At 37.6% G+C, this 72,089-nt stretch overlaps 1 protein-coding gene across 2 annotated transcripts; it reads left to right on the top strand.

The window, feature by feature from the left end:
- Positions 1–29,892: 29,892 nt before the first annotated feature.
- On the top strand, positions 29,893–71,581 carry FRRS1 (ferric chelate reductase 1). Of its 2 annotated transcripts, XM_042953013.1 has the most exons (16): positions 29,893–30,088; positions 31,167–31,303; positions 32,387–32,481; positions 33,803–33,950; positions 36,893–37,075; positions 44,681–44,779; positions 46,113–46,260; positions 54,521–54,634; positions 56,188–56,300; positions 57,901–57,987; positions 60,469–60,566; positions 61,051–61,109; positions 61,915–62,058; positions 63,394–63,455; positions 69,888–69,953; positions 71,538–71,581. In XM_042953013.1, the coding sequence occupies exons 1-15, from the start codon at positions 29,893–29,895 to the stop codon at positions 69,912–69,914; spliced, it is 1,710 nt and encodes a 569-aa protein (XP_042808947.1). In that variant the 3' UTR covers positions 69,915–69,953; positions 71,538–71,581. The 2 variants fall into 2 exon arrangements, with proteins under 2 accessions (XP_042808947.1, XP_042808946.1); XM_042953012.1 differs by lacking the exons at positions 69,888–69,953; positions 71,538–71,581 and adding an exon at positions 63,537–64,329.
- The last annotated feature ends 508 nt before the right edge of the window (positions 71,582–72,089 follow it).

The following is a 72,089-nucleotide window of genomic DNA, read 5'->3' as shown; positions in this document are numbered from 1 at the left end:
TAAAATGTCTCTTGTGCCCAGACTTTAGCATCTCCATCAGATATGCTTCAAGCATCCACCTTGGAGAAAACTTAGATACTCCATCTATGTCTTTATGTTGTAAATTTTCTACGGTGTATTAGCTAGGACCTGAGAGTGCTCACTTCTGCAGCATGTGTGTAGAACGTGAGAGCCATTCTTTGAAATGCAAATTTTAGGGGGAAGTGTTTTCATTAGGGGAGAAAAAAAGTGAGTATTTGGAAATTGGATCTTTACTCTCCTCTCCACAAACATTAGTAAAACCAGTATGATTTTGTTTGCATCTTGTTTGCATTATATAGTATAAGATTTTGTTTGCACTTTATTTGTGTATTTGCATGGATATCCAAATATGTTGTATATGTGAAATATTGTCTCTACATCTGGCATTACTAACATTAATTTGTAAAAGAGCTCTATTTAATTGGTTTGAAGGTAAGTACTTGTAACAATTGGATATTCTAAAAGAAAGAAACTAACCCAAATGTTTTTTGAGATTGTTGGCTTAATTAAAATAGACATGTCTTTAGAGTTATCAGCATTAAATATAAAACTTTTATTCTGCTTTTATTTACTAAAAGTCAAATAAGTTCATGTTATTTTTGTTGTAAAATTTGTCAGAAAAAAAAGAATAATGATTAATTTTGTCTAATGCCTCATGAGGTTTTACAGGTAGTGTAAGCATAATTGTTGAGAACAAGTAAATTAAATAGATATAAATTAGATAAAAGGGTTTGTAGGCAAACTTTTAAATAGTTTCCAAAATCTTTGGTAACCTGACACTTTAAAGTTTTGTTAACTTAAATAATGAGTAAAGTTATATTCATTAAGTATCTAGATCATTTTCAAATAAGAAAAAATAATGAAACATGAAGTACTGAACATAGGTTTATCTACTTTTATTACAAAGAAACTAAAGATAAATTTGTGTCTGTTAGTAAACATGTCTTACGCTTTATGAAAACATCATACTATGAAAAAACACATTTCTAGAAATTATGGAATATATTCATAAACTTTCCATTCTAAAGAATTCTGGTGTTGCAGTTCACAGTTATGTAGAAACCACCCCAAGGGTAAGTCACCCCAAGATGGGTCACTTCAGCATGAACATTATTTTGAGTTAAAAGCAAGCAAAACCCAGAAGATTCAGGAAAAGCTCTTTACCTCCTCTTCAACTGTCTGCTTGTACCAGGAAGAGAGCTATTAACAGAGATCCCTCTTTACCTAAGAAACTTATCTGCATAGTAGGGCAAACTTTGTTTTCCAAACATCTCCTCTCACCTTCCAAGCAATTGTCCTTCTCCCTTCTGTATCTTTAGACCCCTACCCTTCTCTTTAGCTCATACAAGCTTCATATTGCTTCCCTGTCTTTGGACTTCCATGTTTGTGTGGATTCCCTGTATATGCAAAATTAAATTTGATTTTCTGCTGTTAATCTGTGCCATCTCAATTTGATGCTTAGTCCAGCTAGAAGGACCTTGAAGGGGATAGGAAATTCTTCTGCTCTTCCTTTCCTCATAAAACCCCCTTGCTTTCACCCTACAAGTGGGCTACAACTTGGGTCAGTCCGAATTTATCTGTGCTCCCTAAGTTGCAATTCTTTGACTGGAAATAATCACTTGTTTGCCTTATTGTGGCTCTTTATTTTCAGGTTAAGTAGTCCATGCAGGAAACTGAGTATACCATATCAGAACCATTGGAGGAAAACTAGGAGAAGGTAGAGTCACAGAAGCTAAGAAAAAATATCAAGAAACTTGAAGTGACCAATGGTATCCAGTGCCACAAGACAATCAAGTAAAATGAGAGAAAATTTCCTTGTAGGTGGAGAAGGCTTACATTTGAATTGATGCATGGTTTGTTACTGTATTTAAACTTGTTTGTGCATCTGATGTGCAGTAAGCCAGTGTCTGAGACACTGGTTTTTGAAACAAAGAAAGCTTTATTATTGGAAAGGCAGCCTAGCAAAAAGGCAGGGGATTATTCCCAAAGCTGCCTTGCCATGTTGAATGTAGGGACAGCTTATATATGTTTGGGGAAGGAGGTGAATACATGAGAGAAGGGTGAAGTGTTTCTTGAAATCTTTGTGGGAGAGGACCTTGAAAAAGTCTGGAGGTATGCATTCTTCCAGACAATGAGGTACCATTTGGGACCTGGTATGATCAGGTATTTCAGATAATTTCAAGACAAATGTTACTGTTTGGTCCCCATTAGATTTCTGTAATCAGTGGGCAAGCAGGGAGTTAGAGTGGAAAAGTCAAAGTTAATGATTAATGAGATGTGCATAAAACATAATTTAAGTAGGGAACAAAACAGAATGTGGAGCTAAGTTAATGCAACTAAAGCGGCTATAGTTCTACTTATGCTTTGAAAACAGGTCTGGGAACCAAGTGTCTGGCCTCACCTTATGCTTACATTCTGTAATCTGGTCTCCTGGCTCTACTTGAAATTTCTGCATGTTTACATTGTGCCTTCTGACACTCAAAGTTCACCGGCAGTTACATGTTTAGATCTATTGATTAACTTTGTGGTATTTGGTAGCCAGCAGGATGGGTGAGCTGATTCTCCAACAGGTCACCCACTCTAAAGCAAAGCTGGTCAGAAAGCTCAGTCCTCTCACTCAGAGGTGTGAGATAATAGAAAATATGTACAGATTTTCCTCGACTTACTGCTACTGATCTATCATAACCGATACTTCAGGAAACAAATAGGGAAGCTGTGGCCCGTTGTTGTGGCCAGCTGCTCACTCCTGGGGATTCTCCAAGGGGCTGGATAAATCTAAAGCATAGCTCCTGACTGGGTTTGCCAACACTGTTGCTGAAAAAACTTGGATAAACTAACTGGTTGCAGGAGAAGCCAATCGCTCAGGAGACTAGGGTTTGGAAAAGAGAAAGGGAGACATTTATTTTGGGTGCTGGCAGCTAGTGAAGTGGCAAGCTCAAACCTTAACAATCGACTTTTTTACCTGCGAGATGAATACCTAGAGTTTTATAGGGAGAGGTTCAGTGGGTTACATGCAAGAAAGCAGGCAGGGAGCCTGTGACCATGGGTTGGAGTTGATATATGTTCTGCATGTGATCATGGGCAGGAAAGGGTGTGGTCTTTTAGGCATTCTGTTGTTATCAAGGCTTTTCTGGCCTGGCGATTGGAATGTTCCCATCATTGCCAAACATCTTCATCAATGCCTCAAGAAAGTGCCATAAAAATAAGAACAATGGGTTTCAGTTAGAGCATGAGTTAAGTGGTCTTGTCTATTTATGGTTTTAACTATTGGGGTCTACAGTTGAGCAAGAGGGCTCGCTGAGCTTATGATGGGGTTATGTTCTGATAAACCCATTGTAAATTGAAAATATTGTAAGTTGAAAGTACATTTAATACCCTGAACCTACTGAACATCACAGCTTAGCCTACCCTACTTTAAATGTGCTCAGAACACTTACATTAATCTATAGCTGGGCAAAATCATCTCACACAAAGCCTATTATACAATAAAGTGGTGAATATCTCATGTAATTTATTGAATACTGTACTGAAAGTGAAAAACAGAATGGCTGTATGGATACAGGATGGTCTGAGTAAACTGGTTGTTCACCCTCATGACTGGATGGCTGACCAGGAGCTGTGGCTGCGTGCTGCTGTTCAGCATCACAAGAGTATCATACCGCATATTGCTAGTCCAGGAAAAGATAAAAACTTAAAATTTCTTTTTTAATTTTTAAAAAATGTTTATTTATTTTTGAGAAGGGGAGAGAGCATGCACAAGTGGGGAAGGGACAGAGAGAGAGGGAGATTGCTAGCCCAGGAAAAGATCAAAATTTAGAATTTGTTTTTTATTACTTTTTTTAAATGTTCATTTTTGAGAGAGAGAGAGCACATGCAGGTAGGGAAGGGACAGAGAGAGAAGGTCACAGAGGATCCAAAGTGGGCTCTGCGCTGACAGCAGAGAGCCTGATGCAGGACTCAAACTCATGAACAGTGAGATCATTACCTGAGCTGAGACCAAGAGTCAGATGCTTAACAAACTGAAGCATGCAGGCACCCCCAAAATTTAGAATTTGAAATACAGTTCCTACTGAATGTGTACTGCTTTTCACCAATGTAAAATTGAAAAGTCATGAAAAGGCAAATAATTGTTAACTCAGGGACTGCCCGTATATTTATCGGTCTCTGGCCCTAGTTCCTGGCACAGAGCTCCTAAAACCCTTGTAATTTCCTAAGTGATAAGAGCACTGGAAACACCTTTGTTCTACTGAGCTCCTAAATCCCTTGGGATTTCCTGGGTGTCTTTTGATAGGAATATCTTTTGTTCTTCGTGGGCTTTTGGCCCATGATTAGAAGCTTGGAACTTTTAACCCCACAACCCATTCCAGAAAGGGGCTGGAAATTGAGTTAATGATTGAGCATCCCTATGTGACGAAGCCTCCATAAATATCCCCCAAGTATGGGGTTCAGGAAGCATCTGGGTTGAGGAACATGGGGTGTTTCAGGGAGAGTAGTGCGCTGAGAGAGAGCATGTAAGCTCTATGCTCTTTCCCACATACCTTGTCCTGCACATCTCTTTCATCTGGCTGTTCCTGAGTTCTATCCTCTTACAATAAACCAGTAATCTAGTTAGTACACTGTTTTCCTAAGTTCTTTGAGCCACTCTAGCAAATTGCGTGAGCCCAATTACATTCCCATCAGAAGTGGGAACCTCTGATATATAGCAAGTTGGGTCAGAAGAACAGATTACAAACTGGATTAGTGATTGGCAACTGAAGTGGGGGCAGTTCTGTAGGACAAAACCCTCAACCTGTAGGATCTGACGCTATCTCCAGGTGGATAGTGTCAGAATTAAGTTGTAGGACACCCAGCTGGTGTCACAGAGAATGGCTTGGTGGGGGACAAACCCCCACATATCTGGTGTCAGAGTGTTTTGAGTGTGGTAGTAGTGCAAGAATAAAGGAAATCCACAGGAGGAAGAGTAAGGTTTTCCTTACAGAGGCTTTGTCAAACTTTTAACTGCTGCGCTCTTAAGCTGAAACAGCTACCTCGCCTGACATTTGCAGTAAGCCTGCAGTATAAACAAGAAGAACAAAAAAAAAACCCTGAAAAACTGACTCGTGAGGAAGTAGGTAATTCAGAGAACAGAAGCTATGTAAACACAAAATTCAGAAAAGTTAAAGAACCTACTGAATCCAAAAACAGAAATAGTACAAACTTTAGGATATGGCAAAGAGCACACAGTGCATTTTTTATGAGACTGCCGTGCTGCCTATTTTACTAAGAACACACTCTATTGCAATTTTTTTAGAGAAAGGAAAGGTAATTTAAAGTACTCAGAAAAAAATTGCACAAGAAACCCATGCTCTAAATGAATTCAACCTAAAATAGGAAATACATTGATGTAAAGTAAAATGGAATGGATTCTAAGCAGTAGGTGGGATGAGTAAGAAGCTGGATGATATTAAGGATATTGCATGGAATGCATGTAATTCTTCGTCTCATAAGAAAATAAAGATTATAAAAAACCCCAAGGCAAAACAAACAAACATTCAACAGTATAGAAAAGGCATATTCTAAGCATGAAGCAACCCAAAATATGGCCTGATTTCTAATAATTGCTGGGAATGTAAGAGAACCCATTTTGTACGTTGTCCTATCGAGTGGTACTTGGGTTGAGACTTTGGAGACATAAATTAGGAATTTATCTTGACTCTTTAGTATTAAATTAAACAATACTAAAATAACCAGTAATTATAAGGGCATCTGGGTGGCTCAGCCAGTTAAGGGTCTGACTCGATTTCTGCTCGGGTCATGACCTAGTGGTTCATGAATTCAACCCCTGTGTTGGGCGCTGCATTGACAGTGCAGAGCCGGCTTGGGATTTTCTCTCTCTCCCTCTCTTTGCCCTCCTCCACTTGTGTGCATGCATGCTCTCTCTCAAAATAAAGAAACTAAAAAAAAAATAATCAATGATTGTAATAGAAATGCTCTTTTAGTTTTCAACTCTGAAATCAATTTACAAGCAGGGAAGACCTATTTACGGTTACAGAATAGATTATAAATGTTATCCACCTTTACCATGTAGAAGTTAATGACAGAAGATAGTAAGGGATAGGAAGAGAATATAAATAGAATGGTAGAAGTCCTATTATTCCCATACAGGAGAAATTCAAAGCATAATATCTATATTTGAAATAGAACTCTTGAGTATTCTATCACAAAAGTAGCTAGTAGAGGAACTACACATAGTGATATGATGATGTAGAAGGTGAAGGTGAGCAGGGAAGAGTAGCAGGAAACTAATAAAAAATATATCAAGGGAGTGCCTGGGTGGCTCAGTCAGGTAAACATCTGACTCTTGATTTTAGCTCAGGTCATGATCTCACAGTTTGTGAATTCAAGCCCCGTGTCGTGCTTGTGTTGCTGACAGTGCTGAGCCTGCTTGGAATTCTTTTTCTCTCTCCCTCTCTCTCTGCTCCTCCCTCCACTCAAAATAAATAAATAAACTTAAAAAAAAAATCAAGGTATTCAAGGTATTATATCAAGAAATATAGGAAGAGTGTATTAAGAAAAATGGAAGTAACCACCAGAAGAACCAAAGCAGATATATGTGAAAGAATTTGCCTCTGGGTTAGGGAATCGGTGGACAATCAAACACAGAATGATTGCTTTTCACTATATGGTTTCTGTACTATTTGCTTTTTAAAAACTTATGTGCATGTTTTGTTTTGATAAAATTTTTAAAAACTAAATGTTTAAAATTAAAAAAAAATGTTTATTTAGGGGCGCTTGGGTGGCTCAGTTGGTTAAGCATCCGACTTCAGCTCAGTCGTGATCTCACAGTCCGTGACTTCAAGCCCCGTGTCAGGCTCTGTGCTGACAGCTCAGAGCCTGGAGCCTGCTTCAGATTCTGTGTCTCCCTCCCTCTCTACCCCTCCCCTGCTCATGCTCTGTCTCTCTCTCTCTCTCTCTCTCAAAAATAAATAAAAACATTAAAAATTTTTTTTACATGTTTATTTTTGAGAGAGAGAGAGAGAGAGAGAGAGCAAGAGAGAGGGAGGGACAGAGAGAGAGGGAGACACAGAATCTGAAGCAGGCTCCAGGCTCTGAGCTGTCAGCACAGAGCCCGATGTGGCACTTGAACTCAGGAACCAAGAGATCATGAGCTGAGCCAACGTTGGACACTCTGAGCCACCCAGGTACCCCCAAAACTAAATATGTGTTTTAACAAACGACCTGTTGCCATTAGAAAAGCCTGTCTCAGAATCAGCTACTTATGAAGAGCTTTTCATGACGTGTTTGATGCAGACAGATAAGCTCTGAGTTATAACGATGCTCCTTGCTTCCGTCATTTCTACAATACTGAATTAATAAGTATTGCCAAATGATGTCACAAAGTCCACTTTTCTGAACTATTTATGTGCTCGTATATTGCTGGTTGGAATGAAAAAATGGTACAATCATTTTGGAAAACAATTTGGTAGTTCCTTATAAGGTTAAACATATACTTACCATGTGATATAGCAATCCTGCTCCTAGATATTCACTCAAGAGAAATGAAAACATTTGTGTACACAAAACCAGTATGTGAATTTCTTTAGTGACTCTGTTTATAATTGCTCCAAACTAGAAGCAGTCCAAATGTCCTTCAGTGGGTGAATGGATGTACAAACTATAGTACATATATACAATAGAGTATTACTCATCAATAAAAAGGAACAAACTTCTGGTACACTTGAGGTTCATGGATGAACCTCAAACGTGTTATGCTAAGTGAAAGAAGCCATATACCAAAAAATCACAAAAGCTAAGCTGTGATTCCATCCATATGATGTTCTGGACAAGGCAAATCTCTAAGGAGAAAAAACAAATCAGTGGTGTTAGAATTGTGTTGCCTCAAAACTCATATGTGGAAGTCCTAACTCCCAGCATCTCAGAATGTGGATAGTCTTTCTAGAAGTAATCAAGTTAAACTAAAGCCTTCAGGGTGGGCCCTAGCTCAATATGACCAGTGTCTTCTTTATAAAAAGGGAAAATCTAGGCACAAAGACATACACAGAGGGAAGAGGATATAAATGAGACACAGGGAGAAGACAGCCATCTATGAGCCAAGAAGAGAGACATGGAACGATCCTTCCCTCACAGTCCTCTGGAGGAACCAATGCTGCCAATACCTTGATTGGGAACTCTAGCCTCCAGACAATGAGTTTCTGTCATTTAAGCCACCCAGTTTGAGGTACTTTGTTTGGCAGTCCCAAGGAACTAATACAAGTGGTTCTAGGGAAGGGAGTGAGGCAAGGGTTGACTGCAATGTGTCACAAATGAACCTTCTGAGGTGATGGAAATGCTCTATGTCTTGACTGTGGTGTTTACATGACTGACAGCATGTGTTTATCAGAAGTCACAGATTTCTATGCTAAAAAGGGAAAATATTACTCTTTGTGAAATTATACCTCCAGAAACCTGACTTGAAAATACTAACAGAAAAACTAGATTAAAAAAATCACTTTTAGGGGTGCCTGGGTGGCTCAGTCAGTTAAGTGTCTGACTCTGGCTCAGGTCATGATCTCACAGTTTGTGGTTTCAAGCCCCACATCGGACTTTGTGCTGACAGGGCAGAGCCTGCTTTGGATCCACTATCTCCCTCTCTACAGAGAGGGACCGTACAGAGGACTCTACAGAGTCCCTCCCCTGCTCGTGTACTCTCTCTTTCTCTCTTTCTCAAAAAAAAAAAAAAAATAAATAAATAAAATAAATCACTTTTTAAATTTTATTTATCTATATTAAAATTTTTAAATGTTTTATTTATTTTAGAGAGAGTGTGCGAGTGGGGAGGGACAGAGAGAAAGGAGGACAGAAGAGCTGAAGCAGACTGTACGCTGAGAGCTGCAAGCTCAGTGCAGGGCTTGAACTCACACAACCTGTAAGATGACCTGAGCCGAAGTCAGACACTCAACCGACTGAGCTACCCAGGTGCCCCAAAATATCACTTTTAAAAATTAAAAATTAGAAAAGAGACCCAAGATGTATGTACATACAGAGATCTTTATACTAACACTGATCATAATAACAAAACAGAAGTAAATACAATGTCCAAAAATAGATTCTTTGAACCTAATAATTAAAAAAAACACTTCAGATGACAAAATTCTTTCCCTGATGGACTTCACATTTTAGCAGATGAGATAGCTATTACATAAATGAAGGGAGATATATATATATATATATATATATATATATATATATATATAATGTCAGGTAGTGATAAGTTCTGTGAAGAAAAGGTAGAGTTAAAAGGAACTCTAATTAATTAATTTGAGGGGGGCACAAGTGAGTGAGGGGCAGAGAGAGAGAGAGAATCCCATGTGGGGCAGGGAGAGAGAGAGAGAAGCAGGGCTTTCCCAGGACTCCTGTTTTGCCTGAAGCAAGGCTCGAGCTCACCCAATGTGGGACTTGGACTCATGAACTGTGAGATCATGACCTGAAGTCATATGCTTAATGACTGAGCCACTCAAGCACCTGAAAGCACTCTATTTTAGATATGGTAGTGTGATGGTCAGTTTTATGTATCAACTTTACTAAGTTGTAATCCCCAGGTATTCAACCAAATATTAGTCTAGGTGTTGCTGGGAAGATATTTTGTAGACATGATTCATGTCCATAATGAGTTGACTTTGAGCAAGGGAGGACATGCATGATTTAATCATCAGACAGACTTTAAAAGCAGAGGCTTCTTGAAGAATGGGAAATTCCAGCTGTGTTGGGAAATAGAAAACTTGAGATAAAATTTGTCTTACAGTTAACTGTGTTATTTTAGAGTTTTACTAACCAAGGAAAGGGCCACATCTTGTATCAGATGTGCTTTTACTCTACTTTTAAACGGTCTGTTTCAGGGGCATCTGGGTGGCTCAGTCAGTTAAGCACCTGACTTCGGCTCAGGTCATGATCTCACGATTTGTGGATTCGAGCCGGGCATCAGGCTCTGTGTTGACAGCTCAGAGCCTGGAGCCTGCTTCAGATTCTATGTCTCTCTCTCTCTCTCTCTCTCTCTGCCCCTCCCCCACTCATGCTCTGTCTCAAAAATAAATTTAAAAAATAATTTAAAAAAATAAAGGGTCTGGTGCAGTGGTTCTTAAAGTATAGTTCATAGACCAAAAATATCAGCAGTTTTCAGGCTTACCCCAGTCTTCCTGAATCGGAAACTCTGGAGGTGGAATTTAGTAATCTGTGTTTTAAGGAATTTACCAGGTGATGGTGATGGACATTAAAATCTGAGAACCATTGGTCTTGAGCAAAGATGGGTATAATTCCACCAATAAAGACTCCAAGACAGCAACTCTTGGGTTCTTAGGAATCATCCTGGGCTTGTTTAAGAGCAGAATTCTGGGTTCCTGTCCATAGAATCTGATCTAGTAGGTCTGAGGTGGACCCAGGAATCCATTGTAATAAGTAATTCTGATGCAGGTGGTTCACAGATGATTCTGAAAAACAGTGCTCATTGGTCAATTCTTAGTTTCCAGTATATTCAAGCTCTCAGCAACATTCGTCATGATTGACCAAACCCACCTTCAGAACTGCTTTCTACACTTTGGGACTACACTTTCTACACTCTTGGTTTTCTTCCTACCTTACCATCCATTCAATCACAATTTCCTTTACTGAATTTGCCTGCTCTTCTCAATTTCTAAACATTAGTGTGCCCCACGGCTCACTCTTCAGATCTCTTCTCTTTTTTAATCCTTGCTCATGCCCTAAGTGTTAATTTTGTATCTCCAGACACATCTGTCAAATAGATATTTCCACTTGGATATTTCAATGCCATCTAAAACTTAATATGTCCAACACTGAATTCTTGCTTTCCACCTTTCAGACTGGCTCCTTTCCTATATCTCACCCATCTTCCTGTCCAAGTAGACGCTACCACTTCTAATTTCTTTCTGTTTTTTGTCTCTGGATTCTGTCTCTGTCAGTTTCTTTGTCGATCAGGATTGAGTCAAGAGAAATGGTTCTGGTTGTTGCTCCCATTGTTCTTGAAGGGATGAAGTTATTAGTCATTGAGGTCAAGAATATATCCAGTGTTCTAAGAATCTTATTGCTAACTTCGTAAAAGAAAGTATCCCATTTGGTCCACTGGGGGCAGCAGAGAGCAGTGTGTTAGATATTTAGATCCCGAGGTGGCCCCTGAGAGTGATTGGTTACTAGGCAACTCTCATAAGCACAACTGATATGATCAGGACTCAGTTCTGCTGTTTGGCTGATGGAAGGTTAGGGAGAGTATCGAATGAGTGCAGATGTGGCTTTCAGAGTTGGGGAGCCACTGGACAGACGTGGCAACTATCACAGAGAGACAGTTGCTCCCCTATTCTCTGTAGGGATTAGTAAAGTTCTCTAGCGAATCTGTAAACCACTGAAAGTGTTATCTTTGTGGACTCCAGCCAGCTTGCTCAATGGGACACTTTCCAGACTGAAACCTTATCTAGCTGTCAGTGAATTAGCTCATGCTGGAAATGAACAGAAAGTTTCATTATTTCCAGACTACCCGCAGTTGTTTTTCTTCTCTTCTTTCTCTTACACATCGTATTTTTGCCTTTGTCCCTTGATACTCTGTCTCCCCCATGTAAAAAATAAACAGTGCACAAAATAAATATATAACGGTGTCTAAAATACCAGAGTTATTCTTTGACTATATGTTGTTAGGTGAAAAAATTTCAGAACAATATGAAGAGAATGATACTATTTGTATTACAAAACCAAAGCTATACATTTTTTGTTTTTTATTGTTTTTTTTTGTTTTTAAAAATTTTTTAATGTTTATTTATTTTTGAGGCAGAGAGAGAGTGTGAGTGGGGAGTGGGAGAGAGATGGAGACACAGAATCTGAAGCAGGCTCCAGGCTCTGAGCTGTCAGCATAGACCCCGATGTGGGGCTCAAACTCAGGAATTGAGAGATCATGACCTGAGCTGAAGTCGGATGCTTCACTGACTGAGCCACCCAGGTGCGCCTACCTACTTTTGTAAGTACAGAAAACTGCATGTAAAGTCTTAGATGGAAATATGCTGAACTGGTAACAATGGTTGCTTTTGGGGAAAAAAATGGAATTGAATGGAATCTTTATTGTTTCAGTTTCAGATACAGTTTCAGTACAGATTAAAATCTGTAGAAATAGTATCTATGCAATTCATAGTAGTTTAAAAAGTCAGGATACAAGAAAAAATACACTAAATGTTTTGGGCCATTTTAGGGGGGATATCTGGAAAACTCTAGGGATTAGATGGTGTTCGTTCAATTTTATCCCTTTAGAAGGCCCTATTTGCCTAAGCTGGCCTACTCTTGCATAAAAAGTCACTGAAAGCTTCTGTGCTCCATTCCAGAATTAATCCAGATCAATACTTTTCGCCATTCCATTACTCCCACCCCTGCTTTTCTTGGTTCTCTAGTTTCCTTATTTTGGCCACATATTTCAGCTTGTGTTTTCCTACTAGTTGCTTTGATTAATGACCAGGTTTGGATTTGCTCTCCTTATTTTGATATTGTTTCATTGGCAGGATCTTATGTTTGGTATTTGCCTTCAGGTTTTATGCAACCAGAAGCTTTTGAGTGAAGGCTTTTCCTTCTGCACTCACCTTTGGGGCACTCGAGGGTAGACAAGATCCTGCTTCCTCTGGTGGAATTGAGGGCGACGATCATATTCACCTCAGGTCACTCATGGTCTGGGATTATTTTTCATTTTCAGAGCACACGATGCTGTTTCACACATTTGTTTCGTGATTCCTGGTCCCTGAGTACTGCGACCTTATTTATTCTTACGCTTTATGTTTGTTGAATTTAAAATTCTACAATTTTGAAGGCTTACCTAATGGACAAAAAGTGTTCTTGCAACAATGGTTAGAGCTGCCAGCTTTCATTATAAATGTCATCCTGACTGTATAATGTTTTGTGTGTAAAAGAAATCAATGACTTTCTACGCATTCGATAACTCTATTACTTTTCATTCTGGCTGTGGAGAGCATAGTTTCTTTTCAATATTAAGACTATGTTACATTTGTATATACTAAAGGCATTCACTTAACACAATAGGACCCAAGCCATCTTGTAAACAAATGGCATTTTAAAAAGTCATGTAGCCCAAGAGCTGCTAAACAAAATTCTCCAGTAAATTATACTATTTCTTCCTTGTTAAAACTTGGGAAATTGGGGCGCCTGGGTGGCTCAGTCGGTTAAGCGTCGGACTCTGGCTCTGGTCATGATCTTGGGGTCCGTGAGTTCGAGCCCCGTGTCAGGCTCTGTGTTGACAGCTCAGAGCCTGGAGCCTGTTTCAGATTCTGTATCTTCCTCTCTCTCTGACTCTCCCCTGTTTATGCTCTGTCTCTCTCTGTCTCAAAAATAAATAAGCGTTAAAAAAAAACAAAAAAAACCTTGGGAAATTAAAAAAAAAACAACCTAATTTATTACTGAATAGGACTAGGTTATTACTTAATAGATGCTATATTCTTCCTTTCCTTGGTTCCTTCTTAGTTTCTTTTCTTATTTGCTTTAATTGATTTAATAACAGGTATGGTAGAAACTTGAATATAGTATAACCCTAATTGATAGAAAATAGTAGAAGCCACTGATTGTAATTACCAAGACTTTTATCTTTATATTGTGTCTCTAGATGATTAACAGAGATTCTATTAATGATTTGATAAAGCTAAATCAAACTTTTAATATTTTACTTTGATCAGTGGTACCATCTCTGGCACATAATTACAGAGCATTAATATTGTCTTAGAGTAAATTAAAATGCTATAAAATAAAATAATGTAATTAAAGAGAATAAAGAATGTCTTCCATGCTTTCATTATAATCAATACTCTGCCCTTAAAATGAACTGAAATTCAAATCAAGTTTGGAAAGGGATAAGCTTTCTAGTATCCATCTTTCTACCATTAAATTAAGGTGAGATATTTAACATAGATTTTTTTAGTTCCTAAAAAAAGGAATTGAAAGTAATGACATAGTCCCTATCTCAGTGACTGCTTATAGTTAGTGTGGATTTTCATCCATTGGTATTGACCACTTGGTGTAGTGTATTGGGAAGGATCTGAGGCCATGTCCAGTTTAGCAGTGAAGAGTATTATAAGCAATGGTGATGGCTGCTTGAGTGTGTCAATGGCATCTTAGGTAATGTGTATTTCTTCACTCTAACATAAGACAGTAAAAGTAATGTCATGAGCAGGTTTTCAAGATCATTCTGGTGTCAGTGTGATGAGATATTATTTCATGAAAACATCACAAAAACCCTACTTCTGTATCATTACCTTCTTTATGCAAATGAAGAAAGTGAGATTAGGGGGTCAAGTAACTTGCCTGAAGTTGAACAGCTATTAAAGAGCAGAGCTAGGATTTCAACCAAAGTGGGCCAGACTTCAGAGACTATGACAGTTTTGCTTGGCCATATAGCCATTTTATAATGGAGGAACTTATATTAGTTCTGATTATCAGAAAAGTTTCATGGATGAATTGGGACTTTTTCTAAACCTTGAAGAATGTGTGGTGTTTAATACTTGGAAAGAAATGAGATAAGGGAACAGCATTAGCAAATGTGGAAACATAAGAATGAGTCTTTGCATTTAATGGGGTGATTTAATCAGCAGTACCTGGTGGGAAAGCAATGAAGGTGTGGCCTGGTGACAGAGTGCTTTATTTTTATTATTTTTGTTTTTTTATTTATTAAAAACATTTTTTTTTTTTGAAGGACAGAGACAGAGTATGAGTAGGGGAGGGGCAAAGAGAGAGGGAGACACAGAATCTGAAGCAGGCTCCAGTGTCCAAGCTCCAAGGTGTCAGCACAGAGCCTGATGAGGGGCTCGAACTCACAGACCGGACCGTGAGATCATGACCTGAGCTGAAGTCAGAGGCCTAGCCAGTTGAGCCACCCTGGCGCCCCCCCACCCGTTTTATTTTTTCAGAGTGCTTTGAATGTCTGTAAGAGTATGGATTTAACTCTATTAAGCAATGGTACGTCACAGAACATTTTTGATAAAAGCGATGCTTTAGGAAGATTAATCTAATGTTGGACTATTGTCAACAGGATTCATGAAGGTCATGAGAGAGGAAGCAGGATAGATTAGTTAGAAGGTTACTACTATGGTGCAGAGAATTTGAGCATAGATCATTATAGTGCACATATTTTATTGAACTATTAAAAATTTTTTTTAATGTTTATTTTTGAGAGAGACAGCAGAGTGTGAGTGGGGGAGGGGCAGAGAGAGAGAGGGAGACACAGAATCTGAAGCAGGCCCTGCGTTCTGAGCTGTGAGCACAGAGCCTGATGGGGGGGCTCAACCCACAAACTGTGAGATCATGACCCCAGCTGAAGTCAGATGCTTAACTGACTGAGCCACCCAGCACCCTGAACAATTTTTATGTTTAGACATTGAACTAAGCAATTTTATCTCAGCTAATTCTCACACTATTATGAGGAAAGTATTATGATCTTCATTTATGATAGAGGTCTAGATCACAAAGTTTAGTGGTGGAGCTGATCTTCAAATCCTGGGTGGTCTGATTCCAGACCACCATGTTCCTCTGCTTAGAATAAATAAGTACGAAGGCCTACATGTGAGTGTTCAGAAAGGAGGAGATGATAATTGACTTGGGGAGATATTAAAAGCAATTGGTTTCAACATTTTGGGCTACTGCCCACAGTAAGAAATAAGAAACTCAGGACATTTCTACTCACAGATGTAATCCGAATAGCCTCATGAAACAACATTTATTTACCCTTATCATATGTAATGCACTCTGTTTTTTTCTATGCTATTTTATTAACATTTTTCTGATTGTTACCCACTAAAGATTTTATAATCCATTAATAAATGGATTGTGGCTCCAAACTGAAAAACTCTGAGCTATAAAATATGAAAGAGACAAAAAGTTGAAAGTCATCTCTAAGCCAAAGCATTAGAGACTGTTAAAAACTGAGAACAAACTGAGGGTTGATGGGGGGTGGGAGGGAGGGCAGGGTGGGAGGGAGGACAGGGTGGGTGATGGGTATTGAGGAGGGCACCTTTTGGGATGAGCACTGGGTGTTGTATGGAAACCAATTTGACAGTAAATTTCATATATTAAAAAAAAAATGTATTATAAAAAAAAAAAAAAAAAAAAAAGAAAATCATCTCTAGGTTTTGCTTGAGTGTTGAAGAGAATGGGTACCACTGATTGATAAAAATACAGGAGAAACTGGAAAGAGGAGTTGATTGTTTCCTGCAGCTGCTATAACAAATGACCACAACAAATTTATTCTCTTACAGTTCCGGAAGCCAGAAGTCCAAAATCAGTAGCACTGGGCCAAAGTCAAGGTATTGGCAGAAACACTTCCTCCAGAAGCTCTAGTTGAGAATCTTTTCCTGCTGTCTTCCTGCTTCTGGTGGCTACAGGCATTCTTTGGCCTGTGGCTGCATTACCCCAATGTTTACCTCCATGGTCACATTATCTTCCTTTGTGTGTAATCTCCTCTGCTTCTTCTTTTAAGGATACTTATGATTGCAGTTAGGGCACACCTGGATAACCCAGGATAATCTTTTTTTCTCAAGATTCTTAATCCAATGACATCTGGAAAGCAATGAGAACTGCATGTCTACAGAAATGTGGGTTTATCAAGTAATTATGCCCCTTCCTTTTTTTCTCCCTCCCTCCCTCCCTCCCTCCCTCCCTTCCTTCCTTCCTTCTCTCCCCCACCCCTCTTTCTTTCTTTTGTTCTTTCTTTATTACCCACCTAAGAAATCACAATATATTAGACATAGAGCCACTTTTGTACTGTGCCTAGCACAGTATTTGCCATATATTAAGTGTTTGATAAATACTTGTTGAATAATTGTGATAATTTCGTTAATTCTCATTCTGAAAAATTAGTCTTTTTCTGGACCATTATGTGTCTCTTTCTAGTCATCAGAAACCTGCTTTCACAATTTGGCAGGAGACCTTAGAGAATATATGGTTTTGGTTGTAACCCCTCATTTTTACTTTTGAGGTAACAAAAACAGAGGAAAAGTGATGGCAGTGGAGATAAAGAGAGGACGAATTTGGATAAGATTGACAAAATTAAAGGCCACGTGATAATGGGTCCATTTTAGATGGTGGGTTTTGGATTTATTGATTTGAAGCAGGGTCTAATCAATTGGGGATGTTCTGCGTGAATCCTGTGTTTTATGAAATGCTGAGTATAATAGGAAAGGCAAGTTTATGTTTGGTCCATCAGACATCATTCAGATTTGGCAGTGAGGCTCAGGGCAGAGAGCTAGTAGCTGTGGCTTAGAACCCTGCCTTGCCACTTTTCTCTGCCTGGTTTTGGGCAATTTACTTAACCAAGCATGTCCTTAACATTCTCAGCAGTAGAATGTCTGTAATACTGTAATACCTTTCACCTACAGTTCTTGTGAGACTTAGGATAATACGTGTGCTTTGGTCAAAATGAGTGCTCAGTAAATGCTAATTCTCATTCTTGCTGTACTTTATTTGCCTTATTCATTCTCATTCTTTCATGAGTATACCCTGGAGTTTTCCAGTGGCTACATGATGTGTTGTAAGATACTGCAACAGACTGAATATAGAAGAAGATATGAGACTCCAGCAGTCTTCTGTTAAGCCAGGCACTAAAGAGATTTGCAAAAATTAAACAATACGACTCCACTCACTAAACTCTTCTTTTTGGAAAACAGTCAGAAAGGCACTGCTAAAAAAAAAAAAAAAAAAAATACTATATTAATATTTAATGAGTTTGTTTTGTTCTTTAAAAATGAATTTGTGGGTATTTAAATATTTCTCGCTTAAAATTTTTAATACATATAGATATTGATAGATATCACCTATATAAACAAATATCTCTTTGGGGTCCACAATGATTTTTAAAAAGTTGTAAAGGAGTCTGGACTGAAAATTTGAGAACCACCAATTTAGAGGCATGAGAATGGGATCCAATAGGATAGTGTCAACTCAGAGTCCAAGCTCCATTGAACATCTTACTAAATTTGGTTCCTTTTGTGACAGCTAACAAGTAGCTAATGAAGAAAAAGCTGGCTAGAGGTGAACTGCTGGCAGGGAGTGATAAGGGGAATTATAGCTCGGGACTTTGGGGGCAATGATAGCCTGGAAAAGGGTGCTTTTAGATAGAGCCAAGCCTCTCTATTCAGTTCCTCCCACTACTATTTATTTTTCTTCTTCATGTTTTTATTTAAGTTCCGGTTAGTTAACATACGATGTAATATTAGTTTCAGGTGTAGAATTTAGTGATTCAACACTTCCATACAACACCCTGTGCTCATCACAAGTGCCCGCCTTAATCCCCATTACCTATTTCACCCATCCCCCTGCCCACCTTCTGGTAACCCTCAGTCTGGTTCCTGGTTTGCCCCTTTTTCTCCCCCCCCCCCCCCGCCCCCCCCCCCAGGTTCATCTGTTTAAGAGTGCTTTAGGATAAAAGATTATGATAATATATTCTAAGAATTACTTGTTTTATAAATCTTTTAAATCATGCTTTTGGCATGCAGAGTGTCACCCAGGGACTATTTCTGGAAAAGGTTTAAGTATAACTGCAGAAAGCTATGTCATCGCCTGAAGCTTTATACGGAAGGACTGAAACTTGACTGAGTGTGCTTCTGTTCATATTCCATGCAGCTTTAGGATAGAAAACCAGCTCTGTAGCTTATTTATTTATTTATTTATTTATTTATTTATTGTAGCATCTTTATTTAAAGTGTCTATCTAAAATCCTGTAAAGAGGGTTTTTGGTAATTGTGAGTAGTTCTTAAGGAGAAAGATTAAAGTGATCGTGTTCTTTCCCCTCTCTCCACTTAAAATGGTTTTAGAGATTTTAGTCGTGTTGATTGCCAACCAGTGATCACAGGTTAAGGTGTATATGACACCATTTATTTTCCAGTCTGCACTTGTGAGTCATAGTCTGTGCTGGAATGTTTAATATTTTCAGATTCATTGTTTTTTCCTAGCCCTAAAAATTTTCTTTTTCAAAAAAAAAAAAATCTTATGCAAAACAAAGATTAAATGCTTAAAAAGAAATGAAAATGGAACCCCTAAGTTTCAGAGTGAATTTTGCAAAATAAAATAATTCTTTTTTGTCATTTACATTTTCCAAGGTTTCAGTTCTATGCAGTCTGATTCTTTGCACCTTTTGTAGTTAGTTGAAATAGTTTGCTAATTACTGTTATGCCTTAGATAGGGTTGCCAGAAAAAATAGAGTAAATTTGTATTTCAGAAAAACAATGAATCATTTATTAGTATAATTACTTTCCCCAAACTGCATAGAACAATATTTATATTGGTTGTTTATCTGAAATTGAGTTTAAGCAGGCATCCTATATTTTAATTTGCTAAACTTGGCAACCCTACCTAGGCATAACTACGTTCTTTTGTTTGTCTTAGAGTATATGGAACAGGTATTTTCAAATGGTTTATACATAATTTTCTCAATGAAATAACTATTACTTGGCCAAAAGTGTTCTTATATGTAAAACAGAACCCTTAATTCTCAGAAATGGAGTCCAAAAATTAGTTCTCGTCTTGCAAATCAAGTTTTACAGCTTAGTTTAGCTTGGGAAACTTTCTGGTTACTGGGTGAGCTAGCTCCACCCAGCTGCTGAAGTGAGATACAAATTGTAACAAAACCGGAAGTTGGCTAGGCTGCCTTCGCTTCTCAAGGTAAGTGTCGCCTTCTGTTCTCTTTAAGTCAGAGCTCTCCGCAAAGCGTTTAAAAATTGAAGCCAGCTAAGGCAACAGTACTGGAGAGCAGGCGCCATGGATCATGGGGGCAGTCGGCGACGCAGAATGAACGCTTTAACAAATTATGTTCTGGACTTGTATTTGAGTTAATGAGGGTGCACAAACGAGTTAGGTTAGTAATATGTCCCGTGACTTTGACTAACGAGCTTTAATCCCAGAAAAGGGAGATTGTAAGTAGAGTCGTGCTTGGGATCCTGAAAAGCTTGGAGTGTATTCATGCACACGTGTTTTCTTTCTTTCTTCTTTTTTGAAAAGTTGAAACTGTCGGAACTCCCTTTTATATTTAAACCTAATGGGATAATTACCTGTATGCAGATTATTCAGAGCCTTACTTCGTTTTTAAAGTGTGTTTTAAACTAGAAATTTTAGCTCCCCCAACCCCTGGTGTGCCTTTAGAATTTAAGAAAGGCTCTAAGGGTGGCAAGGTGTTACCTCTGCCCCGCCCCGCCTCCTCCCCCCTTTTTGTATCTTGTCAGTGCTTGCCTAGGGGCAAAGGAGATTTTTCAATTTGTAAATACATTATCCAGGGATATTTCTTTACAGAGCTGAACTTTTGAGCTTCAGGTAATTTCTTTTAATTCCGAATTAAGAGAAAAAGTGTAAAGATTTGAGTACTGTACAGAGATGGAGGCTAAATTTTGGTTTATTGATTTATTGAAAACAATGAGCTAGACTTTAGAGGATGGTTTTGTTTGAAGGGATGAGTTCTAGTAAGTTGTTTAATAACCCAACATGTTGATTCTTTTGGCCAACTGTAGCTTCTGTTTCACACGTGTCCATTTAGGTAATGTCTGAGTCTCTGGAAGTCACATTGTACAAGTGCTGTTTTCAAGGTACACTGTTAGTGTGACAGGAGATCAACACGCGGGACACCTCTGGCCATAGGACAAGTCACCAGTTGGGGCAGGGGTGATAAATTTTTTTATCAGCAAAATCAAAGCTTCTGGAGGTTCCGAAAAGAGAACAGTTACTTGAGGTTGGCAGAAATAGGCAAGACCCCATGGAAAGAAGGAGGTTTTAATGGAAGACCTGGTTTATGGTGGCCACTGTGTGAGATGTTTCATACGTATTACTTTATTTAATCTTCACAAAGCACCTTGATGTTGGTTGCATTTTTTCTAGCAAAATGAGAAAACTAAAGCCTGGTAAGGTTAAATAATTCGCTCACGGTCACTAAGATGGTGCCTGCTGGGTTAAAACCGGCAGCTGGATTCTTCAAACGATGGTGATTTCAATGTCCGTAGTGTTCACTGGATCATAGGAGACAGTAGTTGATGGCTTTACAAATGGACCTTGAAAGAGGGGGGGAGGTTTTATTTACCAAAACAAAACCAAGCAAAAACTGTAAAAGTAACATAGAATGTTTGAAAATAGATAAAAGAAAAAAGCTAAACAATTTTCTGGTTTCTTTACAGTCTTTATATATCCCATGTTTTATAGTTACAAATTATAATTTTTTATTATATTTAAAGCACTACATGCTTTAAAAATTTTTAATTATTTTATATTATATATTTTCATATTATATATTTTTGTAATTTTTATGTTATAAACACCCTTTTCAAAAAAATATGCACAATACAAAGAGGATTAAAAAAGAGGAAGTCCACTCCTCTTCCCCTATTGAAAACACTCTCCTGGTGATAACCACTATTGAGAAAGGTTAAAGTGTGGAATAGAAGTTTTTTTTTTTCCTTTTCCCTTTAACTTTTAAGTGATATATCTTTCAATATACTAAATACCATTTTGCAATCTGCTTGTTTTCATTCCTCGGTGTGGCATGAGCATGTTTCCACTTAAGTACATGCGGATTCATGTCTTAGGGTTTTTGTGAAAGGAGTTGATACTTGCAAGCACTTAAAGGAATGCCTATAGCTCCCATAAATGCCTTTAGCTCCCATAAAGCACACAGTAATTATTGGCTGTTATATTTGTCATTGACTATTCTATTTCATTCTTTTAAGTGAGTATGAAGTATTCTATAGTTTGGATGTAGCATGGTTCATTTTTGTAACCACCTAGATTTTTGCCATTTTCCAAATAATTTTAGCGTAACTGTGTGAGTTTTTCTGTAGGATAATTCCTGGAATTGAAATGCCTAGGTCAGAGGTTAAACATAGCTTAGTAGGATACTGTCAAATTTCCTCCAAAAATATTGTGACAGTTTACACTCTTCATTGTGTATGAGTGTGCTCATTTTTCTATATCCGTGTTGATACTGGAAATTATCAGTCTTTTGGATTTTCCATGAAATGATAGGCAATGATTTTTTTTTTTTTTTTTACATAAAAGTATAGTGTACAGAGATTTTTGTATCTTATTCTTTCCCATGTAACATATATGTAACTTTCACATGAGGAGGAATTTGGCAGATGAAATAGGTCCCAGTTAGAAGGCAGGACATGGGGAGAAAGAAAGAGTGTTGCTTCTTCCTGGAATAAGTATACGTGGTACCTTGTCACTAGAACATCGGAGAATAAAATCCTTGAAATTGGGTTGTGCTTTGGGAAAATGATCTTGTGGTGTTGTTTAGGACAATCACAATGGCGATACAGAAACAAGGAGGGCAATTGAGAGTGTTTCATTAATTTGGTGACAGGTGATGAAGGCTTTGTGCTTTGGTGATGGCGGAATGGAAAGTAGCAGACAGATATAATATAATAGAGAGAAAGTCAAAGAGAGATGCAGAAGGGGTAGGTAGGAGAGTGGAAGGGTGGAGGAAGAATCTGCAGAGCTTGCTTGGAAATTGGGGTCCAAAAGAGTGTTTGGTGTCAAATCTTGAGAATATGGGGTGTGAAGTCTTAGTGACTAGAAATGTGTTCCCAGGCCTCCATCAGAATAGGGAAGTCAGATGCAAAAACTAGTCTGGAGGAAAAAATGATGAATTTCATTGCAGACCAGTTGAGCTTATTGTCATCCAAACAGAAATCTATATACAGTTGTAAGTATGAGTCAAAGCATTGAGGAGATGTAGAGTGGGAGTAATTGGAAGATTTGAGAAACATCCTAGTGATAAAAATTGAGGCCATGGAAGTGATGAGCTTGCAGAGAAATGTGGGGGGCCAAGGTAAAAAGTCTTGGGAATGGATATATTCATGTATGAGGCATGGAGAGGAACCAGACTTAACAATATTTTTTACAATGACTATTTCTAACATTTGACCTTGGATCTAAATAGGTCTAATGTCCCTCAAAAGTCCATGATCACTTTTTTCTTTCTACCTTTGGTTCTTTTATTGCTCCCATTCAAATTGTGCTCATTTTGAACCCCTTTTCCTCCATTGTTTACCTACCATGTCAGCCTTAAAGGTCTGATCTAAATCTATGGATGGCTTATTGGTTAAAACCTCAGAAGCCAGATCAGAGACCATACTTTTCATCACTCATTTGCTGCAACTCTGACAAATGTCTTAATCAGTGCCCTATTTTACAATGTGGGGACAATAATACCCCTCATACCTTTCTGCGTTGCTTTGAGGAAGGCATGCTAAGTACCTGACATGATGCCTGACATGTTGTAAGCCCCTGGCAACTGTTAGCTCTTCTATTCTTATTTTCTCCCATACCTCTAAATTTCTATAATGAAATGCATTTTTTTTTTCCTATTCTACCTTGTGTGATCTGAGACGGTAGTTTTATATAACCTCCGTGAGTTTCAGTTTCCATACAACAAAAAGTTCTTGATATGTTTCTTCCAAGGATTAGAGTTCATTTATGTGACACACCTACTGTGATAACTAGAATGGAATTGGCATTCAATAAATTACATCATTTAAATACTAGATTAGTGGCATTTACTTTTGTTTCATCTATTAGTTTTACATCTTTAGAGAAGGAACCATTCCACATTGTACCTAATTTTGTGTTGAGGACAGGGTTATTGCGAGTGCCATGTGGAATGATCCAGATGAAAACTCTGTATCATGTAGTAAGGTATTTGCTTCCAATCTTTTTTTTCAGAGATGAATAAAGATGATGGAAAAATTCCTTGTTGATGATGTTGTGATTAGGGGAATCAGGATTAAACTGTAGAGTTCCCTATTACTTTTTCTTCTGTGGTTTCTTTCCTACCTTTCCCTTTACTTTTTCTTGCTTTTACTTAAACTCTAAATTCTTTGTCAGAATTCTTTTCAACCATCTTAAGTTGTTAGACCTGACAGATCTCAAATTGGTGTTCAGTGTGCCATTTTTAATGCCTCTTTGTTTTTTAGAACCATCTCTGAAAATGTCATAACTCCAATTGTTAATTAAAAAAATCTGTTTTTCTCTTTGCTTCCTGCTGTGCAAATGGAGTTTGAAACATTTTTATCTGAGGAAGTGGAAATACTTGACCTATTTTTCAATTTCTCTATAATTTGAGATTCTGCTATCAAAGTCAATTTAATTTTTGGGGTGGAAGTTTTCTATGAAGGTAAAGTTAAATTGCTGGAAAGAAGGAGAGAACATTTTCTGAAACATTTCAGAAGGCTTGAACAAATTAAATGCAGTTGAAAGAAATATATGAAAATTTCACTTGTCTAGTCACAGCAGTGTTTGGAAGAAATTAGCACATACTAGTGATAAGGAAATTGAATGGTGCTAATAAATAGTGGCAGTTACCATTTATTGACAACTTAGTGTTTCTAGGCATCGAACTAGTTGTTTTACCATCCATTCTTTCAGGAGCTTTAGTTCTACAAAAGAGACTTCTACATTGCTTCTTTGGCTCATAGAGTAGACTCGACATTCTGCTTCTTAATTTTTTTTATTTTTTAACTTTTTTATTTTTAAGTAAACTCTGTGTCCAATGTGGAGCTTGAACTTATGACTGCAAGATCAAGAGTTACATGCTCCACTGGCTGAGCCAGCCAGGCACCACTCAACATTCTGAATTAGGCTAATTTAGATTTCACCTTTGTCACAGTATGCCCCCACTCTCACCTTGTTCATTGTGAAATTTGCATCCTTGCTGGATTTGTTTCCTTCCTACATGCTTGTTTCTCCAAGGAGGGAGCAGCCATGCAGAGTGAAGAGAGAATATGGATGTTGCCCCTAGATTTAGGTTCTAATCCTCAAAGTGTATATGATTTAGGGTACATTCTCTGGCCTCAAGTTTTTTTGTCTCTAAAGTGAAGATACTATCTGCTGATTGTAAGGATTGCATTAGATGTAGTATCTTCCAGGTTCTCACTAAACATTTGTTTCTTTTTCTTTTCTCCTTCTCTGTGCTCTGTCCCCTTTCCTCCCTCCTGTGTAGTAGAAATGTAATCCTTTTCTTTATGTCATAGAAATTTCATTGTTTTCTGTGTATCTCTTGTGCTTAGTCTTAACTTACTTGACTGAATCAATCTCCTTATCCTTCTTATGGTTCTACCTATTTTTCTAAAAGTCTTTCTACCTAACTCTGACACTCTGTTTCCACCTCTCTCTACCTCTAGCCCTAGTCTAAGAACCTATCAGGTTTCCCCTTGATCCTACCTGAAATGCTGATGTTACAAATGTGCTGTATCCTAAAATTAATTTCCAATTTGGTTTGGAATTTCAATTCCATTTTCTAAGAGAAGCAATATTATAATTGCTGGTTCTGTTTCAAGGCCAAAAGCCTAGAAGCAAAAGCATGCTTAACTTATAAATTAATTGAAATATTTTACACTTGTAACAAAGTAAAAGAAAATAGTGTCATTGGAATTCTAGTAATGAAATAAAATGAAAACTGTGTTGAGTATGAAATAATGATATACTTGGCACATTGTATAATGTGGTTGATGGAAATTCTGAAAGTGGTGTGTAAATGCTTTAGGGATTGCAGTGTTTTTCTGTTATGATTGATTAAAATTTGTTTTCCTCATACAGAAGGTCACCATGAGAATGCTATTAGCCATGTTTATAGTTTTTGTTTAGGTCACAAATGGAATAAGAGAGAATAAGACATTTTCATTGAACCCATCTCCTGTGTCCCAAATTCTCCTTATTGCTTGGCTTATTATTATTTTTTCTTTAGTTCTGAGAACTCTCCTTTTTATGTGAAATCCTTGATATTCCTGATTTAGAGCTCGATTCAAGGCTGAAACTTAATGGTCAAGGATATGCTGTAAAATAGTATTTTTCAAACTGCAGGTTAAGATCCATTAGTAGGTTGTGCAATAACGATTCAGTAGGATACATAAAACCAACATAAAAAAGAGGAAGGAATAGAAAATATATGAGTTTACGGGCATTTGGGTGACTCAGTCGGTTAAGCATCTGACTTGATTTTGGCTCAGGTCATGATCTCACAGTTTGTGAGATCAACCCCCTGTTCATGAGACTGAGTCCTGCCTTGGTCTCCTTCCTAAAGGTGTGGAGCCTGCTTGGGATTCTCTCTCTCCCTGCCCCGCTACCTGTCTCTTTCTCTTTCAAAATAAGAAGGAGATATACAAGTTTATCCCATGTGGTAAAGGTAAATAATGTCTCTTGAAATGTTTGTTGGGTCATAATGTAAAAAATACTTATTGTGAATGTGGTAAAAAATTAAATAAAATCCACTGTGTATAGCAAAACAAAACAAAACCCACACAACCTTTTCCAAATTATTTAAATATTTTATAGTAAACCCTTCTGGTTAAGTTTTTGCCTTTTTTTTTTTTTTTTTTTTTTTTTACAACTCATTCTTCATAATTAGGAAAATCTTGTTACCTCATACCTGTGAATTAATTAAGACTCTCACTCTGTGCTCATACTCATATCTTGGGTGATGTAGATTGGGTTTACTGGGCTGAGTTCCCACAATTTTTTGTGTGCATGTTAACTTTTGAACTTTTTGATGCCTTAATTTAAAATGAATGAGTAGGGGTGCCTGGGTGGCTCAGTCAGTTAAACATCTGACTTCAGCTTAGGTCATGACCTCGTAGTTCATGAGTTCCAGCCCCCTCTCAGGCTCTGTGTTGATACCTCAGAGCTAGAGCTTACTTCAAATTCTTTGTTTCCCTCTCTCTCTGCCCCTCCCCCACTCACACTCTGTCTCTCCCTCTCTCTCAAAAAAAAAAAAAAAAAAAAACAACAAAAAACCCAACATAAAATGAATGACTAACAGTGAGAGCTAGAGCTTGATTGCAGTATAACTAGACTTGATTAGTTACTTGCCAGCTTAATCATCTGACTTGGTTTTAACAGGTATGCTTTTCTCCATTTCTTCTTTTTCTCACATATTCTTGGAGTGACACATAAAAAGACATTTAATGACCAATTTATTTAAAAAAAATTCTTAATTAACATAGACTCCTTATTCTAATGACTTTCTTACATCTAAGTATTTTTCAATTGAATTCTCATTTTATCTGAATTTTACTTTGCTGTCATTAAATATATCGTCTTGATAAATATCACTTGCCTCTGTGGTCCACAATCACAATAATAATTAAATATTCATGCCAGTACAATCATTTGGTATTTAAATAATAAAGAATACATTTGTTTTGATTTTTTGCTGTTGTGTGAGATGTATGTAGAACATGGTACAAGCAGTCATCATACCTTTTTACTAATTGCTTGTTTTTCAGGCAAGAAAGAAAACTATGCATCTTTCATCAGGTTTGGGAATATTTAAGTTAGAATCAGGATAACTTTTCTTTTAATTCTTTAACTAATAGGTCTATCTTTGTCATGGGATGAATGCAAGTTATGATATCTTTTTGTTTTATTTTCTATATTGTACCCACTGTGGATTGGGAATATATAAAACTTTAAAAATAATACAAAGTTGGTGGGAGTTCTTTCAATGCTTGAAGGAAGACCTCGTCATAGTTCATTATCCACATTACATAATTTTAACTTAAATGTCTCCATGAATAACTCCTTATTCCCTTTCATAACTAGGCAATCTGTTGGCATTGGTTGGCTAATGAATTAAAGTATTACTTTGAAAAAAGGCTATTCCTTAAATCGTAACTGGAAAATCATCATTAGCCATTGTAATGACAATAGAGCTGCACCTTGAATAGTCAGCATCTGACCAAGAACAAAGAAATTGCTGGTTTACTTCCCTTCCTGACTGGATTTGTTATATTTTCCTAATGAATGACAGGTGGTGATGCTTAGTCACTTCCCTTTCCTGGCTTACACTTCTTGCTCTGCTAATTCCCGGTATCCTTTCCCACTTTGTTTTCTTTTTCTTTATTTAAAAAAAAATTTTTTTAATTTAAGTTTTTATTTATTTTGAGATAGAGTAAGTGGGGTAGTGGCAGACAGAGAGAGAGAGAGAGAGAGAGAGAGAGAGAGAATCCCAAGCAGGCTCTGCACTGTCAGCGCAGAGCTGATCGCGAGGCTCAAACTCACAGTGAGATCATGACCTGGTCTGAAGTGGGATGCTTAACCGACTTAACGAAAGCCGCTTTGCTTTCTAACATCATAATGTTAGGCATGAAGGCGATCCTGAATTTATTCTGGTTTATCTACTATATTTCACAAATGAAGAAGCAAAGACAGAGATTATATAACTGGGTTGACATTATTCAGCTATGCAGTGCAAAGCAGAGACTAGAAATTTTGTCTTGTTTCCATTTTCACCTGACAGGAGGTCAGTGGCAAATGAGTATTTGCTAAACTTGGCTGACTTTTCCCTTATACCATCCTTTAGTTGGGTAGCACATTACTGCATTTAATCTTCATGATAATTGGCCACAGTCACGTGGTTAAAACTATGACCTTGATCCTCTCCAGCAAATCTTGCGTGGTCCTAAAAGCAGGTCTGCCTCTAACAAAGCACCTGAAAGCCACGTTTGAATAGAAAAATTCCTTCTTCTCCACTCTTCAGTCTTCCTTTTCTTCCTCTGCCCCAGTTTTATTGAGAAATAATTGATATATATCACTGTGTATGTTTAAGACAGTTGTTTTCCTAAATATTGTTTCTTATAGTAATCAACCATTTTCAAAGTTATGCTTTTCTTATGACTGTATAGAGAAATTTTATGTTTCTCTTATATTTTTTCAGAAGCTCTTGATTTACTTGTTCTTCTTATTTTTAAATGGGAGAAACTCTACCTAGCTTGATGTTTGATGAAAGATAGGGGTATATAGTACTATTAGACCCTATGCTATCTACTTGGTGGCTACTGCTGTAAGGTGCAGAGCTGGTTGAAATGTGTAGCCCCCAGCATAATTTCTGGTGTCTAGCAGGAATTCTGTAGTTTAGTTCTGGTCCAATGTGGGGATTGTAATTTACATGACTATAAGAGGGTCATTTATTCTAGTGATTCTAAGGGTGCTTTTATTTTGTCTAATCTATTTGTACGGAGAATGAACTGCTTCTTGGGGTCTGTTCATCGGCTGACTTTACTGCTGTGTAACATGTCCCTGCCAACTTCCTCGAACCTTGTTATTTGCTGTGATTGGCAGGTTCTGAATATAAGCACCAATTGAAGTGGTTGATGTAGGCTACCAGAGGGTGGGACTGACATAAAGTAGCTGGTTTTCTATTAGACAGATGGTAAGAGGTAGGTACTGGATGAGAGAAGAAAATTGCTTGGACTGACAATTGTGTTTCTTAATTCAGAAGTGCCTGGGCTAAAGGTAATAGAAATATTGTTTCTTGTGATTGGTTCTCTGTTATCCTCAGTTTTCAGTATTACAAATTAAATTATCCACCCTGTCATCATGATTAATGTAATGGGAAGTTGAGAGAAGTCATACCAGATATTTATTTAGGTGATGGTATTTAAATCCAGAAGAAACATTTCCTATTTGTTCTTTAAGCTTCCTGGGATAAGGTGAAATAGAACCTTTTGCTTATAGCGAAAATCATGCTAATGAAAGCTAACATTTATTTAAATATCTTCCTTGTCAGACTTTAGTTTGTATCTTCATTTTATTAAAACAACTTGTAAGGTGGGTGTTAGTTTCCTAATTTTTCAGGGAAGGAAATGGAGGCTTGAGTGATTTGGTTAAAGTCTCATCATTGGTGATTGGTAGAGCCGAGATTCAAATCTAGGTCAGACTTCAGATATCACATTCTTTTTATTATGTATTTTTGAGAATATGGTTAGCTGTCTGTTGAAAGCAACTTTCTGGGATTAATATTCTGTCACATGAAAGCTTTATATTTTAATTATGTATAAAAATAATGTGCTTTTAATTTTTCTTTTTTTTTTTTTTTTTGAGATGGCAGTTCCTGGATTTACCTTTGGTGCATTCATACTTGTGTTGCACGTTAGTTCTGTGGCTAATTATCCCAGCGGAAAAGTAGGAAAGTCATGCCATGGAATGGTTCCTGAACACAGTCATACTGCACGTTCTGACCCTGTTCACAACGTTTCAGTGAGTCAGATGACATTCAGACCAGGAGACCAGATTGAAGGTACTGTGTTGGAATTAACTATTTTGCATTTTGAGTTTCCCTCTTTTCCTGTACATTGAATCTTTATTACTGTTGGATTTATATAGTTTCATTTAAATCTATTCACCTGTTTCCATAAGATACCATCATCTTACACTTCTCATTTTGTGTTTAAATACTATTGATGACTGTATTACTTAAGTAGTAAATCTACTCCCTAAGCAGAATAGGTTTAAAAAAAATTTTTTTTAAATGTTTATTTATTTTTTAGAGACAGAGTGCGAGTGGGGAAGGGGCAGAGAGAGAGGGAGACACAGAATCCAAAGCAGGCTCCAGGCCCTGAGCTGTCAGCACAGAGCCTGACGCAGGGCTCGAACTCACAAACTGCGAGATCATGACCTGAGCCGAGGTCAGACTAAGTAGAATAGGTTTTAAATACATTTTTATCGTTAGTTAATATGTATCTTTTTTAACCAATACTATTAACACAATAGAAGAGGAAAATAAAGTTTATTTTATCTGGTTTAAGGTATAATAAACCCTTGTTCTTCTTGGTATAGTGTAAATTCTTGTGTTTTTCTGATTCTTTGGGTGAAAGGTAGGCTGATTGTCAAAAGTGTATCTATAATAGTGTTTTGCAAACTATTTTATGCAACTCCAGAAATACAAAATATTAACGAACTCTGACAAAAACAGTGTATGGAAAAATCAGTTTGGAACACTGTATGTTGTATATACTGAGAGTTTCATACTGTATAGTAGGATGTTAAAGGCCTTGGGGGTTTTTAGTAAACAAATAAATATTTACTTTCATTCAGCATTTTTTGAACTAATTTGGCTCCATGGACACTTCCCTGACCATCACTTAGCTTTTTTTCCCCGTAGAATTGGAATGGCTATTAACATCTCACTGAGTGAATGTCCTGTGGAACATAGTTTAGACCTTCTTTGTCTATGGGATTATTTCTACCATTTTCTTTCCTGGAGTAGTTTTGTATACATATGCTAGATTCTAACTATGAGATGCCTCCTCTAAACAGTTTTCTTTTAGGGATGTTGCTAACCCTTATCATAAACTATTTTTTTGTTTGTTTCTCAGTTACTTTGTCAGGGCTACCATTTAGAGGCTTTCTTTTAGAAGCACGTAATGCTGAGGATTTGAGTGGCCCTCCTATTGGCTCCTTCACATTGATTGACAGTCAAGTGTCGCAGCTTCTGACCTGTGAAGATGTACAGGTTTGTGTTGTGTTTGAAACTGATTTGTTAGTTTCCATGGATCTTTTCATTACAAGCTAAGGGTTCTGAGATAATGACATTACCCATGTTTTGCAGACATCTAAATAGATTCACAGTGATCAAGCTTTCCCCTAATTTTCCTGTTTGCAATATGTTTTTACACATCAGCATCCGAGAAAAGGCAGTAGCTTGAAGGGTTTATAGCTTTTGATATTTTATATAATATTGGCTCTTATTATATTGATTTCAAAGGGTGTTAATATTGAAGATAGGATGCTAGAATGGGACAGAGGTATCATTTTTGTCATTCATTCATTGATTTAATAAACATTTATTATGCCAGAAACTATCCTGGTGCAAGGGATATGGTAACGAACAAGACTTACTTCTGTTCTTTGAAGAGCTGAAAGCCTTACACATAAGTAGAACATATGGACATATGATGTATGATACATAAGGAGAACATGAGGAATATAGGACAGACACATAAGTACAACATTGTGGTGACTTAAATTAGAAGCATACACAGGATGGGTGAGAAGCATAGCGGGGTGTGTCACACACAGGCTGGAGGGAATTGAGAGAGAGGTTCTTGGAGGAGGTCATCTCTATGTCAGGCCTCAATGAATGAGTAGGAATTTGCCAGGTGAATGAAAGTGGGAAATGAGATTGTTCAAGGGAAAGGAATTACTGAAATATAATGCTAAATGTGTGGAGGCAGAAATTTTTTCTTTTGATGAATTTTTTGGATTTTCTTTGTATCTGTTAATGGAAGGAGTTTTAATTTATAATATAAATTAAATAATGAGCAGACTCTATATAGCATTGACATACCCAGTATTCATAACTCTTTTCAGTTCTTAAATTTCTGCTGACTCTAATTTATATACAGAGCCAGCTGCTAATCTGATGTTGACTAACCAACATGTATTTGTTGAGTACCTGAGTCTCTGTTCTAAATAAAACAGTATTTATCAGAATGCCAGCATCATGCCATGACAGATTATTTTGCAAAATGACAGTAGTTTCAGTATGCTCAACTACGGAGTGAGTGAATGGTAGTTCTTTTCCATTTTGTTTCAGGGATATGCTGTGAGTCACACAAATCCATCCAAGAAAACAAAAATTAAAGTCTACTGGAATGCTCCAAGCAATTCTCCGAATCACATAAAGTTTCTGTGAGTGGGAGAGCTTACAAATCTGCAACTAGTCAAATTGAAATAATGGTCTGTGTCATTTTTGATATCTATTGGACATTTACCTGTATAGGAGTGGTTTGGTGTAGAATGACACCACCTCAGTCTGTTTTGCTTTTTATTTGATTTTTCCACCGAGCCCAAGACCTAACACCTAATAGGTGCTTAATACATATCTGTTGAGTGAATTAAATATTGTGGTGCCTTCATGTTAAGAGGCATTAGTTAATATTTACTTGAGTTCATATATGGTGTATGGACTAATACATTTTTTTTAGATTTGTTCTTATCTTAATATGATAGTATGAAAAAATTCCTAAAATTTGGATGACTTTTTTGTAGTGTTATAACCTGCATATTAGATTAGTAAGACTGTTCATGCCCTCAGAATTATGAAATTCAGTAGGATTAGAAGTCCATTTCCCTTAATCCTCTGTGCAAGGGGAAGTGGAATGTCATAAAAACAATTTAATGATAACTGAGTGGTGTTAGAGACATATATATGTTTTTTTTATCAAAAAATTTTTTTTAATATTTATTTTTGAGAGAGAGAGAGAGAGAGAGAGAGAGAGAGAGAGAAGGATACAGAGGATCTGAAGTGGGCTCTGTGCTGACGGCAGAGAGCCCAATGTGGGGCTCAAACTCACGAACCCTGGGATCATGAGCTGAGCTGAAGTCGGATGCTTAAGGGAGCGAGCCACTCAGTGCCCCTACAGATGTATATTTTAAGGAGAATTAGTCTCCTGACATGTCTGTATGTTTTGTTTCACTATGTATGCAAGTGCTAGCACACAGAAACACAGCTTTGCACCTGTGTGTGGTGTGGAATGTGGAAGAGGACTGTGACGCCAATAAGATCTGGTGTTGCTTATGCAGCCTCTATCTGACTTCTTGCTGTAGCTGCCTGCTACACATGCCCTGTGGGATAATTTGAACAGCACACTATGAAATAAGTAGCAGTAGTATGTTCTTTATATGTCAGGGAATAGAAGTCTGTGCATTTTAGTCCTTATCTGGCACTCATGGACTGCTGGGAGTATGCCCAAAGGGCAGACGAGGAGGAGAGAAGAGAAGAAAAGAAAGATCAAGAGTAAGCAAGAGAACAAGGGCAGTAAAAGTTCATTTAGTAATGAGGTAGAAGAGTCATTAGAGATTTGTCTTAGACAAAATTGGTGGTACTGTTGGGTAGTATTAAGGTGTGTGTCCCTAGTTTACTTCTTTTCATCTTTTTTTTTTTTTTTTGATTCAATTATAACGGGCCACAATTAGGGTTCTGTTTGATCTCATTAGTACTGCATTTCAGAGTCACAGTCGTTGAGAAGTATAAAATCTACTGGGTGAAGATTCCTGGCCCTGTAATTTCACAGCCCAATGCACCGCCTTTTACAACACCTGAAGCTACAGTAGTACCTTTGTCAACATTACCTCCTGTATCCCATTTAACCAAATCAGTAAGTAACCTTTTCATGGTTTCACCAAATGCAAGCTAAAAGAACAGTGTCTTTGGAAATTGTGGTTTATACTTGATGAAGTATGCAGAGAAGTAGCTGTGCCGGGTTGTGGCAGTGAGTTTTTGGGACCTCTGCAGGAAATCTGAAGGAAGTCTTTATTGCCACATTATGACTTATGGGTCAGGATAAAGGGAGTGCAACACCCTGCATGTTCGAGGTGTGGTTATGACATTCTGTAGTCTGCACAGCCAAATATCAAACACGGAGAGGAACATTAAAGCTTAAGCTAAATTTAGACAAGATTTGGAGCAGAATCTTGAAATGGTGATGTAACTCTTAGATCTGATTTCACTAAGGCCAGTGAGTACTGGGGGATTCTATGTGCTGAACTACAGAAGCTCTTTTGCAAACTCATCAGCTAGAATTCCGTTTAGGCCCTTGGGTTCAAAAGAACTGTGGCTGAGAAAACATATCTTGTAAAGGGTAGTGCATATTAGTAACATTAGGTTTTTCTGAAAGAAATTCTGATAAATGAGACTTATTAGTTCAGAAGTGAAAATAATGAAAAGTGTCTTACGGCAGGTTATTGCAGTTAAAAGAACAAACTCAGGTCTGAATCCTGTCTCGCCTACTTTCTGTGTGACTTTAGACAAGCTACTTAATTCTCAAAGTCTCAGTTTCTTCACCTATAAAATGAGAAGTAATAATATCGAGCTCTTAGTATTATTATGAGAATTAAACAATGTAATGATTTTAAGGTTTCTAACTGCTTTGCACTTAATAGAAATTCTGTAAATATTAGTTCCTTTTTTCTTTTCCTTCTCTTTTTGTCTTTTTATAACTCTTTGTTCTCATGAGGAAGACTAAGTAAAGCACTTGTACTCTTTCTGTACTGTCTCATTTTGTTTTCCTTCTACATTTTGCAATATATAATTATACTTGATTGCATTATTATGAATGTTACACTTTTGACCATACAATTAGATTTTTTATTTGCACTAGCTCTAGCTTACTTAGTCTTAATGTTTATTTATTTTAAAGCTGCCTTAGGGGGGTAAATAGTCAGTCTGGACCTGAGCTTCCTAGGAGGAATCTTTCCATATATTCACATAAAAGGCATTAGTTCTCATTGGAGCTTTTGTGGTATCTCTACACCAGGTTTATACTCTCTGATTATAGAAAGGTTTATTCAGAGTCATGGGATTATAGCATTCATACAGAACTAGAAGAGACCTCAGAATTCAGTCCCTGTATAGTTGAAGGTATACAAGAGAGACAGTTAAGTTCTTCAGCAAACACGATGGACTAAAGGGGAGAGCAGAGACCAAAATGCAAGTTTCGTACTGGTTTGTTTTTTCCATTCTACTGTGACTTTTCTTTAAGTTGCTGTGAAATAATAAGAAATGTGTATTGGTTTCTGCTGTGGTTCCTGCTAATATTTGGACTTTGACCCCAGTTCCTGATACAGAGCTCCTAAATCCCTTGTAATTTCCTGAGTGATAGGAATGCCTTTTGCTGTAATGGGTGGGCTGTCCATGGGGGCAGGTCACCAGAAAGACCAAGCCATGATTAGAAACTGGGAACTTTCTGCCCCCCACTCTCCATTTTCCAGAGATGAGCAAGGGGCTAAAAATTGAGTCATTAATCCATCATGCCTCCATGAAGGCTTCGTAAAAATCCCAAAAGTATGGGGTTCAGAGAGCTCCCAGGTTGCTGAACACATGGAGGTGCTAGAAGGATGGTGCCTTAGAGAGGGCATGGAAGCTCCACACACCTGCCCTGCCCACATACCCTCCCTGTGCACCTCTTCCACCTGTTCCTGGGTTTCATCGGGTAATAATACACTGGCAGTCTCGTAAGAAACCTGTTTTCCTGAGTTCTGTGAGCCATCCTGGTACATTATCAAACTTGAGGAGAGGGTCATGGGAACCTCTAGTCTCCTTCATTGGGAACCTGGACCTTGTGGTTGGCCTCTGAAGTAAACAGTCTTGTGGGATTGAGCCCCTAACTTGTAGGATTGGACACTACCTTCAGGTAGATTGTGTCAGAATGGAATTGCAAAGTAGGACTTGTGCTTGGTGTCCACTGAGAATTGCAGAATTGCTTAATGTGGGAACCCCCCCCCCCCCCCCCCCACTGGATGGCCAGAAGTGTCGGTAGAGTAGAAGAAATGAGAGGTGTTTGGATACAGTTCCCATTTAATCTAGATGTGTGATGTTTAACTCCCTTCTGAAATACACCGTCATAGCGCATTCTAACAAGATGACTGAGCATTTTTGTGCCGTCAAATTGTGGAGCTGAGATTTTTGATGCTGGTCCTCTTATTTGCCATAACAAGGAAGCTCTGAATTAAATCATTGTAAATTGTTCCTGTTTCCCCTCCACTAAATTGTTATTACTATTATTTAGAGTGTTAGCGTATATTGGAATAACCATTTTTTCTTATATTATTTTAATATCAAATTTGAACCTGAATTCTAGATGCAGAGTCTAGGATCTGAATATAAAAATTCGTGAGTTTGTTTACTTTTTAAAAGTTCGTTCTAAAAACTCAATGATAATCTTTTAGGCAAGAATGTCAGCGTGGGCTTAAATATTCCCTAAGGCGTTTTTCAAAATTTACTGGAAACTATGCTCCAGAACATAATTGATGTGAAATATTTTGTGTATTAAAGGAACTTTAATACTCATGTACATTATAGTCCAACTAATGTTGTGTCTTCCAGATTTTAATCAAAATTAATTAAGTTGAAAAGTTCACAACCTAACTACTGCTCTGATCATGTCTAATTTGGGATGTGTTATTTGTTTCCTTCTTTGAATCTTTATTATGAAAAGATACTCTTGTTAAAACTTGTACTTCAAGGTAGTGGCTCTTTTATCATTGTGAAATGAACTGTTTGGTTGGTAATTAAGACTTTTTCTCCCTGTCATTTTTCTAGTTCAGTGCTTCAGATTGTGGGAACAAGAAGTTCTGTATTCGGAGTCCTTTGAACTGTGACCCAGAGAAGGAGCGTGCCTGTTTCTTCTTGTCCTTCACACGAGATGACCAATCAGTGGTGGTTGAAATGAGTGGTCCCAGTAAAGGCTATTTATCCTTTGCGTTTTCTCATGACAGATGGATGGTTTGTATCCCTCACTTACGTAAGTGGTAATGAAAGAAAAGTTACTGGAGGGAGCCTAATCAATGGCAGTTAGTTGTTTGTTCCAGAGTCAAATTATTATCCTGCTTACAATGGGAAGGGGAAGGGGAGGGCAGGAGAAATGAACATAGAGCGGGTTCTAAGTTAAAAATCTTTGGGTATTTCATGTTTTTAACAGTTGTGCAATTATATACCACTAAGAAAGGCTGTCTTGTAGAAAGTTAGGAAAATCACTTTGTATCCAGTGGATTTGCCGCTATATCTTCCTGCCTGCTTATCTCTTTGTGATAAAAGCTTGAAGTACAGTTAGGAGAGGTTGCTCTGCCTCAAGTCTCATGTTATTTGTGATGCTTTTCAAACCCTCATTGTTTTCTCAAGTGTCCAGCAATCCCAGCAAGGGTTGCTGCTCACGGAGTCCCCATTTTGGTAGTCATCAGTACATATCCCAAACAGAGAGTTAAACCTGGCGTGTCCAGGCATAAATATATTCCTTACCGGTAGGCTCTTTTGTCAGATCTACAGAAGGCAGCATTTGTTTTAAGCTGATTCTCGCTCTCCCTGGGTAGTGCTGAATGGATTCAATGGTTCTGTAGATGGCAGCCTTGTGCTGTGGTGTGGCAGCAGAGTGCATCCTAATCTTCCAGAAGGAAGGAGGGAGAGTATGGGCCAGGACATGTGTAAGTCCTTTTCGAAGCAGAGTTGATGGTGAGGTCAGGGGTGACTACAAATGGAGAACGCCTCTTACTTCCACATTAGCAAAGGCAACGAGTTTTATGTAGAGAGTTTTCTTCCTGTCATGTTTTAAACTTAGTATCACTTCTTAAGGGACTTGTAATTCAAAAAAAGAAAAGAAGCACTGAGATTCTGTGATAGAAGGACGAATGTTTTCCCTAAAAGTGCACTCTGATCACATTGGTCCTCGTATGCTGCTTGCATGTATTGCGGGAAACCAGGTGAAACTTTTTTAGGGGAAGGGCATTGCAATATATGCACATGACCTAGATATATTACTGTATAGTTCTAGAATGCACTCATTATCTTTTTTCATTAAGCAAAACATAGACCTTAACCTTATGAAATTTAAGATATGTCATATGCTTTTAAAAATGACATATAAGAAATTGTGACTCTTTTTTTAAAGTTGTTTTTTGGGAAATTTTATGCTGGATCAAATGATGTTGCAAGAGTTCAAGACCTTTTCCCCATTGCCCTTTGTAATTGTCGTCAGAGCAATAGCATATTCTGTTGGTTATTTGCAGTTCAGGCAGAAATGAACCAAGTTTGGCCCTTAAGGTGGATAATGAGGCTGGGTTAGAAATAAAATTAGGAGCTCCTGGGTGGCTCAGTTGGGTAAGCATCCAACTCTTGATTTCACCTCATGTCACGATCTCGTGGTTTGTGAAATTCAGCCCCTGAGACAGGTTCTGCACTGATAGTGCAAAGATGCTTGGGATTCTCTCTCTCCCTCTCTCTTTGCCCCTCCCCTGCTTGTGCATGCATGCATGCGTTCTTCCTCTCTCTCTCAAAATAAATAAACATTAACAAAATAAAAAAAAAATAAAATGGGACCATAAAGCAATAAGGAAAGATGGTGGTAATACTTGTTGTGGGAACAGTTCTGAAGATGAACCCAGCAAGGGTTAACAATGGTAGCCTTGTTGGAGTAACTGTGTAGTTTCATCTGTAACATACAATATCATTAGGTATGTGTTCTAGTCACTTACATAAAAAAACATTCCAGTCACTTTAGAGCCAAACTTCATGCAATAGTATACTCACATTTTTCCTTTTCTGGTCACATAAAATCTGTCAGTGAGAGGAAAAGACACTAGTGCTGTACTGAGTGTGGTGATGAGGCACCCACAAGTAGACCAGTTATTTCTGTTCTAAGTTGTAGGCATAGATGGCACAAAAGCATTTATCTCTAATTCAAGATATATTTATCTTACTTAGAAATCTTATGTTTCTAGTATAGTACTCATCAAAAATGTTTATAAGAAAGACTTAATTATGCAGGTGCAGTTGATTTACAGAGCAATCTTAATGATTAAAATCATTTGTACACCTGTTTGCCTAAATTGGGGGAAATAAATCATCCTCAGAAAATATTTTTAAAGTGGTTACTTCTATTCCTGGTTATTTAAAAAATTTTAGGATATTTTTATGACCTGCTATTTCTTTTCAGTATGTAATATAAATTTAAATATTGAAGGTATCTGATGTTACGAATACTGATCAACCTGAATGATACCTTTTTCAGTTTCACTTATAAATTAATGATAGCAATTGTTTTGGTGTTAAGCTTCACTAAAATTGATGAAAAGTATAATTTTCTGCATTTTAGTTATCAGTGACTTGCTAATGTCTGAATTTTAACTAATTTCAAAGTATCCACATATTCCCTATCTTCATATACTTTGTTAAATGATATAAAGTATATCAAGTGTACATATTATATATTAGCTTCTATTCCTTGCCTTCTCCTGATTAGTGTCATCTTGCTTTATACATAATTTCTCAGTGCTCAAGTTCTAGAATGTTCCCAGTTCTGACTTCTTTTGTACTTCAGACTGGGATTTTCAGTGGCCAGCTGGTCTTGTCCAGATGAGTGTTCTTGGACAACACAAACCATTATCTGTAAAATTGAACTTAATGTCTTTCCTCCTCATGTTTCTTGTGTTCCTCATTCTTGGTGATCAAAAATAGAAATAAAAAAGCAGTTACCATTATTGAATCCTTGCTTCTTTTCAGATGCCGTCCTGGGCAATTTATAGACTATCTCATTCACTGTTGTCATCATCTTTAGTGTTCCGGGAATTTTGGTTGTAACTTAGATTCTTCCCTTTTATTCACCTATCAGGTCCTTCTTCCTCCTACCCACCCCCCACTTTTTGTTTTGAGAAGTTTTAAATCCACATGACCGTTGAAAGAATAGTACAACAAACACCAGTAAGTTTTTCACCTACACTTGCCACTTTCTTTCTCTCTCCATTCCCACACTGTGTGTGTGTGTGTGTGTGTGTGTGTAAGTGTGTGTATAGATTGACTTATGAGGTGTATATAAACACAAATTTTTCCCCAAACTATTTGAAGGTTAAATTGTAGATACATCATGACATTTTATCTCTAAAAGTTTTAGCAACTATCTACAGATCTAAGTATCTAAGAACGAGAATATTCTATCATTACCATAATATCTTTATCACATTGAGAAAACTTAGTAATGATATAATTTCATGGAATGTAGTCTATATTCCAGATTCCTCAGTTGTCCCGATAAAGTCCTTTCCAGCTGTTCTTTTTTAAAAAAAGTTCTGAACCAAGATCCAGTCATTTATCACCAATACATTTAATTGTTATATCTTTTTGATCAGTTACCCTACCTGTTTTTTAGAATTTTTTTTCGTGCTCCCATTCTGTAGAATGTTCCACAATTTGTGCAATAGATTCAGGTTAAGATTTTTGGCACAAGTACTACCTAAGGGATGTGTTTATTTCTCAGTACATCATGTCAAGAGATGTGTAATGTCAAATCATTCCATTATTGATGATTCTGTGTTTGATCACTATTATCCATCAGATTTTTCCTTTGTGAAGGTGTGTTTTCTCTTTTTAATTAATAAGTAATCTGTGGGGTAATACTTTGAGTGTATATGAATATTTTGTTCCTCAATAACATTTTCTCAAGTGATTTTAGCATCTATTGATGTTCCTGCCTGAATCAATTGTTACATTTGTGATTACAAATTGGTGATTTTCTAATCTGTTAGCTGGTGTTCTTTTTAAAAAAAGAGCTTTCTTTTCTCTGCACCTCTCCTTCCCTTTTGGTGAAACATTATGGATTAATGAGTTACTTTTGTCTATTGAGTTATAGTTTATCATCATCAGTCTTCTTTTAGCTGCTTATATTGACCTAGATATGGCCTCTTAAAGCATTTTTTTTTTTTGCCCTTTTGATGGGTCTCCATTACTTTTTTAGTGTGTAACAAGCTGTTACACCAGAAAACATAGTTTATTGATTCCATTTTATACTGTTATGCATTTCATCATTTCCCAAAGGAGGTCTGTTTCCTTTTGATAGGAATAGTTTTTAGAAGTCAGGATTCGAGTACTTATGTGTTCACTGCTACCGATATTACATATACTTATGATTCTGTCTTTGACGTATTTCCTTCATTCTCTTTATTGCATTGTCACTATCTCTGACTTCGCCTACACTTTTTTTGTCATTTCCAGACTGCCGCAGTGACCCCCTCACGAGTCTTCTTGGCTCCCTGATTTCTTCTGTCTGGCTCATCTTTCAATAGCCACTGGACTTTTCTTCCCAAGCTGCCACAGAGATCATCTCAATGCTATCCCCAAAAACCTTTGGTGAACCGTTAGTAGTTATAGGAAGAATATTTTTTTCATTAGCGTGACTTTCAAAATACCTCAAAGTCCTTGTTGGAATTTCCAGCTTTACCCTGTTTTATGTTTTATGTTTTCACTAACACAGTTACCTGTTTCCTAAAATTTTCATATGTTTTTATATTTCTATGTCTTTAGTCCTGGAAATTCCTCCTTTTGGAAAACTTTCCCCTTATCTCAGGTCTATCTTACCCACATGTAAATATTTTTTATTTTCTAAGATCTAGTTAATAATCACCTTTCCTGATAAGGTTTTTCAATCTTTGGGTCTACATAATTTGTGTTTCCATGGTACTTTGTCTAAACCTGTTGTATCATAATTCACATACTATTACAACTGTCTGTTCCATTAAAATGTAGTCTTTGGTTGTAAGAACAATCTAGTCATCTTTATTTTTCCCATAGTATCCACACAATATTCTAAACAGCGCATTCTAAATGTTTGAAACAAGAGGAACAAACGGGAGAAAGGGTTCTGTCCAATTCAGAGATTTGGCAGAACTTCTTACATGTGTGTTTCCATGCTCCAAACTTGGGGTTTCTAGAAATTGCTTGGAGCCTATAGTTGTAATAGCACTTTCTCATATCTTTCATTTTAGAGTAGTGAGAACTGAGAGTTATCTCTTCTTCCTCCATCCCCATAATTTTCTCCAATATTTGGGAGGTCTGCCTCCACACCAACAAGGAGTTAGTATGGTATTTGTCTTATCACCATTTTGCCTCTTGTTATATTAAAAGTTATTTTAAATAAAAAAAGAATTTTTATACCTCATAGCAGATAGTCTAGAAAACACACAATGTTTGTTTAAATCAGAAATCAGTGAACATTTTCTGTAAAGGTCCAGATAGTAACTCCTGAGAATTTGTGGGCCTATGGCCTCTGTTCTAACTACTCATCTCAGTTATGATAGTGCTAAAACAACAATAGACAATCCGTAAATTAATAGGCGTAGCTGTGTTCCAATAACACTTTATTTGTGGACACTGAAATTTGGATTTCATGTATTTTTACTTGTCATGAAATATTCTTCTTTTAATTAAAAAAAAAAAACCATTTAGAGCACCTGGGTGACTCAGTTGGTTGAGTGTCCAATTTCAGCTCAGGTCATGATCTCACGGTTCATGAGTTCGAGGGCTGTATCAGGCTTGCTGCTGTCAGTGCAGAGCCGTCTTCAGATCCTCTGTCCCCCTCTCTCTCTGCTCCTCCCCTGCTCGCATGCTCTCTCTCTCTCTCTCTCTCACTCTCAAAAATAAACATTAAAAAAAAACCGTTTTGATATGTAAACATCATTCTTAGCCTGTGGGTTGTACCAAAACAGGCATTGGGCTGAATTTGGTCTGAGTGTGTCATAGTTTGTTGATTCCTGGTTTAAATCATGACGACTCCAAGTTTCTTGAGTTGGGCTAATTCTGATTGGAATATAAGATGTGTAACAGTGAATAATTGGTTTGCTAAGGTTAAGTACTTGGGAATTCTCAAAAGTGGAACTTTTAAAAATAAATTTGAAGCATGTTAGAATATCATTGGGACTAATAGCAAAATTTGTTATAACTTGTCAGTCTTGGCTTTGTTTAAGGAGTTTAGTGACTATAGCACATAAAAGATCTTGTTAGCTATTTTATGGAGAATGATTTAGAATAGGTGAAAGAACCAAAACTGCACACAGTAGCCTAAAAGCCAGATTATTCATTTGTACCATCACTTAAATGGACTTTGAAGATGCAGTCTGTCCTCTGGTAGTCACTTCAAATAAGCTGTAACTTTTAGAGATAAAGAATATTGGAGACTAAAGGATAGATAAGAACTAGACTGAAAAAAAATGCCTCCTTGAATTCAGACGATTTGGTTTGAGTGTGTAATAGTAAATCAGTGTGTACAATATCAGCAGTATTTGATTCTAGTATCTTCATCTTATTTATTTATTTATTTTATTATTTTTTTTTTTAACGTTTATTTATTTTTGAGACAGAGAGAGACAGAGCATGAACAGGGGAGAGGCAGAGAGAGAGAGGGAGACACAGAATCGGAAGCAGGCTCCAGGCTCTGAGCCATTGGCCCAGAGCCCGACACGGGGCTCGAACTCACGGACCGTGAGATCGTGACCTGAGCTGAAGTCGGACGCTTAACCGACTGAGCCACCCAGGCGCCCCAGTATCTTCATCTTAAAAGGTCCCCCCCAAACCCAATATATTGCAGTGTGTTTATAGTTATGAAAAATTGTAGGACATAGATGTTTATTTACAAATAAATATCTAGAACAATGTTCGTGATAAGTTCAGTGAAAAAACATAACGGAACTGCATTTTCAGCCCACTTGAGGTGAAAAAATAAATACAAATAGGTGTGGATGAATATATATGAAAGCATTAATAATGGTGTTTAAGTTTAGGGGCTTATAAACATGTCTATTTATTTAAAAAATTTTTAATGTTTATTTATTTTTGAGAGAGACCAAGCATGAGTGGGGGAGGGGCAGACAGAGAGGGAAACACAGGATCTGAAGCAGGCTTCAGGCTCTGAGCTGTCTCTACAGAGCCCGATGCAGGGATTGAACTCACGAGCTATGAGATCGTGACCTGAGCCGTAGCTGGATGCTTAACCGACTGAGCCACCGAGGCACCCCTATTTTAATATATTTTTTATATTGAAATTGTGTTGTTTTCGTATTCTAACAAAATTATTTATGTATTTATTTATATTGAAGTATAGTTGATACATAATGTTACATTAGTTTCAGGTGTACAACATAGTGATTCAACAATTTGAAACATCATGCTACTATTTGTTATCATACAGAACTATAACACCATTGATTATATTCCCTATGCTCTACCTTTTATTTTGTTACTTATTCATTCCACAACTGGAAGCCTGTATGTCCCACTGCCTGTCATCCATTTTGCCCCTTCCCCCCACCTTCTGCCCTCTGGCAACCATCAAGTTTGTTCTCTGTATTTATGGGTCTGTTTCTGCTTTTTGTTTCTTTCTTCAGTATAGCAAAATTATTTTTTATTAATAAATTGGACAGCCAATTCTCTGGAATTTGTGGTATCATTTGGGATTGAGTCAGTAAATTATGTTTTAAAAGTATCAAATACTATTTGATTTCATTAGGGATATTTTAAAAAACAAAATGTTGAAATTCCTTTGAATTTTTCTCATTTGCAATTGTTTTTCAGGGTGATGATGATGCTTATGTGTGTATTCATGAAGATCACACTGTGCACATACAACCATCCCATTTGATAGGGCGAAGTCACCCTGTGATGGACTCCAGGGTAGGTGGGAAGATTCTGGGAACCTCCACCCCTCTTGTCTGCCCCTGGCTATGCGGCCAACATTGGCAGTAGGGTTCCTTTCTTACAACAAGCTGGAAGACACTTTTCTGTGCTTTCTTTTATTTTTAAAATAATATATAAAAATATATAAAGTAAGTTTTATTATATTTGTACATTTAATTTATTAATGTCATTATATTATTTTATTTAACATTATATATTCAATATATTTAATATTATATAGTTTAATAAAATTGTATATATGTATTTAGTGTATACAACATAATGCTTTGATATATATATATATATATATATATATATATATATATACACACACACACACACATATATATATGTATACATAGTGAAATGACTGCTACCATTATCTCCTCTCTTACTTTTTTTTTCTTTTTTGTGGTGAGGGCACCTGAAATTTTCTCTTAGCAAATTTCCAGTATATAATACAGTATTATTAACTATAGTCATCAGATGTCTAGACTTTCATCCTACATAACTGCAACTTTGTACCCTTTGACCAACATCTCCCTTTTTCTACACTTGGGGAAGCACAAGGTAAGGTTCTCTTACAGGAAAAGATGAATTCTTGCGTGCGCCATTTAAATCCTTTTTTGCATCTTATAAAAACAATTATGGTTAAGATAGTCAAAGCATCAGCTCCCTTTCATAAGCTTACAGATAGATTTTTAAGAAAAGGTGTAGGTTAATGACACAGTTTCTTGTCTAGTGAGAAAAGGGAACATGTATGGTAGAGACTGGTTCAGTGCCTTGGACAGTTGTCTTCAGTGCTCCTTGTTGGCATCTATGCCAAAGATGGCTTATTTCTGGTAGAGAAGTGTCTTTTTCATATGGCAATTGACAAGCAAGTGAGCTCTGACCAAGAAGTAGTCATCTCCTAATAACGTTATGTTCTCTGCAGAGCTTTCCCATAGCTTGGAACTTCTCCCTTCAAGCACATTGCATCTTGGCCACTAGGGTATTACTTTCTAATTGTTTCTTCAGTGTTTTTGATTGTGTGTTAGAGGCAAGAGGGGGTTAGTACATCTGCCAACATTTCTAACCTGGGTAGAGGGTTTGTGGGGTTCTGACTCAAAGTAAAAATAGTGTTTTTGCCAAGTAGAATAAAGACCAATAAACCAGGAGAAAATGTTTCTTGTACTCCTCAGAGAGGAAGTGGACAAACAGTGATACAGCAGACAAAACATGCACAAAGGATCTTAGGGAAAGGAAATCGACTAGGTCAGGATTTTGATCATATTTTATTTTTAACAAATCTGTGGAAAGTGCTGAAGAGACCCATTGTGTGTGTTTGTAGGGTGCTCTTGAGGATATGGCTTGGAGGCTGGCGGATGGTGTTATGCAGTGTTCTTTCAGAAGAAACATTACCCTTCCTGGGGTTAAGAATAGATTTGATCTAAACACAAGCTACTACATCTTTCTAGCAGATGGTGCAGCTGACAATGGTACGTATATTGATAAAAACTATCTTTTCAAGTTTGTTCCTTTCTCTTCTTCCCTTTTCCACCTGTTCTGGAGACACTACTATAATTGCTTATTTTTTAAGATACACACTTGTGGGTAAAGAGTTATCAAAATCCCTTTCCATTTTTGCCTGACAATTTGACTTTGGTTAACCTTCTAGGTTTGTTTCCCTGGAAACTAGATAAAAGTAGTGTCAACTGTGTCATAAAGCAACATGCTTGATAAAAATGACTTCTGGCTGGCAAACTGCATTCGGACCAGGAAGAACTATAAATACGTAGGAAGAAGCCATATCTTTGGGCTTCCCTAAGTGTTGTGACATTGGCAGATCCCTGGCAGGGATCCTACAAACAGTGACTGTAGGGTTGTTGCAACAGATTTTGGCTTTTGCAGGGTAACCTGTCCACTGTGAATTTCACCTCCTTGAACCTGAGCTTTCTCGAGGGAGCTGGAGGAAGGGAAGAGAGAGTAGCTCTTGGACAGCTGAATAAAGTGCTACAGGATCTCCCATTGAAGGAGAATGCCTCTCAGTGCTCTGCAGATGTGCTGTGTCTCCTGTCCCACGTCTTTCTAAGTGAATCTGATGTCAAGTGCAGCCTATGGTAGTTTTATGAGTTTGAATATTTCCCTTATCCTTAAGAAGACTGCCCTGGTGGGTATTGATTGCAACACATTTTTAAAAAACATTTTTTAACCTTTTTTATTTATTTTGAGAGAGACAGAGACAGTGTGAGTGGGGACGGGCAGAGAGGGAGACAGAGAATCCCAAGGAGGCTCCATGCTGCCAGCACAGAGCCCAATGTGCGGCTTGAACTCACAAAACCATGAGATCGTGTCCAGACCCAAAATCAAGAGTCAGATGCTTAACCGACTGAGCCACCTAGGAGCCCTTGTGTTGTAACACATATTAAAAGGGATTATTAGATTTTGTTTAAGGCCTTGGCTAATGATGTTTTGAAGAACTACAAGAAATGCCAAGGTAGTATTTAGTGACTCCTCTCTTGGGAGATAATACTGTACCCAAACTTTGAGACTAACTTCTTTTTAAAACTGTGAGAGGGGCGCCTGGGTGGCTCAGTCGGTTAAGCGTCCGACTTCGGCTCAGGTCATGATCTCGCGGTCCATGAGTTCGAACTCCGCGTCGGGCTCTGGGCTGACAGCTCAGAGCCTGGAGCCTGTTTCAGATTCTGTGTCTCCCTCTCTCTGACCCTCCCCCGTTCATGCTCTGTCTCTCCCTGTCTCAAAAATAAATAAAAACATTAAAAAAAAAATGTAAAACTGTGAGAAGCTGGGCGTATAGAATGGGAGGTCAGGGGGTGAGGTAAAGGAAGAGGAAGAGACAAATGTGGTGCAGGTGGAGTTGTGAAAAGCCTTGCATATTCTATTACGTGGTTTAGATTTTATACTCTAGGTAAAGGGGAGACAGTGGTTTTGAAGCAGGATAAAATATCTACTCATGTTACAAGAAAATTTAGGAATATTTTTAGTTGTAGGTGATATGTGTAGTTATCTTAGTCAAATCATATATTCTTATTTGCACCAGCATCAGCAAATATGGCTTGAAAATCATTTCTTGGTTAAGTGATAATGAATAAAAATTACTCAGGGCTTAATGAGTGCCAGTCACTGGATAAGCACGATAGTTAGATTTTTCATTTTTATCTTCATAATATTACATTAGATATGTAGTATTATTATCTGTTTCATCCAAGAGGAAACTGAGGCTTAGGAGCAGTTAAGTAATTTGCCCAGATGAGTGAATGGTAGAGTTGGAATTTGAACCCAAACTCTTTGACCTCAGAGCCTAACTAGTCAACACTTTTGAACACGGGAAATACAGGAATTGGATTTTTAATGAGGAAAAGGTCACATATGTGTGTTTTTAAATAGATACCACTAAAGCACAGGTAATTGTTTGTCATTATTACAATTGTCACTTACTGTGTGCAGTATACATATCTTGTTTATTTCTCACAGAGGCTCTGTAAATATACATTATATTGACTATTTTAGAAATAAAGAAACTGGAACCTAGAAAGGTTAAGTAACTTGTTCCAGATCTAACGAGTAAGAAATTAAGTCAGATATTAAACCCCAGGCTGTTCTGCTTACAGAAGCCATGCCCTTTCCATCATACCAAATTGCTTCCTTGGATGCCCAGTATGTTACAAATGCTTCATAAATGATTATTGATGCAAATGGATGTCTTAAATTGCTATGGGATTTAACAGTTTGCATTTATACTTTAGAAAATTTTATACTTAAAAGATGTTACACGTATTAAAATAAAAGCAATTTCATTTAAGTGGATGAATTCTATTATATAATAAATTGTGTGTGTGGGGGGGTATATGAGAATGCCAAAAATTTCTTCTTAGGTCAGCACTGTAGAAATTGGAATGTATTTTCTTATAGAAACAATATTTTAAGTGATAGTCCTTTTTTTAAAAATGTTTTTTTAAACATTTATTTATTATTGAGAGACAGAGAGAACCAGAAAATGAGCATGGGAGGGACAGAGAGAGGGGGAGACACAGTATCTGAAGCAGGCTCCAGGCTCTGAGCTGTCAGCACAGAGCCCGATGCGGGGCTCGAACTCACGAGCGGTGAGATCATGACCTGAGCCGAAGTCAGATGCTTAACCAACTGAGCCACCCAGGCTCCCCTTAAGTGATAGTTCTAATATGTCCTCAGAAAAACCTCATTCCTGGATAATGCGTGTGCAGAATAGACCATTGTTGTATCTTCCTCTCCTGCTGGTGTTGCTGTGCTGATGATACGGGGGAGAGCATCTGTATTGTCTTTTGTGGTGTTTCTCAAACAACCTTCTTCAGAAAAGCTTCAGTGTAGCCTCAAACAACCTTCTTCAGAATTGAGTGATTGCTAAAAAATGCAGATTCCTGAACTCCATCTTAGACCCACTGAATCTCTGTTGTTGATGCTTGGAATCTGCATTTTTAAAAAAGTTTATTTTTGGGAGAGACAGAGACAGCACGAGTCGGGGGTACAGAGAGAGGGAGAGAGAGAATGTCAAGCAGGCTCTGTGCTGTTAGTGCAGAGCCCTATGCGGGACTCGAACCCGTGGAATGTGAGATCATGACCTGAGCTGAAACCAGGAGTTGGAGTCGGAGTCGGATGCTTAACCAACTCAGCCACCCAGGCACCTCATTCGTCTGCATTTTTAACCAGCATCCCAGGTGATTGTTTTGTATACTGTGGTTTGATAACTCACTGCTCTAGGACAAGGTTCTCCCAAATAAGGTGTATATACCTTGTAAGGCAGTCCAGGGATCCAAGGAACAACACCAGAACTTTGTATGTAGATTGATTTTATCTCCTCTCATCTTAAAAAATTTCTTTTTTAATATATTTTAGTGTACATAATGCATTAAAACAATAGTACACGAATGTGTTTATTAACTCAAGTATACGAGTACGGACTCGTTTTTTTTTTTTTTGAACTGGTGGAGTGCAAAGCAAAAAAGCAAAACAAAACCTCAAAAAGAAAAAAAAAAAATCCAAACCTAACATTTCTGCTTTGGGGAATAAACTTTCCAGTACCCTTGTATTAAGGAACAAAGTACAATTGCCACATAAATCATTGTCTCTTCTGTTATCTAGTTATATGTACGTGAACCATTTATAAATTGCAGTCTGTTTAAAAGCAGTGAGACTTTGTGAGGTTGAAACCATTTTTCAAAGCCATCATAAAATCTCAGTAACTCTTATAAATGTAAAATGTACCCAATTTCAGTAAAATCCATTTAAAACCTTTTTCTAATACTGTTTCCTTCCTAGAATGCTGACATTGTCCTATCATGAGATAAGCAGTCATGTGAAATGATAGAACTCACTTGGGTGAATAAGTAATTCACAATTAGGAAATCTACCAATTTAAATAATTAATGAACTGGAGACTCTTTTATCACATGACCGGTTATTTTAACAATTTAGGAATACCACACGTCACATAATACTGTAGAGCCTTGTACTAAATACAAACTCAACTTGCCTTAGAGCAGAAATCCAAGATTATAATAGAGCCGTACAAAGGAACTCCAAAAATTATAATGGACTTCTGCTTTAATGAAGGTTAAATTCTTGCTCAGCCATGGCTCTGAAGTGAATCAGAATTTAAAAATACTTTCTTCCAAATGACTCTCAGGCTATTGGGAATGTGGTCTGGTTTTCATTACTGCCGCTCTGCTAATTCAGTATAATTCCTGATAGTTATTGTCTCTCTCTTCTTGACTCTCTTCTGTGGGTATTCATTACATAAAACTTTTGTTTCCTGCTTTATCTCTGATCTCTGTTATAAACAAGCCATGATATAATAGTATTTGTGAAATGAAATCAGCTGTCCTAACACCATTTTTTGAATAGTTCATTTTATCTTTGCTGCTTCAAAAGCCTCTTTATCATATATCAAACATTTATTAGTAAATCAAACTATTTCTAGTTTATTTTTCCACTAATCTATTACTGTACTCGTTGAAATTACTATAGCCTTATAATAGGTTATGAATTTTGATAGAGCATGATTCCCTTCCTGGCTGCCTTTTTTCAGGAATTCTTGACTCTTTGTTATCTATCTGTTCTTCCAGATAAACTTTAGAAATGATTGTCAGATTCCATTAAAGATCCTGTTGGGGTTGTGATTGGAATTGCAATGAAATTTTAGATTAATTTGAAGAATAATTGACATCTTTGCAATAGAGAGTCTTTCTATCCAGAAGTATACTGGATATTCTATTGATTAAAATCCTGTGGTGTTCTTCAAGTCTTCATATAGGGTTTATATATATTTTTTGTTACTTTGTTTCTATGAATTTTATAGATTTTAATATGACCTATTGTAAATGGGATTATTTTTCTTACATTTTCTAAATTTGTTGGTGTATAGGAAAATTATTGATTTTTGAATGTTTGTCTTGAATGTAGCCATCTAGTTTTCTAGTTGATTATTTTGGATTTTCTAGGTAAACATCGTATTTTATGCAAATAATGAGGTTACATAGCCCTCATTTTTTGTCTTATTTCATTGTATTACTTCTCCCAGAAAAATGTGGACTAGCAAGAATTCTTGTCTTGTTCCTGATTTTTACAGGAATACTTTTAATATTCCGTGTTGTGTTATGTTTATTGTATTTTCCTGGTGGATAACTTTTATGGTGTTTAGGAAATGATTTTTTCCTAACTTTACAGAGTTCATGTCATGAACATGTGCTGAATTTCATTTGATGTCTGTCAGGCAGCAATTAAGATAATATTTTATCATTACTTTTATAGACTTCAGAATGGCAAATGGTCCTCACTTTCCTGGGATAAACCTTGCTTGGCCATGTTTTATAATACTCCGTTTTTTCAGATATTTAGTTTTGAGAGAGAGAGGGAGAACAGAGTGTGAGTGGGGGAGGGGAAGAGAGAGAGGAAGACACAGAATCTGAAGCAAGCTCTAGGCTGTGAGCTGTCAGCACAGAGCCCGATTTGGGGCTCAGATCCACGAACCGCAAGATAATGACCTGAGCTGAAGTTGGATGCTTAACCCCCTGAGCCACCCAGGAGCCCCTATAATTCTTTTAATGCACAGTTGATTTGAATCACTAACATTTTATTTAAACTTTTTGCATCTATATTTGTAGTTGATTTTGGTCTTTGGTTATAAGATTTTGTGTGTGTGTGTGTGTGTGTGTGTGTGTGTGCGCGCGCGCGCGCGCACACCTGCCTAGTTTTGGTTTCAGTGTTATGCTAATCTCATAGAATGAACTCTAGAAGAGCTTAAATAAGTATGAGTTTTTAAAGTTAAATTTTTTAAAAATTTTATGATAGAACTCATGCACATAGCTGTCTGAGCCTTTAGAAATGGAAATATTTGACTAATTAAAAATTTTTTTCTACCGTTATTACTGTCCAGAGTTGCTACTACTTCTTTGATGAAGTTTTATAATTCTAGACTTTTCTAGAAATTCATCCATTTCATTTCGATTTAAAAAATTTTTTTGGCTGACTTAAAGTTGTATATAGTATTTTCATACAATTTTAAAGAGTGTCTTCTATATTAGCAGTTGTGTCATCCTTTTTATTTCTAATACTGTTTGTGTTCTTTCTATTTTGTAGTCAGATTTGCCAAAAACAGTCAGTTTTCTTGGTCTTTTGCAGACTTGATTTTCCTGATTTTTAGACTTACTAGTTTGTTAATTTCTACCTTTATTTTTAATCTATCTTCCTTCCTGGTTTCTTTGGTTATATTTTGTTGTAAACACCTCTTGAATTACATGATTATTTCAATACTTTAAGTCTTTTTTTTTTAAAGGATTCTTTTAAGATGATAAAAGCCTCTTTTGAATACTACCTTGATTGTATCACATGTGTTTTGATATGAAATGCCTTCATTGTTATTCATTTTAAAGAAGACTTTTAAATTTTGATTTCCTATTTAACCTGAAGGTTATTTAGAAAAGTAGTTTTAGAAATATCTAGGGTGGGTCATTTTTTCCTTAGATTTTGTTGTTAATTTTTCACTTTGTTCCATTTTGGATAGATACTTACCTGTATCCTGTATAATTATTTCTTTTCTGGAAATTATTGAGATGTGGTCTGTGGTATTTCATTGGGATAAGGATTCCTATGTGTCTGTTGTATCAGATTTCTTAGTTATTTCTATTTGTTTTGACACCTGCATTGTATCCTAAAAATAATATGTTCTGTGATTTATTCTCTTAATGAGGGACATCTAGCTTGCCTAATTTTTTTTTTTTTTGCCAGCATTAAAAAAAAAAAACCCTTTTGTGAACATTTTTGTACATTATATCTTTGGTTAAAAGGGAATAATATTTCTGTAGAATAGATTCCCAGATTCACATACATACATAGTCACATACCAAACTAATTGGAATAATTCTATGCATTCACAGATTTAATCTTATACATAATAAATAATAACATATCCTTAATTTGTTTACATCACTGTTATTTGGGGGTTTGGTCTATTAGTCAAACCCTGTCTGAATTGACCATATGCCAAATAATACAGCATCAAATACTTTTGTTTGTCTTCTATCCACTTCCTTTGTCCAGGTCCAATTTCTGTTAGTTTAGTCTAGGACTGCAGATTTTAAAAATATGTAGTATCTTTCAAGAATTATATTTGACATTTTCAGTGATTTTTAACCATAGTATCAGTGATCGTTTTGACTTCACAGCGTTTGGTCTTTTGCATACCCCCAGCTCTTTTACCATGATCTCCATCCTCCTCCTCCTCCTCCTCCTCCTCCTCCTCCTCCTCCTCCTCCTCCTTCTTCTTCTTCTTCTTCTTCTTCTTCTTCTTCTAATGTTTATTTATTTATTTTGAGAGACAGAGAGCATGATCAGGGGAGAGGCAGAGAGAAAGGGAGACAGAATCCCAAGCGGGCTCTGTGCTAAGCAGCATAGAGCCTGACATGGAGCTCAATTTTATAAACTGTGAGATCATGACCTGAGTCCAAATCGACTTAACCAGCTGAGCCACTCAGACACTCTATAACTTCTCCATTCTTAGTCCTCATTTTGATTCATCTCTCTTTTTTGTTTTTTAATTTTTTTTTAACATTTATTCATTCTTGAGAGTGAGACAGAGCATGAGCAGGGGAGGGGCAGAGAGAGAGGGAGACACAGAATCTGAAGCAGGCTCCAGGTTCTGAGCTGTCAGCACAGGGCCCAACGTGGGGCTCGAACTCACGGACTGCGAGATCATGACCTGAGCTGAAGTCGGACGCTTAACCGACTGAGCCACCCAGGCACCCCTATGATTCATCTCTCTTTAAAAAATTTTTTTAACGTTTATTTATTTTTGAGAGACAGAGCACGAGTGGGGAAGGAGCAGAGAGAGAGAGGGAGACACAGAATGCAAAGCAGGCTCCAGGCTCTGAGCGGTCAGCATGGAGCCTGAGGCAGGGCTCGAACGTGTGAACCACAAGATGATGACCTGAGCTGAAGTCCTGAAGTCGGACGCTTAACTGACTGAGCCACTCAGGCACCCCTTGATTCATGTCTTCATTGGCTAAATTATCTCTTTAGCTTTTTTCAAGAGGATTGTATATACTTGAATATACATTTATGTGGCTTTTGCATATGAATGGCATCTCTGACAATATTTATTTTTTATTACCTTAAGAAGTTTTGTTTCTATGCCATGCCACTGTCTTTCTATTCCTCCTCTCCTAAGGAAGTAATTCTTCTTCATTTTCTTTTTAAAAATTTTAGGTCGAATATATAAGCATTCTCAGCAACCTTTGATTACATATGAGAAACATAATGTGACAGACTATCCAAAGAATGTGGGAGGCTCCCGTTCTTTATTTCTTCTGAAGGCTCATGGTAAGTTACCTGTATAGCATTATTATGTTTTGTGGAATAAATTTACCTGATGGCTCAGTGCTGGCTGGATTAGGAATGGTACTGAGCTTTATTTATTTATTTATTTATTTATTTTTAAATGTTTATTTATATTTGAGAGAGAGCATGAATGGGGGAGGGTCAGAGAGGGGGGTAAACAGAGGATCCGAAGTGGGCTCTGCACTGACAACAGGGAGCCTTATGCGGAGCTGGAACCCATGAACCATGAGATCATGACCTGAGCTGAAGTCAGATGCTCAACCCACTGAGCCACCCAAGTGCCCCAGTAGTGGGCATAATTTAGCAAAATGTATATAAGTCTTCTATGTTCAAATATTAACATTTGCAGGTAGCAGCGTCTATCTTAATGTTTGCAAATTTTTATTAAAAGTAGAGAGTAGGGATCATTCAGTGGTTTTAACCCTGGCTGCACTTTAAAATCACTAATGGAGCTTTTAAGACATCTATAATTTTTCAAGAGTGCCCTAGTTGTTTCTAACTGTAGCCAGAGTTAAGTATCACTGGGTTAATCAGTTTAATTTTTGTGAGACCTTAATTATGACATTTATTAAAATAAAGGCTTATAATAGAAGAGTGCTTTGTGATTTTGATTATTTAACAGTAGTTTAGTCTCAAAGATACAGTTTTGTTGAACTGATCAGTGTACAAAGTATTTGAGGGTATACAAATTACTCAGTGCTATACATAAATATTGTATACTTAAAATGATGAAATTAACTATGTTGGAAGAGCAGTTGTCTAAAAACAAGGCTCTGGTTCTACAGATAAAAGTTTATTCCATTCGAAAAGTAGCCTGTTTTATTTTCGAAAAGATGGGATTTAAAAGTAGGGGAATAGTATAGTGTATACTATACTATTCTTCAATACTAGTATTGGGTGGGGGGATGTTTCCTTATTTGGTATATTTCCTTTATATTCTTCAGTTATTCCTTCCAGTAGAGTTTCAATAAATGTCATCATAGTTAAGCTTGAAAATAACTTCATTATTGATAATTTGCTTCTAGTAGTAGCTCCAGTTTGACAGTAATGGGATTCACATGTAACATGCCTATTTGTTTTTCATTGTTTATTGGAATGAGAAGTGAGAAGGTGCTGAGATACCTGCAGAAGGGCTGTCTTAGTGTAATGGTTAAGAGCACAGTTGCTGAAGCCAGAGTGGGTTTGAATCCCGACTTTGTAACCTTAGGTGTTACTTAACTTCACTATTCTTTAGTTTCCCCAACCGGTGAAGGCGGAATACTAATTGTGACTACTTCATGGGATTGTTGTAAACATCAGTTAGATTAATACACGTAAAGCTCTTAGTGCCTGGCACGCAGTAGGAGCTACGGAAGTTTCGCTATTAGGAGTAGTGGTGGTGGTGGTAAAACTATGATATATAGGGAGTTGTTGGGTTATGCTTACATTCATTGAATGTATTTTGTTCGCTGTTTTCTATGTTCCGAGCACTTGGCTTGGTCATGTAAGAAACAGCTTGGTTTGTGATGTCAGCCATTCTATTTTTTCACCCACAGGTGCTTTAATGTTTGTGGCATGGATGACTACTGTTAGCATAGGTGTGCTCATGGCTCGGTTCTTCAAATTTGTTTGGGCAAAGCCTGTTTTTGGTCAAGCAGCTTGGTTTCAGGTAGGTGGGAGAAAAAGCTTAATGCAATTTCCATATTCTTTAAACATTGCAACATGAAAACTTATGTAGTATGTTTCTTTTTCTTTCTTTCTTTTTTTTTTTTTTGGTGGTTTACAGTTGTAGTTTTGGAATCCTAATAATTTCTTCATTTTGCCCTTTGATTTCCTAACCAACTGAAAATAGACATAAGATACTTGATGGAGGTCAAAATAGAGACAGCTTTATGAGGTTCAGAGTGGATTAGAGAATGTCTCGGGGCCATGTGCATTCATTCCTTTGTAACATACACTTTGGGACACAAAAGATCCTGACTTACATGTCTGTTTGGCCAAGGGGAGAGCCTGGAAGAACGTTCACTTCCTGCACTGAGTATAGATGAGTCAAGGAGGATAGGAGAGCAGAAGAAAGAAATAGTGGGGGTTAATGCATTTCTAAGCAGGGATCTGTCCTGTTTGTTGCCAATGAGTGGTTAGACTGTTCCTAGCTCACTAATCAAGATCATCTATCTCCTCTGTGTGTAGGAAGAGGAGCCAGAAGTGTTCCTTTTCATGCTGCACCTTTGCATGGGATGAGGAAGCAGTCTCCTAGTAGAAAGACAAGAGTCAGTAAGCACTCCTCAAAACAAAGGAAAACAAACTGTATCTTTCATGTGTCATGGAGTGTAGATAGTTGCACGTATAGTGGAATATTAGTAATTATGTGTTGAGCTAGAATGTACACATCTGCTTTTGAAGAAAATACTGCTTATTGAAACAGTTTTAACTTTATAAAGGGTATTCTTGAAACTTTATATTCATATAAATTTGTAGCATTTAAAACTTACCTCATCTAACCTCATTTCTCACTATTGGCTGGCAGAGTCAATCTGTTTTATTTGTCCTTACTACTGCTGTGTGCTTTGCTGCTGTCTGTCTCTGCCTTTGGCATCTCTGTCTTTCTCTGTCTCTGTTTCTCTCTCATGTGATCGTGTGGATATTCCCAACTGGAAAATTCTTTGTGTCTTTGCTTTACCAATTCAAATTCTCCACTGCTTTTAAAACTATGATGTGTATATATATGGTGTGATATGTAGAGTGATTATATGTCCTTTCCCTGGGATAGTTTTGGTTTGCACCATTTATCCTGGCATACTCAACTGTTACTCCACTCTCAATATTCTCAGGATTTAGACAATGAATTGACACTTCATATATGTTTCTCTGATCTACTCAGTTGTTTCCTAAGCTCCTTGGGAGACAGCTCTGTTTCCTTGCTGTCTCATTGTATCTGGTAGAGCACTGTGCTTGGTGGTGGTACTTAATAAAGGAAGGAAATGAAGGACTTGGCAAGTAGGTGTGCTCTGTGTGTGAAATATCCATTCCTGCTGCTCGTGCTGGTGAAGTCTTCGCAAATGCTTTGGAATGATGGGCATGGCAGCTTAGAATTTTCTTTAAAGTTCATTTAGTAAAATATTTTAAAACTCACTGCAAACTGTGATTAGATGTCAGTCAAATGCATGCCTTCAGGGAATCTCGCCCCATGATTTTTTCCCCACACTTATGCCAACTACTTTCACTTACATGGTTGACTGTCTTCTCATGGTGTCACTTCACCCTTGCAGGTACATCGGACGCTCATGCTCACTACTACTGCCCTCACCTGCATTGCTTTTGTTCTGCCTTTTATTTACAGAAGAGGCTGGAGTTGGGTAAGTATCTCTTCAACGGGATTTTTTTTTTTTATATAAATTCATTTTGATGACTGAGGAGATTGCTGTTTTATACTCACATGGATGGGTAAAAAGATATTTCTGCATACATCTCTCTTCTTTCCTTTTTTAATCATCTGGTGACTATTCCAGATGGCTGGGGGTCAGGGACAGAGCGAGGATGTTGTTGTGGATAACTGGGTAATGAAATGTATTTTTAGGCTACATCAAATGTTATATATACTCTACATAGCTTGGGTGAATTTTCTCACTGTGGAGTGGTGAAAATTCAAAGTGTGATACCTAAGGAATGTGAACACTGTAAGTGGTTTTCTCTAACTCACACTATGATTACCACTAAGCTAACACGAGAGCCAGGATATTTACTGGTATGTTCACTGGTGTATCTTAAGCACCCAGAGCAGATTCTAGTACATAGTAGGTCCTCAGTAATTATTGAATGAAGGGGTAAGGCTTACTGAAAACAAGCGATGTACCCAAGGTCAGAACCTGTGCTCTTTTGTAAAACTTTTCCAGTTTTACAGCCAGTCAGAATTCAATATCAAAATTCAATACAGTAAAACCTTGGATTGTGAGTAACTCATTCGGTGAGTGTTCTGTAAGACAAGTAGACATTTCTAATAAATTTTAACTTGACAAATGTGCGATGTCTTGTAATACAAGTAGCACCTGATGCTGAATGTCGCATGATCACCACTGAGCCAATGATTCTTGAAATTCGCTTTGATATACAAGTGCTTTGGATTACAAGCCTGTTTCTGGAACAAATTATGTTCTCAAACCAAGGTTTTACTGTATTTCACTTTGGGCTGTTGCCGTAAGGGCAAGACTGATGAATCTTGGGTCACTAAGAAACCTCCCTCCTGCTTTTTAGGTAGTTTCTAGATTGGCCGACCTATTTTTTAAAGGAAATTATGAAGATTTTCTGATATGAACTTTATTTTATGCAGGTATTTGGGTCTTAATACTTATTATATAAACTCTGTAGTTTGCACTCTTTGCAGTTTATGATTAGGATAGTATAAAGGGAATAGTATAGTAGCAACGTCACAGACTTTCTGAGAATTGAGAGTTAAATAGCTGAAAGTACTTAGGCTAGTTTCCTGTGCATTCTAAGCAAATACAAGAATTTTGCGGCAGATGTTACTGTTGCTTTATGAGATAGAGGCACTCTCCTTCTCCATGGTCCTGGTTATCATTTTATCTGTGTATAACTGAGTCCATGGCTTGAAAGTGTTTTTCTAATGTTCTTTTGTCAGCTTATTGTTCCTGTTTACCAAAGCTTCCTATCATGGCTTGGAAACCACTATATCCTTCTTCTAGATCACAGATTTTAGAGTCTACCCAAGCACGGCAGTCAGTGACAACAGACTGTAATATTCCCCCATCTAAACATGTCACAGGTTAGAGCATCTCCTTAGTCCCTCTCTTAAGTTTTTAAGTGGAAAAATTGTGCTAAGTGCCAAATGTGCTAAAACTGTCTGCTCTTTTGAGCAGATATACAGCGTCTCTAAGAGAGGGGTGGAGCCGAAACTGTTGAGATACTTTGTTGATGGTCTTTTCTCGGGTTAGACCTTCATTCCGAACAGAGGAGATAAGATTTTAATGCAGTGGCTATATAGGCTATTCATTTAATCAACATTCATTGAGTGACTAAGGTTCTATTAAGCACTTGAGTTATAAGGAATCATATATAGAACCTTCATCTCAGGAAAACACAGAGGTCTGAACAAATAATTACCATACATTGGGATGATTGCTCCTGACATGAGGATACTAACTAGTCCTGGGTGGGGTGTACTGGTTTGGTATTGGTGATCACCTAACATCCTAATGGGGGAGAGGCAGCGCTCTGCATGGCTGCCACCACCACCATTTACACACTCTGTGGCATTGGACACATCGCTTGATATCTCTAAGTTTCGGTTCCTCATTTTAGAAATGGGATATTGATCATATGACTTCACTCATATGAGGACCTTAAGATGTAAAACAGATGAACATAAGGGAAGGGAAGCAAAAATAATATAAAAACAGGGAGGGGGACAAAACAGAAGAGACTCATAAATATGGAGGACAAACTGAGGGTTACTGGAGGGGGTGTGGGAGGGGGGATGGGCTAAATGGGTAAGGGGCACTAAGGAATCTACTTCTGAAATCATTGCACTATACGCTAATGAACTTGGATGTAAATTAAAAAAATAAATTAAATAAAAAAATTAAAAAAATAAAGGTGGGATATTGATAACTGTCAAGCATTGTAGTGAGCATTAGTAATAATGTCTATCAAGTATGTGCTTGGTATAAAGTAGGCACTCAGTGAATGGTACCTATTATTAATAATAAATGTTTAAAGCTACAGAAAAACACTAAGAGTACATCTGTGTGTATTATTTTTAACATGAGGATTTAAACTGATGGGCGAGATCGAGATTATTGAAATGATGTAACTTTGTTCAGTATGCAGGTTATCACCCGTACCTTGGCTGTATAGTGATGGTTTTAGCAGTTCTTCAGCCTCTTCTGGCGGCCTTCAGGCCACCTTTATATGACCCCAGGTATTTATAGCTTTTTAAAAATTTTTTTACATGTTTATTTATTTAGTTTGAGAGAGAGAGAGAGAGAGCGAGCAGGCACATGCACATGGGAGAGGAGCAGAAAGAGAAGGAGAGAGAGAATCCCAAGCAGGCTCCATGCTGTCAGCATAGAGCCTGATGCGGGGCTCGATCTCATGAACCACGGGTGAGATCATGACCTGAGCTGAAATCAAGAGTTAGACACTTAACAGACTGAGCCACTCAGGCACCTTGAGTACTTATCACTTTTATATATAAATGGCCTTAACATTATTTGGCAAACTAATTCCTTTTTAAGTGAAAATCCTTTGCACTTTATGAAATTCAGTGATAAATTATATTTACTTTAAAAGGTTTTAAAGCGTATTTCAGATATCTAATTCTCAGGTGCATGCTTTTTATTCTCTTGGGAATTAATTGTAGCTCTGTCTCTTTTGAGAATACTGATTGGTTCTTTATTTGGTAGAAGGCAAATGTTTAACTGGACGCACTGGAGTATGGGAACAGCTGCTAGAATAATAGCAGGTAAGTAATTGTGATGCCACTTATTCATATATAATTGCTGGTTGTTTATATTGCAAGTTGTAATTTGGATTAAATGATTTTTAGATGTATTGGTAATTCGAGTAATTGGTTGTTGAGGGGAAATCAACCTTAAACATTGAAATCCAGAAAGTAATTTCTAGAGGTAACTATTTAAGTTGTTATTTCAGTTTTAAGTTTAAGGTTTTTAAAATTGCTTTAAAACTTTCCTTCTAAGACTTTTTTTTAGCATTTGCCTTTGCCAGCAGAATAAGCAAGCTATGCTAATGGCCAAATGCTCAAGTTGAGGGTCATTTGTGAGTTGGGCTGAGGTGGGCTGTCTGCAGATCTTTTCCATGGGGATGGTACCTTCCAGGGAAGGTGATTGTCAAAAGTCAAGCACAGTTATCCAGTATATTTTTATGTGTTGTATAATAAATTCCTAAACTGACATCTCCTACTCTCACATTTCTGTAGTCTTTGGGGGTTCTTCACGGAGGGAGGAGTATAGTTAGCAATGATTTCCATACTTTTCTCCCTTCCAACATTGCAGACTTAAAGCTTTTTGGAAAGTTTGAGTGTCTCTTTTTAAACAATTGGTGGATCATGATTATAATTTCCCATCTGACCGTTTCTAGTCTTACAATAAAAAAAAGATTAAATTAACTCTTTGGTCTTAAATATTAATCTAATTCATCTCATAAACTCTTACTGTGTTTTAGTTGATATAGTTCACACACGTACACACATAATTATCTCTCTTGGTGGTGACTACATTTGAATATATATATTTTTCTTCTAAATGTAGTGGCAGCAATGTTCCTGGGAATGGATTTACCAGGACTGAATCTTCCTGGCCCATGGAAAACCTATGCAATGACTGGATTTGTAGCCTGGCATGTTGGGACTGAAATTGTCCTGGAGATACATGCTTACCGACTTTCTCGAAAAGGTAGCCTGCTCAAAAAGCCATGTTACGTAGAATCACTTCTATACAAACTCTTGGAATGTAATTAGTTTCTAGATACTAGTGGTTGATGCTTACATGATAGCTCACTGAAAATGTCTGTGGTGATTAGTCAGTGTTAGAACTCGTGGAAATATTCTTTGTATTTTATACTCATTAGTATTAGAATTTGTGAGTAAAAAGGGGAACGATTTTAGGTTTTGGGGAAGAAGTCTTTTTTCAGTAAGTACTTTTTATTTTGATGCTGGTCTGGAGGCAGTACACACTGAGGTTCCTGAATGCGTGGAGCTGAAGGAACCCAGAAATGGAGGAAGAAGAGCTGCCCAAAGTCAACAGAGGGAAAAGCTGCAGACAGATTTTACCTATTTGATAAATGTGCTGTGTGCTATCACTTAGGTTTTCATATACATAATTTATAGCTGCCTAACTAGGCAGGCTAGATAGGAAGAACTTACTTTGCCCAAGCTTTCTGGTGGCAAGGTCCATTTTGGTTTTGGTGCCAAAGATATCTGTAGCCATTAGGCATCAAGATACCTATAGCCATTAGGAGTGGACAAATTAGTAGAGAGTGGGTGGTGACATTCTTTAAAAATTTTTTTTATTGTTTTTTATTTTTTGAGAGAGAGAAAGCAAGCTGGGGAGGGGCAGAGAGAGAGAGAGAGAGAGAGAGAGAGAATCTGAAGCAGGCTCCAGGCTCTGAGCTGTCAGCACAGAGCCTGACGTGGGCTCAGACTCTCAAACTGAGATCATGACCTGAGCCAAAGTCAGAGGCTTAACCGACTGAGCCACTCAGGCACCCCGAGAGTGGGTGACATTTTAAACTAGCTTGGTTTCTGGGCTGTGTCCTTTGTATCTTATTTAGTTTCCAACCCCCTTAAATGGTAATTAAAGGTGGACTTCTAAAAACAAAACCTCTTTGTTGTGAATCTAGGAGCTTTTCAGAGCCGAGTAGTAAAAATCTGTCCTGCCATTTTTGGTCCTTGATAGGGTCACATAGATGGGGTTTTTGATGACCACTGAATTATGGTGTGCTGTTTAAAATACATATATACTTAAAATGTGGTTTGTTAAGACACTGATATGGTGTTTATTGACCGGAAGAGGCATGTTTTAAGTCCCTTGACAAATGTGTGCTGTAGCCAGCCTGTCCCAATTTGTGAGAGCCTTATATATTCAGGAAGTTTGTAACGTTTAGTAGCTTGAAATGAGAGAATATATACCCTGGAAATCAGCAAATGCTACACATCACTTTTTTTTTTTGAGAGTTAGTTTATTGGCATACTCACTGGCCTCATAAACTTATGTTGTTGTTCTTGACAGTTGAAATATTGGATGATGCCAGAATTCAGATCCTTCAGTCATTTACTGTAGCTGAAGCGGAAGTAAGTACTCCTTTCCTTACTTATTGACACAAACCTTAATGATAGTCGTTTCTTTCTTTCATATCTCAATTTTTCTTTCAGGGACATGCTTTTAAAAAGGTGGCGTTAGCAGTTTATATCTGTGGGAATGTGACTTTTCTCATCATATTCTTATCTGCAATCAATCATCTATGAGCAAGCAAAGACCTTGGCTTTGCAGACCAGATGATAATTATCATTAAGCCAAAGAAACTTGAAGCCTGTACCGACTGCCTGGAACGTATTCATGAATTCTAATTTGGAAGACCAGGCCATGTCTGTAGAGGAATTCCGAAGTATGGTCCTTAGGGATCAGCTTTCAGCAGGGTCCTATGGATTCGAAAAAGGATATCAAGCCTTTGTGTGTGATTCTGAGTGTTACCAAGGAAGGTTGTACTTGAGGAGAAGTGATTATCAAATATTTTCTATGATGAGATTTTTAGAATGTTAGCATTTAAGAAAATAACTGTTTGGAAAGGCAGAAATGATGTCATTCGGATGAAATGGGGATTCTATTAAGGTACATGTATTTTGGGCTATAGGGGTGCTGTGGTACTTTAAAGAAACCATCTATACTTGTTTATCAGGATGGTTTTTCTTAGGACTTTTTGTGAAACTATGTTTTCCAGTTTAGTGTTTTGGACATGTCCTTTTTTCTGTGTGTTCTGTTACTTCTCTGGTAAAGGTGGAGGTGGGGCTAACATTGTATTCACATTTAATTATATTGTGAATATTATAATTTCTTTCTTAGTGATGAAATGCAAGTATGCATCTTCTGCTTAAGACTGTATTTATATGGGCGCCTGGGTGGCTCATTTGGTTAAGCCTCCGACTCTTGATTTCAGCTCAGGTCATGATCTCATGGTTCGTAAGTTTGAGCCCCACACTGGGCTCTGTGCTAACAGCGCAGAGCCTGCTTGGGATTCTCTCTCTCTCCTTTTCTCTCTGCCTCTCCTCTGTGCTGCTTGTGCTCTCTCTCTCAAAATAAATAAATAAACATTTAGTAAAAAATACTGTATTTATATATTCAGTTACAGGGCTGAAATGATATTTTATATGTGAATTGTTTTGAGTGTAAGATTCAAGTCCTAGCTTTTGGAGATTGTAGACTTGCATTTCAAAATTAATAAAATTTACCCTTGTAAATATATTTAAGAGCTACTCTCTTTCTTTGTGGTAATAAATAATATGGGTGGATCTTTTTTGTTAGAAGTTCCTGATGCTGTAATGAATTAGAACGTCAGTGTTGTTTTCCTTCCTACTCTAATAATCTCTTTTTTTAGTGGCTGGGTTTCCTATTTGCTATGAGGACTTCTCACCAGTGGGTGGCACCATAATACCAAAGTACTGCTTTGTTTCTGTTTCATTGTGCTGTCACTCATTTCTAGTACTTGGATAATACCATGGAGTGGCATTTCCCTTAATTCCGCCAACTCTTAATTTGTATTTGAAAAGTTTCTGCCTTTTTTTTTTTTTTGGTGGGGTAAGGGGTTTGGGGTTGTGAGTTAGAAACTGAGATTAGGGACTGTTATTATTTTTCCTGGTTACTTCTGTTTGTTTTCTAATCATGATTATTTGTAACAATTGCTTGATAGTTCCCTTTACATTCATCTGACTCTGTAACAAATGAATATAACTATTTTAATCAGAGGAAATAAACAAAACGGGACATTGCAAAAAGAAGCTTAGGAAGGCATATTTTATCTTTTAGGCATTCTTTCTGATTATGTTATAGTTTCTGCTTGGTCTGAGGACCTAATTTGTATTTGGCGTTAATAATAGCCTTAGCTGTATATCCTATTGTATCCTACATCTTTTATGGGGTAAAATGATATGGAAGTTTTATTTTTGTTCCTTATATAAGTGTTTATCATAAATAGCTTAGGGTTGAGATGTGAATCTTCTGTGTTCATGGTCTGTGCCAGGCTACTTACAGTTTCAATTTTTTTCTTAAATAGTTTCATTAATTTTTTTTAGTATAGAAAAGTGTATACTAAAATATTTTCTTCCAGTTTTCAATTATAAGGGGCTTAAAGGTTAATAAATTTTAATACAAGTTTGTATATGACAAAGAAAAATTCTTTTAAGGGGAAAATGAACCTGTTGTGTTTGGTTTTCAAGTATGTGGACTTACTGAATTTCCATCACTGAGGTTAAGATATTTTAACTTTTTCTTTTTAACTGGTTCATCTTTTGGCACTATTTTGATATATCATCAACATACAGAATTCTCCAAAAAGTCTTTAATCTTGATAGATGCCATTTTATTAATACCAAATTATGATTTTTCTGTTTATGAATTGTTAATATCCACAGATTGAAAAATGCCTATTCTTCACTCCTTCTTCTTCATCATTTCTTCTTGTTTTTGTAATAAACAGTTTTTTTTAACTTCCTTTGCTAGGAGTGATTGTAGAACTAAATGCCTTTAGATCTTCATCAGTGTTGCCGCTGAAGTTATGATCAAAATCAAAACTTTTAAGGGTGTCTGAGTGGCCCAGTTGTTAAGAGCTTAAGTGTTGAACTCTTGATTTCGGCATAGGTCATGAACTCTCACAGTCTTGAGATTGAAGGGCTCCTGCTGGGTGTGGAGCCTGCTTAAGATTCTCTTGCGCACCTGGGAGGCTCAGTTGGTTAAGCGTCAGACTTCTTGGCTCAAGTCATGATCCCCCGGTCTGTCAGTTTAAGCCCTGCATTGGGTGAGCTTGTGCCCCACTTCCAGTGAGCACGAGCCCTGCTTCCAGTGAGAGCACAAGCACACTTCGGTTGAGCGGGAGCCCTGCTGTGGCTGAGCATGAGCCCCACCGCTTTGGTTGAGCGGGAGCCCTGCTGCGGGTGAGCTCGAGCCCTGCTTCCAGTGAGAGCACGAGCCCGCTTCGGTTGAGCGGAAGCCCTGCTGCGGGTGAGCACGAGCCCTGCTTCCAGTGAGCACGAGCCCCGCTTCGGTTGAGCGGGAGCCCTGCTGCGGGTGAGCACGAGCCCTGCTTCCAGTGAGCACGAGCCCCGCTTCGGTTGAGCGGGAGCCCTGCTGCGGGTGAGCACGAGCCCCGCTTCCGGTGAGCACGAGTCCTGCTTTGGTTGAGCTGGAGCCCTGCTTCTGGTGAGCCCTGCTTCTTTTTCCCTTCCCTTCCCTTCCCTTCCCTTCCCTTCCCTTCCCTTCCCTTCCCTTCCCCTTCCCCTTCCCCTTCCCCTTCCCCTTCCCCTTCCCCTTCCCCTTCCCCTTCCCCTTCCCCTTCCCCTTCCCCTTCCCCTTCCCCTTCCCCTTCCCCTTCCCCTTCCCCTTCCCCTTCCCCTTCCCCTTCCCCTTCCCCTTCCCCTTCCCCTTCCCCTTCCCCTTCCCCTTCCCCTTCCCCTTCCCCTTCCCCTTCCCCTTCCCCTTCCCCTTCCCCTTCCCCTTCCCCTTCCCCTTCCCCTTCCCCTTCCCCTTCCCCTTCCCCTTCCCCTTCCCCTTCCCCTTCCCCTTCCCCTTCCCCTCCCCCTCCCCCTCCCCCTCCCCCCCTCCCCCTCCCCCTCCCCCTCCCCCTCCCCCTCCCCTCTCCCTTTCCTCCCCTCCCCTCCCCTTTGCCGCTTGCCCACTTGTACCCTCTCCCCCCAAAAATGTTTTTTCTCTCTCTCCCTCTGCCCCTCCCCTGCACATGCACCCACTCTCTCAGGAAAAAAAAAAAATTATAAGTTACCTTCCTAAATATGGTTTCCATTATAAGATGAAAATAAGTAATGTTTTTTGGAAAAGATGAAACAAATTCTAGAAAATTGTGGTTGGTTAACATTCACAACTGAGGCTGTTTTTTGCTTTTATTATTTTTTGCTCTGTGGAAGCCAGTCTTAAAGGCAAAGGTAGCCTATGGCATAAGTAATCAAATAAATGAATTAAATTCACTTTAGTGCTTACTTGGCTTCTATCAGGATTTGTAATGTGTGAATTGAATATCACTTCTGATATTCATCCCTTCCACATCCTGCCTCCAGTCCAGGATGCAGTGAAAATAGAGATGCCGACTGGCAGCTGATGCCAACTAGGAAGCTCTAGGGGTGCATGTAGCTTTTGGCTGAAATTTTATTTATCTCTATACTCTGGTAAAGCAGAAAAAAAAAAAAAAGAACAAAGGTTCTTGTTTAAGGTAAGTCATTATAGGTGGGAATGAAAGATAGGATTCTTCTAAGCTCTTTTCAAATTTGATTAGGATACACACTGTTCCAATCCATTTGCGGCTTCTTTCCTCTTTGCCCAGTACCCAGGCTCATCTGCATCCAGGTCGCTGATGGTCGTGGTGCTGCCTGGAATGCCCATTTGTTTCCCCCCTTCTAGCAGAAGCTTCCTCATTCTTGGAGCCTTCCCTGGTTCTTCCTTCCACATGGGTCTCTCTTGACCACTGTTACAAGTGGCATGGTAGTGGGCTAGGAGGCAGCCGATACTGTCAATTCAAAGGGATTGGGAGTTTGGGGATGGAGTTGGGAGACTTGCATATGCATGTTTGTATTACAAGCTTCCTGTCCTTGGGCAAATGACTTATCCTCCTTGGACCTCATTTCTTCATCTGTAAAGCCCACCTCACAGGGCAATTGTGAGGAATGAATGAAGTGATTCTAGCAAAAGGTGCTTTGTACACGTTGTTGATGATGTTGTTGCTGTTTGATTACAGTGTTAAACTTTAGTCATTTTTACAAATGAAATGTGTATTTTTGTTTTATAAAAAGTTTTGATGTTCACCTTGAGAAAAATATGCTCAGTGAAATAACTAGGTGTAAATGGACAACCATTACATAATTTTATGTATTTGAAGTACCTGGACTTGTCAAATTCATGGAGAAGAAAGTAGAATGGTGATTTTCAGGGGCTGAGGGAGAGGAAGGAATGGGGGGTTAGTTAGTGTTTTAATACTTTCTGTTTGGGATATGAAGTAGTTCCAGAGATTGATAGTAGTGATGCTTGCATAACACTGAATTCATCTAAAAGTGGTTAAAATGGTATATTTTGTGGTATGTATATTTTTACCACAATAAAATTTTTTTTTTGATATTCATAGCAGCACTATTCACAATAGCCAAATGGCAGAACTAGTCCACATGTCCATCAACAGATGAATGGATAAACAAATTGTGGGACATACATACAAGAAAATATTATCAGCCATAGAAAGGAATGAGGTACTGATACATGCTATAATGTGAATGAACCTCCAAAATGTTATACGAAGTAAAAGAAGTCACATGTAAAAGGTCACATATTATGATTCCACTTATGTGAAATATCCAGAATGAGTAAATCCATAGAGACAGCAGAGTGGTGGTTGCCAGGGTCTTGGGGGTGGGGGAGGAGGGAATGGGGAGTAATTGCGTACTGGGAATAAGATTTTATTTTGGAGTGATGAAAATGTTTTGGAGATAGAGTTGATAGTTGTACAACGTTGTGAATGTGAGAAATGTCACTAAATTGTCCACTGTAAAGTGGTTATTTTATGTTGTGTGACTTTTACCTCAGTAAAACAAATATTTGTCTTATTATTGCTTTTGGATTATACCTTTTGGTGGAAAGATTTAGGGTTTTTGCTGGCTGTAGAGTTGGTATCAGCTTCATTTCATTATCAAAGAAGTTAATGTAATTTTATTTTATGCTTGGTCACATACCTCTAGTTTAGGGTGGAGTAACTTCCTAGAACATATCTTTAGAAGTATATCTTCATATGATGTCTTATTCATGTGTAAAAGAAATTGTTACTGTATTCTGGGTTTCCCATAAGGACCTAAGCACATTTTTGATTTGTAATCAGACACTGGTATATGGTAATCAAATTCTTGGGATAAGAATTTCCTGAATCCATACATTTTAAATATGTACTGTCAATAATGCTGATAATGCCAATAATGGCTGAGTGAGATCCTGCCAAACTGAGTCTCCTCCAGAAAACTAGTGTAAACTTCAAAAAGTAGTTACTTGAAGGTCCTGAAAAGTGAACTGAAGTAGGAGGATGCTGGTGAGGAGTCCACACTCAGAGGAGGAAAATTGTTTAGAGTGCCCTGTTTTCAAAGTTTTTAGCTTTGGGGCAGTTGTAGTCAACTGGCTGTGGTGCTAGGTGGCAGTGCATAGGAAACCAGAGAACTGATGGTTGGGCCAACTGCCACCATCAGGGGGAGGGACAGGATGATCTTGGAAAGAAAACACAAGAGAAGGGATTCCAGTTCCTATTTGCCCACAACTCTGGTTGACCTCTGGATGTGTTCACATACATGAAGTGAACACAAAGCAGTTAGAGCAAAGAAAATGAGTAGTTGACCTCAGATTGGAGTTATAACACAAGAAAGAGTTTGCAGTCTAACCCAGTTAATTGCCTGCTAAAACAAAAGAAGCAACATCCATTGGAGAAAAATAAGAGAATCCAGTATTTTTATAACCTAATATTTTATGATGTACAGATGATAATCCAACATTACCTGACTTAAGAAGAACCAGGAAATTCTGACCCATTCTCCAAAGCAGAGGTTAGTTGACTTTTTCTCTAAAGGGCCTGTTGGAAAATATTTTAGGCTTTGTGGATCACATATGGTCTCTGTAGAATATGTGGTGTTTTGTTTGTGTTGTTAGTTTGTTTGTTTACAAATCCTTCAAAAATGTGAGAAACCATTTTTAATGTGAGCAATACAAAAGTATACAAAAACAGGACGTGGGATAGATTTGGCCTGTGGGCTGTATTTCAACCCATGCTCTAAAGAAAGAATAATCAATGGGGACCAACCTCTAAGACTTCTTAGATGATTAGAGTCAAGAAATAGGATTTTTAAAAAATGTTTATTTATTTATTTTTGAGAGAGAAAGCACAGTGGAGGAGGGACAGAGAGAGAGAGAGAGAGAGAGAGAGAGAGAGAGAGAGACAAAATCTGAAGCAGGCTTCAGGCTCTGAGCTGTCAGCACAGAGCCTGACGTGGGGCTCGAACCCATGAACTGTGAAATCATGACCTGAACCAAAGTCAGATGCTCAACTGACTGAGCCACTTAGGCACCCCATGAAATAAGGATTTTAAAGCATCTATTATAACTGTTCTCAATGACATAAAAGAAAATATACTTGCTGTAAATAAAAAAAGATGCACAGAAATAGAAACAGTATGAAAGGACCATATAGAAATTGGGGAGCTGAAGAACTAAAACTATTTGAAAAATCCACTGGAGGGAATTAATATCAGAATGGAGATGACACAGAAAACAACTCATGAACTTGAAGATAGATGAATAGAGATTGTCTCATGTTTTAAGAGAAGAAAGAAAAAATTTTGGGAAAGAATTAAACAGAGTTTCAGGGACCTGTTAAATGATGGCATCTTTAGGTATTACCTAAGGAGAGGAGAATCTGTGGAGATAATGGCTAGAAAATTCCCAAATTTGTTAAAAGCCTTAACTTTACTGACTCATGATACAGAAAAACAAAAAAATCACATATATATATGAAGGCAGTTATTCTTTTTAATATCATGGTCAAGCTTTTGAAAGCAAAAAACATAGAGCAAATCTTGAAGTGAGAAAGAGAAAAAGGAAGGATTATATATATAGGGTAGCAATGATTTGGTTAACATCTAACATCTCATAGGAATCTATAGAGGCCAGAAAGAGTGGAATAACATTTTTAAAGTTGAAAGAAAAAGTCATCAAGGATTCTATCTAAAAAAAAAATCCTTCAAGATTTAGCACAAAGTGAAGACATTTTTTGGGTGAAAGACAGCTAAGAGAATTTGTTGCTAGCACATTTGCAGTATAAGAAATGCAAAAGGAAATTCTGCAGGCTGAAGAGAAGGGATACTAAATGAGAGCATGGATCCTCAGAATGGAATGAAGAACACTCAAATGAATTTACCAATGGCAAATATTGGTAAATATAAAATTCTTTTTGTACGTTTCCTACTTAAATTCTTTATAATAAATATGTCTGTTTTAAGCAAACAATTGAAAAATACATTGCTTCAAGGGGTTTGTAATATATATGGATGTAATAACAAGTTAGTGTAAAGAATGGGAGGGATAATAGACCTATATAGTTGTAAGATGTCTGCATTTTATTTAAAATTATACAGTGTTACGTCTCCAGAGGCAAGAGAGAAGCAAAAATGGAATATTGGGACCTCATCAAAATAAAAAGCTTCTGCACAGTGAAGGAAACAATCAGCAAAACTAAAAGGCAACTGATGGAATGGGAGAAGATATTTGCAAATGACATATCAGATAAAGGGTTAGTATCCAAAATCTATAAAGAACTTAACAAACTTGATACCCAAAAAACAAATAATCCAGTGAAGAAATGGGCAAAAGACATGAATAGACACTTCTCCAAAGAAGACATCCAGATGGCCAACCGACACATGAAAAAATGCTCAACATCACTCATCATCAGGGAAATACAGATCAAAACCACAATGAGATACCACCTCACACCTGGTAGAATGGCTAATGTTAACAACTCAGACAGAAACAGATGTTGGCGAGGATGCGGAGAAAGAGGATCTCTTTTGCACTGCTGGTGGGAATGCACACTGGTGCAGCCACTCTGGAAAGCAGTATGGAGCTTCCTCAAAAAATTAGAAATAGAAGTACCCTGTAACCCAGCAATTGCACTACTAGGTATTTAT

The sequence above is a fragment of the Panthera leo genome, chromosome C1 (genome assembly GCF_018350215.1).
Source record: "Panthera leo isolate Ple1 chromosome C1, P.leo_Ple1_pat1.1, whole genome shotgun sequence".
Taxonomy (NCBI): Eukaryota; Metazoa; Chordata; class Mammalia; order Carnivora; family Felidae; genus Panthera; species Panthera leo.
This window is presented reverse-complemented; position numbering and strand designations above follow the sequence as displayed.

Coding starts and splice junctions, on each gene's coding strand:
- FRRS1 (XM_042953012.1), top strand. CDS start 29,893: ATGGCAGTTCCTGGATTTACCTTTGGTGCATTCATACTTGTGTTGCAC. Junction 30,089..31,166: donor ACCAGGAGACCAGATTGAAG/GTACTGTGTTGG, acceptor TTTGTTTCTCAG/TTACTTTGTCAGGGCTACCA. Junction 31,304..32,386: donor TGACCTGTGAAGATGTACAG/GTTTGTGTTGTG, acceptor ATTTTGTTTCAG/GGATATGCTGTGAGTCACAC.